Genomic DNA, 72,089 nt, shown 5'->3' on the forward strand with positions numbered 1-72,089 from the left:
CTGTTCCCCATCTGCTGTTCCCTCACTTGGCCATTCATCCGAATCGGCTGGCAGTGTTCCAGAACTTTGGAGGCAAGGGTTGGCCACTCCGTGCTGGCCATATCACCCCCTCGTGTGCCGTTCCGGTCTTAACAGATGTTCGCTCGCAGCATTTGCCCCGGAGGTCTCTTGAGGCGATAGGAGGGATCTCTGTCCTCTTGAGTTGGTGACCGAGCGATCGTTTAAGTGACGCGGCTCCCTGCCCACACGTCGCCACCACAGAGCCTGGGTCGCATGGCCCAGGATTAGGGCGAGCTCAGCCTCGCGGTCGCACACGGGGAGCCAGAAGGAAACCCCACTCAGAACGTGGAACGTATCGGCGACGTCCTCTTTGGTAACAAATGCCCTCCCTCTCTACTCCACTCCCATCACTTCTCACTTTCCTCATTCCGAGTGTGGCAATGTCTGACAATCCCTGTGTTTTCCCTGTCCCCAATTAGACTGTCAAGAAAGGCTCCACATCCTCTTGAGCGAGTGGAAGCAGCCCATGAGGTGCGGTCTTGGTCGTGAAGCCCGTTGCGCTGACGCTACCGACGGCAGTATCGCGCTTTTATTCTGCCCTCGGCTTCTTGTGGTGCCCACAAGGGGCCGGCATTCCACCGCACTCCCTCCCCCGCAACTCAACTACTCTCATTGCAAAGCCCACTATTCGATTCCGGATCAGATCATTTGTATGGTCTTGTTATCATTCGTATTGTTTCTCAATTATTCTCTGTTTAACGATTAAATGTAATAACTTGTTCAGTTTTGTGTGCTCTGTTAGCCACGGTCTCGCGTGGTAGGGGTGGCTCGCAAACCAACCTGCCGCACCGGTGTCACATTGACCATCACCACCATGGGCTTAAATGTCAAATATATTGAACGATTGGAAATAATAACTTCTCACGCATGCAACTCGGCGCTTTCATCAGGTGCGTATCGCGTGGCGTGATTAACAATCGTGCGGTTAGGGTCGAAGCTAGTTTTGTGTTGTTTATTAAAGTCGGGGCCATGGTCCGGTCGGCCCAAGTGCATGTAGAGTCCGGGCTCCGCTCGGTTCGGGGTACTGCCGGTGCACCCACGCTCGTGACGCCGGCACTGGTGTCTCTCCACAGCCCGAGCGAGCGCTACGAGGAGGAGATGGTGGTGCGAGCCGAGGCTCTGGTCAACTCCGGCAGGCGGCTGGTACAGAGGTACGAGCAGGAGAAGAGCCGTCTCGCCGACGGGCTGCTCCACCCACGCTCGCACGGATGGCCGGATGACGTCGCGTCCGCCGAACCACCGACCCGACGGACGACCCCCGCCCAGCCGCCAGCCCACGGGTACCCCCAACAAGTAAATCACCCGACAAGCATCATCCTGACCCACCGACCAAAAAAATTACAGACTGATAACTTGCCACCCCATCCAATGACCCCAAAAACACTTTCGCAACAATATATATGAACCCGACACCCGACTTGCCCACCCTCTGACTCTATAAGACACCGAGGCCAATACAATACAAAGGCAACGCAAAACTAGTTTAGCACCAATGGATTTGACTAAACCCACTCGTGCACAAGACCAGTTGAAAAACTATCCTGACATTTTTACAAATTAATACACACCTTGAGGAGGGGAATTCCTTAATCGGCATGCTCGAAGTGGTCGAGTGACACGGACGTATGTTCTCCTGTACGTGCATTACACGTAGTTATGTTCTCCTGTAAACGAGGGCTACTCCGAGGAAAATGTGCACAGCGCACGCTGCGCTCCCACGGTTTTGTCTTTATGATGAGCCGCGCTTTCCATGTCACAGCGATCTGCAGGTTCTGCGCTTGTTTAGCTTGAGGCTGTAGTCATCGCCGCGATGCCGCCAGGGAGTCTGCTGAGTGAGCTCCTGCGCCCCGTTATCAATCGAAGGCTCGCATCGACGAGCCGCGTGCCGTCAGGCTCGTTCGGAACAGGACTGTGGCTGGGAGGGCTCGGCGGGTTGTTTACAAGTTCTTGGGAGACGCCGCCGTGTTTACACAACCAATGGGGGAGCAACGTCGGCTCGGAATGAACTCGGCAAAATTATATCACTTGAGAGAGAAGGCTGCAGATTTGTGCGTGTCGTTGTCTCGTTACCAGCTTTTGGTGAACACTTGGGTGTCACGTGGTGCATTTTATCATTCTCGTGACAGACTGCAAAGGCTGAAGAAGAATTTCCTCACATCCGACATGACACAATATACGCACAGACACACGTAAAATGTACCTCCTGTACTTTCCAATATTCCTATAACCGTGCTTGATTCAAGACACTTATTACCTCTTTATCAGTGACACATTTAATAGTCATGATTTTTGCTGGCTGTTTTGTGTGTTTGGGTCTTTGGGACTGTCCGTGATGAACACAAATAAAATTAGTTCCTTGAGTGTAATCCCCTCCATATACGTAGGCTTTGTTCGGGCACTCCAGTTTGCTGCCATACACGACGACCAATTCAGCTTCTTCCCTCGTCCTCAGGACCCTCTTGGAAATGCAGCTTGAGACCACCAATCACTGCACCGCCACTCCCCGAATGCATGATATTGCAACATTGGTCAAAAATAAAATCCATTCCAGTCATTCTCAGCACAACAACGGATGAAGGACCCTCCCGTACGTCGCGTTAATAATGGGGGTCATTTTACCATATTTCACCACGCTGGTGAGTGCGAGTTAGGAAAGCGTGGGTGCCGGTCAGTCCAGATGTCGCTCGCCACTGATACGTGCCGTGGGTTGGAATCAAACTCGGGTCGCCGGGTTTGTAGCGTGATGCGCGATGCACTGCGTCACCACTTCCCAAACGCACGTATTGCACCATGTACCTGTACTGTGCGAAACAAGTGTTGGCACACGCGCATGTCCTCCTTTCTTACAATTGCCATGACGCTTCTCTGAATCCCCTTGCTGGCAGGTGCTCAAGTCATCCACTCGCTCACCATAGCACTCTCATGGGGCAGCTGCCGGGAAGAGGTTTCTGATGGGGGCGGGGTGGTATCTTTTAAACAGCGCCAGGCACACCCCCAATTCTCTATTTCACAGCCTCGAGACGTTTTGCACATTTGTAGATGCAGGGCTTTACATTCCTCGCTCTACATTTCCCCCAGGATGCTACTGTAGGCTGGCTCGGAGTGGGAAATATCAGCGTAAGGCACTACCACTAGAGTGTAAGGTATGCCTTTCCATAATAATGTTTCATTATCGTCGTCATAATCTTATAAGTCTATAAACAGGTTTATACAAAATTATGAGGACCAAATGAAGAGAGATTGATGTGGCGTGGCAAAATAATTCCCAGTTCAGCGATCCGGAGCCGTTCCGGCTGAAAGCAAACATTGAGCGGCGCGATGGAGAGAAAGAGCAGTCTAATCACGAGAGAAGAAGGAGCGATGAAGGGACCGCTCCTACCCCTTGTAGCAAGCCTCCCTTCTCACGCCTCTTGATACTTCACTGTCTATCAATGCTCAAAACACGCTCGATTCTTTCATTGTTTTTTTTTATTCTCGTCGATTCTTTTGTATGGAAGCCCCAGTTTCAGTGAGCCCGGTGCTCTCCTCCATCCCGTAGGCATTAGGACTTGACTCGCCTCCTCCCGTGGAACGTCTGACCTCCATGCCCCTCCCTGCGCTCCGCTCCCACAATGCGCCCTCTCCTCACCAGTTCCCAAGTTCTCCATTCGGTGGCCACACTTCCCCTACAAGGTGAGCCTGCAAGCGGACCCGGGAAGCTGCGATCCTATGTGAACTCGCCAGCGCTTTCCTTCAGCATCTTTCTCTGGAGCAGTGGTTCTTAACCTGGGTTCGATCGAACCCCAGGGGTTCGGTGAGTCGATCTCAGGGGTTCGGCAGAGCCCCCGCCACGGAGGTCCGTACACACTTGAATTATTGTGTAAATTTGTGATGACAAACACGGCCCGCTTGGCCATCACTGGCTGCAGATGATCATGCTACACTGCTTGGGCAATCAGCGCTGCGGGGAATTTAGTGCGTACTCAGTAGTCAACGTGTGACTGTTGTTGTCGTACGTCGTGTGATTTCTTTAATATTTTATCCATACTAACTATGTCGGGCAAAAGAAGAAAGTGGTCGGACGAATATGTACAACATGGATTCTCATGTATCACGGAACGTGATGGGAGTGAGCGTCCTATCTGCATGATTTGCAACGCCAAGTTGAGCAACTCTAGTCTTGCACCGGCAAAACTAAAGGAACACTTCTTGAAGCTGCATGGAGACGGGGAATACAAGAACACAACACTTGCTGAATTCAGGGTGAAGAGAGCCAGATTCGATGAAAGGGCCACTCTGCCTGCTCTTGGATTTGTACCTGTTAACAAACCGATCCTGACAGCATCGTACGAAGTTGCTTACCTGATCGCAAAGCAGGGCAAGCCACACACCATTGGTGAAACACTTGTGAAACCAGCTGCATTAAAGATGGCGAATCTGATACTCGGAACAGCGGCCGAAGGTAAATTATCCCAAATTCCCCTTTCAAATGACACCGTCAGTCACAGAATAGAAGACATGAGTAAAGACATCTTGGCTCAAGTAGTCGCGGATCTGATTTCAAGCCCGGCAAAATTCAGCCTTCAACTCGACGAAACCACAGACGTTTCTGATCTAAGCCAGCTTGCTGTTTTTGTACGCTATGTGAAAGACGACATGATAAAAGAAGAGTTTTTTTTTATTTTGTAAGCCTCTTACAACAACAACGAAGGCAGCCGATGTGAAGAAGCTTGTGGATGACTTCTTCAGAGACAACAATCTTTCATGGGATATGGTTTCTGCAGTTTGTACGGACGGAGCTCCAGTCATGCTGGGAAGAAAGTCTGGTTTTGGTGCGCTAGTAAAGGCCGATGCACCACACATCATTGTGATGCATTGTATTCTGCACAGGCATGCGTTGGCAACAAAAACCTTACCTCCAAAAATGGCAGAAGTATTAAAAACTGTGGTGGAATGTGTGAACTATGTGCGAAAAAGTGCTCTGAGGCACCGCATCTTCAGTGAGCTGTGTAAAGAAATGGGCTCTGAATTTGAGGTACTTCTGCTCCATTCTCATATTCGGTGGTTATCCCGGGGACAGGTGCTGAATCGTGTTTTTGCCATGCGTGTGGAATTAGCCCTGTTTTTGCAAGAGCACCAACACTGCCATGCAGATTGCTTCAAAAATCCTGAGTTCATTCTCATTTTAGCGTACATGGCTGATATATTCGCAGCTCTCAATCATCTCAATCAGCAGATGCAGGGTGGTGGAGTCAATATCATGGAAGCGGAAGAACACCTGAAGGCTTTTCAAAAAAAGCTACCGTTATGGAAACGACGAACAGAGAACAATAACTTCGCAAACTTCCCGCTTCTGGACGACTGTGCAAGTAAGATCGAAGATGTGTCTGGAATCGGAGATATTTCTGTATCCACGGAACTGAAGCAAACAATTGCCACGCACTTAGATGAGCTTGCAAAGTCTCTCGACGGATATTTCCCTACAAGAGAGTCATATCCAGCATGGGTGAGACAGCCGTTCACGTTTGCTGTTGAAACAGCAGATGTCAATGATGAATTCCTCGACGAAATCATTGAAATTCAGCAGAGCCAGGTTCAACAGCAACTCTTCAGAACAACAACGCTCTCAACGTTTTGGTGTCGACAAATGAACAAGTATCCAGTTATTGCTAAGAAAGCCCTGGATTTTTTTTTATACCATTTGTTACAACATATCTTTGTGAGCAATCCTTTTCGAGGATGCTGGACATAAAAACGAAGAAAAGGAACAGACTTTGCTGTGAAAATGACATGAGAGTGGCACTTGCCAAGGTGAAGCCACGCATATCTGAACTGATCTCTCAAAGGCAACAGCAGAAGTCACATTGATTTCCAGGTATGTAATTTGTTGTGAGTTTATGCATTGTGTTGGTTTTATTCTTTGAACAAGGTAATGTTCATGCACGGCTCATTTTGTGTACCAGTAAAAAACATATCTATGTCTTGAATTTGAAAAAAATCACATTTTATTTTTCACTAAAGAGGGGTTCGGTGAATGCGCATATGAAACTGGTGGGGTTCGGTACCTCCAACAAGGTTAAGAACCACTGCCCTAAACCAATAAAACCATAACCCTTTACAACCCTAACCCTCTCATACCATAATAATGGTTTGTTGGGTTAGATTGTGTAAATATAAATGTGTCGTTAAACCCGCCACCATCCGACAGCCAATTAGTAAATCTTGATTTGAAGCTTTCGTGACTGCAGGAATCCATACTCTTTGGTTCTTTCGGTAAAGTCACGTAGTTAGAAATAAAATAAATCACGACGTTTCGATCACAACACAAGCGGTCATCATCAGGCAAAGGAGTCAGCCTCTAAAGGCAAACTGTTTATCAGGGTTTGGGATGGGCATATCCCAAGTGTATCAACAGCACCAGGAGCATGGGCGGTGCACGAGTGCCAATGCAGCAACAATGCCAATGCAGCAACAATGCCAATGCAGAAATAATGCCAAAGTAGCAACAATGCCAATGTAGCAGCAATGCGAATGCAGTAACAATGCCAATGCAGTGGGTGAGAGAGCTGCCGTGGCAAGAGGTTAGATAGGTTAGAAAGGGGGGTAGGAGCAAGGAGGTCAGAGAGAGGGAGGGGGGGAGTGGGGTAGGGGGATGGGGGGGCACTGCGTGAGTGCTAAGGGGAGAGAGGACGTGAAGCTGGGGGGGAAGTGGGCGGGGCTGCAAGTGGGAGGCTAGGAACACTGGGGATGCGGAGGGAAATTAACTCTCAAAAATAGACTAGTACCCGGCAGATGTGATGGAACAACCATCAACAGTTAAGGTTTTACTTGGTTAATAACATCCTTCCAATGATTGCTCAATTTGTATCCATCTTCTCGGTTGAAGTTATGTCTGTTTATAAATCTGGATGGCTTCATGAACAAACCTTTGATGGTAGCCCGAAGGTTTGCAGAGTACCTTGGTATCGGAAAAAAAACAATATCATGCGAGCCCACAGCGTTATAATAATGGTCAGCCATGGCAGAGGTATTGGTTCTGCCATGTTTCAGATCTGCCTTGTGTTCGCGAACACGGTCCGAGACATGTCGGTATGTTTCCTCAACGTAGCTGCTACTGCAGGTACAAATCAGTTTGTAGACTCCAGATGGGATTATATCACGGATTAAGAAGGCATTCCACTTCGGCCAATTGTTTCCACTATCAACTCACCTACCTACAAACTGGCCCGTTTTCTGTCTGATACCTTGCTTCCATTCACGGGCAAGACTACCTCAGCAGTATGTAACTCAGCTCACTTGGCCTCTCTAATCAAGAGAATTTCACTGTCCCCAGATGATTTGCTAGTCAGCTTTGATGTAGTTTCTCTGTTCACCAAGGTTCCTGTACCTGACACCTTAGCAATAATTGAAGATTTAGTCCAACATGGACTGAATCTTGATGTACCTACTCTGGTTAGGCACTGCCTTACCAACACTTACTTCACCTGGAATGGTACTTTCTACAAACAAAATGAAGGTTCCCCCTCATCACCAGTGATAGCGAATGTATTCATGGAGAAATGTGAAACAGATGCCATCCAGACATCCACCCTACGTCCTTCCTTGTGGAAGAGATATGTAGATGACACTTTTGCCATTTGGCCACATGGCTTGCCAGCATTGAACAAATTTATCAACCACATCAATTACATACACCCATCCATCAAATTCACCATGGAAGTGGAGAAGGATGGTAAGCTACCATTCCAGGACGTTTTCTTTGAGAAGAGACCTGACGGCTCGTTGGGACACTGTCTACAGGAAAGCCACCCACACAGATTCCTATCTGAAACCTGATTCCCACCACCATCCGGCACAGAAGAATTCCCTCATCAAAACACTACACCATAGGACCCACTGCATTTCCGACCAACACCATCGAGCAAGTGAACTGGAACACGTACACCAGGCCCTCAAGATTAATGGTTTCTCGGACCGCATTATTCGCAAAGCTGTTTCTACAACCATGGAGAAACAACCCCCTGAGAAGCCAATCAAAACCATCACGTTACCATACATAGCAGGTGTTACCAAAAATATTTCCAAAATCTTAAACAAACACAAGATCCAGGTCCGATTCAATACAGTACACAAAATCCGTGATCTAATCCCATCTGGAGTCTACAAATTGAGTTGTACCTGCGGTAGCAGTTACATTGGGGAAACGAAACGACTCTGACCATGTTCGCGAACACAAGGCAGATCTGAAACACGGCAGAACCAATACCTCTGCCGTGGCTGAAAATTGTTATAACGCGGTGAGCTCGCATGATATTGTTTTTTTCCGAGACCAAGGTACTCTGCAAACCTTCGGGCTACTATCAAAGGTTTGTTTATGAAGCCATCCAGATATATAAACATAGACATAATTTCAACCGAGAAGATGGATACAATTTGAGCAATCATTGGAAGGATGTTATTAACCAGGTAAAACCTTAACTGTTTATGGTTGTTCCATCATATCTGCCGGGTACGAGTCTATTTATCAGAGTTAATTTCAGCCTGCATCCCCAGCGTTCCCAGCCTCCCACTGGCAGCCCCGCCCACTCCCCCCCCCCCAGCTTCACGTCCTCTCTCCCGTTAGCGCTCACGCAGCCCCCCCCCCCATCTGCCCACCCCACTCCCCCCCTCCCTCTCTCTCCCCCCTTGCTCCTCTCCTCTTTCTTACCTATCTAACCTCTTGCCACAGCAGCTTTCTCACCCACTGCATTCACATTATTGCTACATTGGCATTGCTGCTACATTGGCATTGTTGCTGCATTGGCATTGTTGCTGCATTGGCATTGTTGCTGCATTGGCGCTCGTGCGCCGTCCATGCTCCTGGTGCTGTTGATACACTTGGGCTACGTCTATCCCCAAACCCTTATAAACAGTTTGCCTTTAGAGGCTGACTCCTCTGCCTGATGACGACCGCTTGTGTTGCGATCGAAACGTCGTGATTTGTTTTATTTTATTTCTAAAGACACAAAGTTTATCACATTAACAAAAACTGCCAATTAGTTTCTCCTTTAGCACACTGGTGTGTTGGAGACTAACCCAAAAAACCTTTATTATGAATAATATTAGTTGTGAAAGTCTAGGTCTTAAATCTTCTACACCCCTAACCCTTTCAACCCCTAAACCTCATCACCCTATAAAACTCTAATCCTCAAAACCCCTAAACTTTGAAAACCCAAATCTTCTAATCCCCCAAACATCTAAACCCCTAAACTTATAACCTTCTAAATTTCAAACCCTCCAACCCAATAAACATCTAACAATCGAAACCCATAAACTGTCTAAACTTCTTAAACACCCAACTCTCTAAACTCATAAACTTCTAAACCCTAACCCAATGAACCCCTAACCCTCTAAAACCCTCACTCTCTAAGCACCTATACCATAAAACCTTAAACCTCTAACCCCCTAACCGTCTAAACCCCTAAAAAACCCCAAAACTCTAAAACCTATAACCTTATAAACTACTAAACTTCTAACCCCCTAAACCACTAAACCTCTACATATCGAAACCCATAAAACCTCTAAACACCTAACTATCTAAATCCATAACTCTCTTAACCCATAATATTATAAACCCTAACCTTCTAAAACCCTAATCCATAAAACCCTATCCCTCTGAACCCCAAACCCTTTAAATCCCTAAACCCTGAAAACAATAACCATCTAAACACCTAACCCTCTAAACCCCTTATGCTTGAAAACGCTCACCCTCTAAATCCCTAAAACCTCTTTACCCTTAAAACCCTAACCCTCTAAACCCCTTACCCTTTAAACCCCTCCCTCTAAACCCTTAAACCCATCATCCTTTAAACCTGTAAACCCCTAAACTCTTAGTCCAATAAATGTCTAACCATCTAAACTTCCAACCCTCTAAACCCCTATACCCCTAAACCGCTAACCCTCTTAAACCCCTAACCCTCTTAAACCCCTAACCCTCTTAAACCCCTAACCCTCTTAAACCCCTAACCCTCTTAAACCACTAACCCTCTTAAACCACTAACCCTCTGTGTGGAGTATGTTGAGTAGTCGATATCACGCTGTGGGTGGGTGCAGGGTGTGTGTGGTGGGTGCAGGGTGTGTGTGGTGGGTGCAGGGTGTGTGTGGTGGGTGCAGGGTGTGTGTGGTGGGTGCAGGGTGTGTGTGGCATGTGGTGGATGCGGGGTATCAAAGACTGGGTGGGTGCAGGGTGTGTGTGGTGGGTGCAGGGTGTGGGTGGTGGGTGGAGGGTATCACAGGGTGGGTGAGTGCAGGGTGTGTGTGGTGAGAGTGGTGAACGTGGTCATGGTTCACACCACGCATACTGTGAAGTGGACCGGCCACCACAAAGCAGCACGCGTCGGAGGAGTGAGCGGATGGCTCTCCCTATGCGGGCCAGGCTCCCTTGCTTCCTCTTCTCCTCTTGTACCACCAACTCCTCCACCAGGGTCTCCTCCTGTACTACCAACTCCTCCACAAGGGTCTCCTCAAGTACCACTAACTCCTCCACTAGGGTCTCCTCCTGTACCACCAACTCCTCCACCAGAGTCTCCTCCAGTACCTCCAGGTCCTCCACCAGGGTCTCATCCTGTACCACCAACTCCTCCACCAGGGTCTCCTCAAGTACTACCAACTCCTCCACAAGGGTCTCCTCCTGTACCACCAACTCCTCCACCAGAGTCTCCTCAAGTACCACCAACTCCTCCACCAGGGTCTCCTCCTGTACCACCAACTCCTCCACCAGGGTCTCCTGTACCACCAACTCCTCCACCAGGGTCTCCTCCTGTACCACCAGTTCCTCCACCAGTGTCTCCTCTTCCTCTTGCACCACCAGCTCCTCCACCAGGGTCCATTCTTCCTCCACAACCTTCAACTTCGCTTTAGAGGTCTGGGCGAGCCAGCAGGATGGGCGCTGTGCCGGCTCCACTCTGTGAAGAGATGCGCACGACACCGTTCCAACTTCCTGCTCCAGCAGAGATCAGTCCCCCCCCCCTCCTCCCCCCCATCGTCCATGGGTGGACTAACTCTGTGCCACAGAAGATTAACCCAGATAATTAACAGTGCCGCAATAATGCAGCACAGCTTTGCCCACCGTGAGTCTGGTTACGAAATGGGCATTAGTCTGGCGGTGTCTCAGTGGATGCAGGGCAACATGGCAAAGAAATTGCCGCTTCATTATCTGTCCTCACCCAGAAACCAATTATGGAATCTACACGTTCTTTATGGCTGGAACTCACAGCCAGAGAGGACCTGGGTTTGATTCCCATACATGGGCCACTTTCTCCATGTGGAATGTGGAGTGTGTTCTACCAACCCCTCTACCCTGCACCCCCCCCCCCCCCTGCATGGGTTTCCAGAATCAGAATATTTATTTAGACTGGATGAAGAGGAGTCTGATGAGCTATGAAGCTCTTCTTTCACAGATGTCCCATCAAGGCACAGAGTCAGCAAGTTACAACAACAAACAAAACAAAAGGAGTACAAAGTCTATAAGAGTCACTAAAAATAATAATAAAGTGTATAAATACAAATGGCATAAGTCAATAAAATCCTGTCGTTTTTCAACAGCAACAAAAACAGCCTCACACCACACCAAGACAATCCTTCAATAAAATTGCACATTAAAATTTCACTTCCATTCCTCTGGGTTTGGCAACTGAACCCTCAGAAACACGCCGTGCAACCAGTGTTGGATGGACATCTCCGCCAGTGTTGTAAATTGCACCTCCAAATCACTCAATTGGGATCGTACAGCAGCAGTAGCAGTAGATTTGTTCTGTACAGCAAACAACTTGGCAGGACCCTCCTGAAAAAGAGTCTTGAGACTGAGTGAGGCTATTGCTGGCTAAATAAGCGTAGAAGTAGAATGAAGAGAAATCGATATTAAACACACACAGGACCAGAGTCGTCCCCCGGGTACGGTGTATGGGGGTGAGGACCCCGGGCCCTGAGCTTTGGGGGGCCCTGCGCTACGATGTCACGGTGTCAGACATGATATTTCCGTTTAACACATAGGCTCTCGCTCCGGATTGGCTCACAAGTGATGACATTACATTCATCCTTCTATTTAAGACCGAAAGAGGAGGATTTCTCCGCGATTCGAAAGTCCACACGGTGTAACTTGCCTCAGGCCCCGCACCCTCCTATAGACTGCCTTGACCACTGGACAAGCAGATAGTGGCTTACCGTCGCTTAGCAGCTCCAGAGCGCTTCACACTGCCAGGAGCAGCAGCGGTGGTGGTGGCTTTGCTGGCCGTGGTGGTGCTGGTGGCTGCGGTCCGGAGCCAGCTATGAGCCAACGCCTGCGCTGGCGTCATGCGACAATTCGGATCCCATCTGTTGAGAGATGCACGGGGGACACACGCGGCCATGTGGTGAGAGAGGCATGCTGAGAGCTTTGATGTTCCTTTCTTTTCTCACGAGGTCCAGGAACGCACAGCAGCAGCGGAAGCCGCAGTAGCAGTGGGTGCCCTCTGATACCCAGCAGTGGCTTGCACAGACCTCCCACTCCTCCACAGAGGGCTAACTTCAACAGAGGGCCAGTGGCACCGCTTATTGGCAGGTCCACTCAGCTCCACATCTTCCTGGTGATCGGTGCAGAGCGGTCGCCGATCAATTGGAGGAGGGAATCCTCGTGGGGAGCGGGGGGGGGGGAGTGGTGGGTGGTTCTTACCGCAGACAGCAGCTGATGAATTTGACAAACTCCGGGTCGTCGCTTTTGAGCACCTTGCGCAGTGGGAAGCTCCCCGGCACCCTTTTAATGCCTGGGCAGAACATCTTCCCCCGATGGTCTGCAGGAGCCATGCACAGCGAGAGAGACGAAGTCACCAACCACCACGTCGCCCACCTACTCACTTACTGACCGATCCATCAACCCACTCATCCACCTACCCACGCATACTCTTCCACCTACCCAATTGCTCACCCACTCATCTACCCACCCACTCACCCACCCTCTCACTGACCCGCTGACCCACTCACTCACACACTCACCCATCCATTCGCGCAATTACCCGCCAACCTACTCGCCTACTTACCCACATACCCACCCACTTGCCCACACACCCATTTACCCACCCACACACCCAAGGAATTAAAAATACAAAAATGCCCCCTCCAAAACAAAATAACAACAGCCTGAGGCTACTCCCTAAAACTGAATCCGGTCTGTCACTCACCCCACGCTTCAACTCACCAAAGAACTGCATTCTGTCGGGTGCTGCATTCACCAAGTACCTTGGAGGCATCCCCAGAATCTGCACATGGTTGACATGAAGACAAAGGTCACCCGTAAACTGTAGGGGCAAGTGCTGTTAGATCGAGTAGCAAAAGCAGCAGCGTTTGTTGAGGGCCAGCACTGTGGCGCACAGAGACAGGAGTGGCGGGCCACATTGACCCAGGTACTTCACACACTCCACGAGGTACTCAGTTGAGGCTGACTCAAACTAGAGGAGGCCCAGGACAGTTCAGACAATCGTCACTGGTGTTGGCCATGAGCTGGAATCGAACTCTGTTTCTAGCACAGCAGGCTGACCGCTACACTACCGCTCCCCTACACATACAAGACACACACGTGTACACACAACATATGACGGCCGTTATTCACAGATCACCAAGTGACCACCCCCCCTCCTGCCACCCCCATAGCCCACGACTCCACGGAAAGAGAGGGGGATCACGAGCGGACAGACGCCGTGTGGGAAATACCTCTATGCAGCGCGGGAGGTGATCTCCGTGGCTGTTGGACCGAAATAATTTCCTGCCCGTCGCCAACTCTGCCACCGTGCAGCCCAGCGCCCACATATCCACTCCACATGTCAAGCTATAACCCAGCAACAGCTCCGGAGCCAAGTATTCTAGGGTCCCACCAACATTCATAGCTGTACAATAATCACAAGAACAACAAACATTGGTGCGTGTGTACACACTGTCTTAAACAGCATCATCATTATACACATAAACAGTCACATGTACAGACACTCAGATACCCACACACAGACACACTCAGACAAACACTAACATATAGACACTCACCCAGACGCAGAGACACCCATGCATAAAGACAGCCATACAGACACACACACGCAGACACTCACACACCCAGGTGAGGTCACTCACGTTGATTTTCCACGAAAAAGCTCATGCCAAAGTCCGTGATCCTCACGGTGCCAGTCACGGTGTCTTTGACGAGAACATTTTGCTGCAGGAGGGGTAGAATGAATACAAACTCAGAGGTTACGCCAATATCATTCAGCCAGCAGTGGATCAATCACATACCACGACACGCACTAAACAGGGGAACTAGATGAGGCATAGCGCTGTCGACTAGCGTCAGTCAAGTGCAATATTCGCTGTTTTCTGACAGCTGTCACTGGGCGGTGCCCCTTTCAAGTGCGTCAAAATTGGAGATGTGAGTAGAGGCGTGTCACGTTCAAAGCACTCTCAGGCACCATCAAAGTAAAGGGGGTGGCTCTATTGACAACCGATTGCCGTTGCTCCAACAGGAGAGCTGCATGGAGCTCACAGCCGGATGAGTGCCCGTTAACGAGTTACAGACAAAAAGCCACTCACAAGAGAGTGCAAGGATTCCGTGATGCTTTCCACTGCACCTTTGTCTTTGGACGTTTTCAATTTGCAGATTGGAATTCGATAACGAGCAGTTGTCAGGCCAAAATGTAAGTTTCGCAAGTCTTGAAAATTATTCTTTTTGACTCCGTTTTGTGTCTCCCAGGGTTTGGGGCAACGCTGATCAACGTTGCCGGTTTTGTCTTTGGTGAGTCCCCAAGAGCGACACGACTCTACACTATAGTTTAATTCATACCAGATCATCTTCACCAGAGGTAGCATGACCCTGCCTCCTTCCAGTGAGAAGGGCAGAGCTAACGTATCAACCTTGTGACCAACATGGCCGGATTTCTCTGTGGAACGAGTCCCCAATAAAGATACACCTCTGCACCAAAGTGAAAGCTGAACGCTGTGTCCACTCACTGGCTTGATGTCCGCGTGGACGATTTTCCTGGAATTGATGTGGCACAAGAACTTGAGGATGCCCCTGGTGTAGGTTTTCACCATCGCCATGTCCAACCGCCGGAGCCCCGCTTTTCTAATCACTTCATGAAGGCTCTCCCTGCGAGAGAGGCAGAAGCAGCAACAAAAACACAGCATCAGTGCCATCCCCTACAATGCTGCACTGATTCTGATAACGAAAATCATGTTAATATTGTACGTTCATGTGCACGTTCATGACCAATATTAAGAGTTATAGTTCCGTGTGGGTTGAGGTCGTCAGTTTGCCAATAGACCAATTAAATTGGCATATATGCCAACTTGACAACTTTATATCATTGGCTTTGTTGCCGGGTGGTGGAGGGCTATCTATTGGGAGAAGATAAAAAAAACTCCACACAGAAAAGAAGCTCGGATTCTCGCCGAGAGACACAAGCATCACCACTGCCATCCAGCCACCCTGCTGATTGAGTGGAGGCGTGGCTTGGTAAAAGTGGCAGGGCTAATGGAGAAAAGAGAAGTGGCCTCCAATGCACCCATGACACATGGCAGCTCCACAGTATTGCAATGCATGGGTGGCGTGGCAATCTCAAAATTAACAGCTTGCCGCGGTGGCGAGATGACATCTCCCCCGCCTGGTATAGAGGAGGTTGTAGGTTTGATCCCCACCGTGACGCCTGTACATTTGGAGTTTGCATGTTCTCCCCGTGGGCACGTGGATTTTTCTGTGGGTTCACTGGTTTTCCCCTCCACATTTAGAAACTACATACTACTTTTTAAATTTTGATTTAAAGCTTTCGTGACTGCAGGGATTCATATTCTTTTTCTTCTTTCGGTAAAGTCACGAAGAAGGGAAACAATAAAATAATAAAAATATAAACCAATAAATTTCTCACGATGTTTCGACTGCAACACAAGCAATCATCAGGTGTGAAAACCACAACAAGAAAATTTGAAAAAAGTGGCGGTTATTTTTAACGTCATGAGAATTTTATTGTTTTATATTTCTATTATTTTATTGTTTCCCTTCTACGTGACTTTACCGAAGAACCAAGAATATACATGTTACTTTGTTAAGTTTTTATTTGTGGCCAGGTCGCTTCTAAAAAACTAACGAAAGTTTTGATTTAAAGCTTTCGTGACTGCAGTAATTCATATTCTTAGTTTTTTCGGTAAAATCACGTTGAAGAGAAACAACAAAATAATAAAATATATATAAAACAATAAAAAATTCTCACGACGTTTCGACCATAACTCAAACGGTCATCTTCAGGTGTGTTGGTTTGCATAAATTTATTTTAAAACGGCGCATTTATTTAATTATAAAAAACGTTGGCGTCACGCGCAGCGATTTGGCAGTTTGCCCAGGACTAGTCCATCTATTTTTTTGAAAAGAGGAGGGGGGAGACGAAATTTTTTATAATGTATGCTGTCTGAAAGCCACTGTAAGCGTGAACAATTAAGAACTGAAATGGTTTATCAAATCTTTCCAATGATTGCTAAGATAGAATCCATCTTCTCGGTTGAAATTGTCTCTGTGCTTGTATATGTGGATAGCCTCATGAACGAATCTCTCATGGAAGCCAGATGGCTTACAAAGAACCTCCGTCTTGGAAAAGTCAATGGCATGTGAGCCTGCTGAATTAGAACAATGATCTGCTACGGCCGAGGTGTTGGTCCTACCGTGTTTAAGGTCTGCTTTATGTAGTAGTTACATTGGAGAAACCAAACGCCATGTCTCGGACCGCATTCGTGAACATAAAGCAGACCTTAAACACGGTAGGACCAACACCTCGGCCGTAGCAGATCATTGTTCTAGGACCAACACCTCGGCCGTAGCAGATCATTGTTCTAATTCAGTAGGCTCACATGCCATTGACTTTTCCAAGACGGAGGTTCTTTGTAAGCCATCTGGCTTCCATGAGAGATTCGTTCATGAGGCTATCCACATATACAAGCACAGAGACAATTTCAACCGAGAAGATGGATTCTATCTTAGCAATCATTGGAAAGATTTGATAAACCATTTCAGTTCTTAATTGTTCACGCTTACAGTGGCTTTCAGACAGCATACATTATAAAAAATTTCGTCTCCCCCCTCCTCTTTTCAAAAAAAATAGATGGACTAGTCCTGGGCAAACTGCCAAATCGCTGCGCGTGACACCAACGTTTTTTATAATTAAATAAATGCACCGTTTACAAATAAATTTATGCAAACCAACACACCTGAAGATGACCGTTTGAGTTATGGTCGAAACGTCGTGAGAATTTTTTTATTGTTTTATATATATTTTATTATTTTGTTGTTTCTCTTCAACGTGACTTTACCGAAAAAACTAAGAATATAACAAAAGTTTGTTAAGTTAGTTAACCACATTATTGGCGGAGGCGGGGGGGCGGCATGCGGTACATACTTCAACAGCTCCAGGACGATACAGTGGTGTCCTCTGAAATAAAATTTATTCAGGACTTTGATGACGTTGAAATCTTCATCACTGCCCTTGCCTTGAAGTTCCAGAGCTATCTGGAGTTCCATCTTCTGGTATGTTTCTTCCTTGGAGCTGCACAGAGGAAGTCCACAAATGAAGATCCTATATTTGCTTAAGGGATATCCAGAGCCAAATTCTAGTCAGAATAAATTAATTACATATGAATTCACCAGGTCTAACAGCACCATGAGTTCCAGTAGTACACTCGACTATCATTGGTGAGGAGCTACCACAGTAGGAGCAGGAGCCGATGTAGGGCACCCGATAGGATTTGGAAGTGAAGAGCCATTCAAATCGGATTGGTCATTTGAGAAATCTAAATGCAAACGCATGTTAACACAACGCATCTTCGCTTCAATGTGGCTCTTCCATTAGGGCACACTTTTCGCACAACGCGGAATGTGCCCGTAATAACACGAACGCGCCCATTGCATAACGGAACGCTTTTCGTTTTAAAACAAAACACACTTGTTAAAACGTGGAACATGCCTGTTAAAGCAAGGAACCCGCCCGTTATAACACTATTTGTGAGTAGACAACAACGAACTACTTTCTTGAGCTGCAATGATACATTGCTCGCAATGATAAAGTAACATGACGGTATACCCTCAGTTATTGGTCTTGTCATCTCAAGGTGTATGAGTGCATTGTATCTCGCCAAACATTATTATTACATTATTTATGGGTAAATTATTTTCGCTCAATACTTTTTTGCTGAACGCGGAACTTTTCAGGAATGTATGTACAGCATTAAATGAGGAATTACCGTAATGTGCAGGTAATCCTTCAGCAATGGGATGTTTTATCCCCAATATTAGTTTACACTGTGTGTGTATTTTAAGCTTTAGGGAGGAAAAATCTGAGAACCCAGAAGGAACTGATGCAGAACAGGGGTAGAACATGCAAACTCCATACAGGAGGGCACCCGAATCAGGAGTCGAACCCAGGCCCCCCTTCTCACTTTGATGCACAAGTGTCACCACTGCATCGCACGGCTGCCCGTGGCAACGAACTTAACAACATCGGGCTCGTGACGGGGCGGCTCTGAAGTCTTACCTCGATGGTGACACGAGGATCTTAATGGCCACCAGGTTGTTCCTTTTGTGATCAAGGCACTGGATCACCTGGCCTTGACCTCCTTCTCCAATCTTCTTCAGCACCTCATAGCGGTAGTGGAGGTGCTCATGCCGGAACTGCACAAAAGGTACAATAATTTAAAGTGAATATAATTCAAATCACAAAGTTTAAGAAGTGAGAATGTATATTATTTGGGTCTTTTGGTAAAGTTACGTAGATAGATGCAAAGAAAATAACAAAAACTAAAACAAATCAAAGGGCTGCCAGGTGAAAATTAGCATGTCAATGAGAGATTAGCATGTTAATTAGAGATGAGCATGTTAATTGAAGATTGCAGAGCCGCAACCGAGGGGTTGGCGCGCGAAGTGGCTGTGTTCCTGTGAATCCTGTGAAAGCGCAAGTTCGAAATGGGCATTAAGCACAACTAACATCAGAAGGTGGTAGGATGGGAAGATCATAGCCAGTTATGACTTAAACTGGTTGATAACATCGTTCCAATGATTGCTCAGTTTGTATCCATCTCGGTTGAAATTGTGTCTGTGTCTATATACTGTATATGGATGGCTTCATGAACGAATCTTTGTTGATAGCCAGTGGGCTTGCAAAATACCTTCGTATTGGAGAAATACATTTTGTGTGAGCCCACCGCATTAAAACAATGATCAGCCACGGCCCAGGAATCGGTCCATTCCGTGTTTCAGATCCTACCGAGTTGGCTGCCCACCACTTGAATTAATATTGGCTGCTGACATTTGGGCTACGCCCATTTTAAACCCTCATAAACAGTTTGCCTTTGGAAGCTAACCCCCCTTTTCCTGTGATCGAAACGTCATAGTTTTTGTTTCTTGTTATTTTCTTTGAACCTATATACGTGACTTTACTGAAAGACCCAAATAATACGAATTCCTGCTAGTCATGAAAGCTTTAAGTCAAGATTTAAGTGAGAATGTAATTTTCTAAAATATTTTCTGTAATTATTAAGTTTTATTAAAATCTGTCATTGTGGAATATTCTGATGTCTGCTGGCTCAGTCACCCTTAAAAAAATAGCTTCTTGGCACAATGGGCTATACTCGGAAATACAAATTCTGATTCTGAAGTGCATTGGTGTGTGTGTGTGATAGCCCTGGTTGGTACTTCAGGTGCAATAACAAGAAGCCGCAAACCCCGCTACTGATGGACCCTGTGACCGCCCCCACAGTTGGTGTTTTGTGGCGAGCCTCACCACAATGTAATTTCGTTTGTAGTCGTCGTATCCACCATTGTTGCATCCAGCAGATTTGTTGTAGAGTGCAAAGTACCACACTTCCTGCATGGCTGCGAGTTCCAGCTTCTCACGGTTGGTCAAGTGAGGGCCAAAGAGAGCCATGATTTCTGCAGACATGAGAAGAACAACAACAGCCGTGTGATCCCAAATTTGAGCAATTTGTAGGAAAATATTTCAGGATTGGGATGTTTTGGCCAATACCGTTATGTCTGTATGTATGTTGAACTTCTTTTGCACCGTACGTAGCCAATGGTGGCAAATGGATACTCGGGGGAAGGACAATAAACTACACATGAAAAGAAGTTCTAAAGAAAGTAGTTTTCAATCTAGATGATTTAAAAGTGAACAGCTACAGTGGCTTCCTAATATCGGAAGCGCATCTGAAAGCGCGTGATGTGCTGAGGCCAGAGCACACATAATTATCCCCATGCAACATGGCCACCATGATGCAGTCCCCCATGCAACATGGCTACCATTAAGTCCCCAATGCAACACGGCCAGCATGAAGTCCTCCATGCAACTTGGCCACCTGGATATCACCCATGCATCATGGCCGCTATGAAATCTCCACTGCATCATGGCCACTGTGACATCCACCATACAACATGGCCATCGTGATGTTACAGCATTCACCATGACCCTCTGTTACATCCCTCATTACCGTTCTTACCTTGCGGTGATTTGCTGCAGGCGGAGGCGGTGCCCTCTGGGGACAGCGCACTCCACGTGGTGCAAGATTCGCCCTTACTCCTCGCCTCTCCAGCTCGGCTCATCTACACGCACATAAAGACAAAGGTCCACCACATAAGCTTTAGCAAGATGTTGGGGAAAGCGCAGGAGGCGAGCACTGAGCCAGGATCTCTGAGATCCTGGGCTACACAATCAGGAGGGTCCTGCCAAGATGTTGTCAGTTCTCAGCGTTGGGATATTTGGCCGATATCTGATGTCACACTTGCATTTACAATGAGACGCGTGTGGATTTAGAGGACACACGCAGGTGAATGGCATCCTTCAAACTGTTAAGAGAAGTGGGCCTGGACCAGGAAATGCCACGGCCAGGAGGAACAACGATGGCCGATGGTCAAGAACAATAACGGAGCTGCAGCCAAGTATCGGAGCATGTCTGAGAGGACCGCTGCCGGAAAGATGGAGCGACAAAATCGGCGCTTAGTGGATTATTCAATCCCAGGATCATGAGGGGTGGTAGCAGGGTCTCAGGGAAGGAGGCCTTCATCCAGTAGTGGATAGATAAAAGTACTGTAGATTATTCACGTATAGACAGGCAGGTACACAGGATCTCGGGGGAGATACTCTGATAGATGCACACACACTCAGGCAGGCAAGCAGATGCACACTCAGGTATATGGATAGGTGACAGGTAGCCACACGCAAAGTGGAGAGCACACGTCCATCCATACTTCACCACACGAGTGGAGGAGCCACACGTACCTCCATGGTGGCAACTTGCAGAGCAGGGTGCACAGAACTCGCAGCGTCTCTCGCACAGTCCGGGTCTCTGCATGCGGAGCAGGAGACGAAGGCGAGGATCACAAATAGTCGAGGGGGCGTGACGGCACCCAGATCTCAACACGAGGACTCACATCCTCACCATGAACCCACATCATCAACGCAGACTCACATCATCACCACTTACTCACAACACGAAACACAAAAATAACAACAACCGACATTCGCCACAAAGTAGTGGTAATGTCACCACGGCGCCTGTGCCGGGCCAGGTGCACTTTTAGGCCACGTCAAGTGCCAAAGGCTGTCAAGACGTCACGGGATAGACCCAGGTTCCAAAGGTTGGCTGAGATGACTGGTAGATACACCAGCTGTATCCCAAACTGTGCCAACTTGCTGAATTTTATCCGCCACTCGTTGTGAGCGTCACTCCTCTGCCCTCAGTTGTTGTTGGAGGGCGACTGCCTCCAACTGCCCAGTAGCATCCTTCACGAGCTTCCTCGTGAAGGATGCTATTTACACCGCTGATACCACTCTTCTGCAAGTCCACTCAGCTCCACATCCTCCCAGACAGCATCAGTGCATATTTTCGACAGCCCATGTCATGCCCGTTTAGCCACCTTTATGCGGCCAAAAAAACTGCTTGAATATTCGGGCTACAAGACCCAGCCAACGCAGCCTTGCCTGCCGGAGGAGCTTACTGGTGGGAAAGTGTCCAGATCTTTCAAGGATTTGTGAGCCCCTCACACAATCCAGCCTGTTTAAAGCCAAGACGGATCGTAGGAACCACCACTAACACCACGAACAACACCACCACCAACAACACCAGCACCACCACCAACAAGAATATTACCACCATCAACACCATCACCAAAAACATCACTACACCACCAACAATACCAACACCACCCCCATCAACAACACCACCCCAATCAACACCACCTCCATCAACACCACCCCCATCAACACCACCATCAACAACACCACCAATACGATCACCAAAACCACCAACACCACCACCATCAACACCACCAACACAACCACCAACAACACCACAATCAATACCACCAACACCACGAACACCACCACGACCACCAAAACCACCACCAACAACACCACCACCAACACCACCACCATCAAAACCACCAACAACACCACCTCCACCACCAACCCCACCACCAACACCACCACCATCAACACCAACAACACCACCATCAACAACACCACCACCAACTCGACTACCAACACCACCAACAGCACCACCAACAACACCACCACCACCAACACAACCACCATCAACACCACCACCATCAACACCACCAACAACACCACTAGCAACAAAGATAAAGATCCCCCTTATAGATGAAATAGACTGTTGGGGCAAGTGCTGTTAGCCAGCAGTACCTATGAAGGCCAGAACGGCACACAAGGGCGTGGGTGGCCAACACAACGCCCGGCCGCCTTTGTCTCCCTAGTGGCGACGTTTACACACCACACCAGGTACTCATTTGAGGCTGAGTCGACCTAGGGGAGGCCCAGGATCGGTTCACATAATCGTCACCGGTGTTGGCCTTGAGCGGGAATCCAACTCGGGGTCACCGGGTTCATAGCGCGGCGCGTTAACCACTACACACACACAGACTCACACACACACAGACTCACACACACAGACTCACACACACAGACACACACACACACAGACTCACACACACACAGACTCACACACACAGACTCACACACACACAGACTCACACCACCTCACCGCTCCTCACCTTCGCCAGATGCTCTCCCCGCCTCTCCAACGGACAAACTGCCAGGGGGAAGCGCGTGGCTCGAGACGAGGGGGCGGTACCATGAGACCACGCCCACTGCGACGTAAACAGCCCTGAGCCCCTCCCCCCACCGGAGCTCCTCCCCCCCATGGCCACACCCCCTCGCCCCACCCCTTTACCCCCCTTACCCCGCCCCCTCTCCCCGCCCCTCCCCCCGCTGCTTCTTCCGCTGAGGCCGGGGCGAGTGGAGGCGGCGCTGTGCATTGTGGGTGGCGAGCGGCCGATTTAGATTCCCGCTCACGGCCACCGTCGGTGGCTCGCGAGCTTCTGAAGCGGCGGCTCGCTGGCTGGGCCACCTCTACGTCGACTCAGCCCGAAGAAGGCGAGAAGCTTGCACGGTGTGGACACAGCAGCAGTGGCGGTGGTGCGGGGGAGGCAGAGGAGGCGCCTGGCCCACAGCCGTCACGCGCTAGGCGCCTGCTGAGTTCACGGCCCTGCTGCTGCTGATGATGATGATGAGGAGAGGCACTGCCAGATTGCGGCTGATGGGATGAGTTAAATTTAGTTTTTTGTATCTCTGGAGGGACGGATTTGTTGTCGTGGCAGAAATGGCCTCCACTTGAGGCCGCGATGTGGAGTATTTGGTCTCCTCTTCCACGCTGGGCGTAGCCACACTTTACCCCTCCACACGCGGGCCGTGAGCTCACTGGACTTGCAATGCAGAGGTGCAGGTTCGAGTCCATTTCACACTCAGCCACTCACTCAGCCACCCACTCACTCAGCCACTCACTCAGCCACTCACTCACCCACCAATTCAGCCACCCACTCACCCACCCACTCACTCAGCCATCCACTCACCCACCCACTCAGCCACTCACCCACCCACAGAGGGATAAAGACCCTTCATGCAGTGGTTGTGTAGTATCTGCGTTAATATTTTTGTTGTTTGGTTATGGTGGTGGTTGCGATGGTTATGATGGTGGTTGTGGTGGTGGTTGAGGTTACAGTTGTGTTGTAGGTGGTTTTATTGATTGTTATGGTAATTGTGGCTCTGGTTGTGGTGCTTGTGGTGGTTTTGGTTGTGGTTATAATTGTGGTTGTGTAGGTTGTGGTTAAATGTGCGGTTGTGGTCTTTGTGGTTATATTTGTTATAATTGTGTAGGTGGTGGTTGTAATGGTCATAGTTGTGGTGTAGGTGGTTATGATGGTTGTTTTGGTAGTTGTATGTATTTTGAACTTCTATCGCACCTTACCCAGCCAACCGTGCTAATTGGAGGTGTGGTTTTAGTTGTGGTTATTTTATGGTTGTTTTGGTTATAGTTGTGATGGTGATTGTGGTTGCTGCAGGTGCTGGGATGAAGGATGCGTTCTGGGTCCTCTGTCCATGCGGCTCCAACAGCGATGGCTCCAGCCTGCACTGCCGCCCCTGTGCCGCGTTGGTCACATGACCTTGCCTCCCAGCATACCTTGCAGTCGTCGTTGATTCTGGGCCATCTTTACCTCCTGCATCTCTAGAGGAGCTCTCGCTTCCTCCACGCACACTCCTCCTACCTCTGCTCTCTCTCCCCGTGTCTCCCTCCTCTCTCTCCCCGTGTCTCCATCCCCCTCTTATTTCTTGGTGGTCAAGGTTTAGGGGTCAGGAGTTTACTGGCTGCACTCTAACCTTTGACCTTGGCTGTCACTCGAGTGGATTTGTCGCACAGCAGTCAACCCATAGCATCAGGATCTGTCCCGTGACCTCTTGTGCCTAGCCTGGAACAGCAGTCAACCTGTGGCACCCGGATCTGTCCTGTGACCTCCTGCACCTAGCCTGGTACAGCAGTCAACCCATGGCACCTGGGTCTGTCCCCTGTCCTCCTGCATCTAGCATGGCACAGCAGTCAACCCATGGCACCTGGTTTGTTGTGATGACATTACCGCCACGTAGTGGCGAATGGCGGCCATTGTCGTTGTGAGTTGGTGGGCTTGTGTGTAAGTAATTGTGATGAGTGTGTGACTATCATGTCGTGTGTGTGAGTTGGATGGTAATGGTGTGTTTACGAGGGTGAGTGTGTGTGGGTCTGAGTTTCGTGGTGAGGATGTGAGTGATGGTATGTGGCAGTGTGAGTTTGATGGTGATTGTATCATGGTGAGTGCAAGCAATACTGTGAGTTTGACTTATTTGCCCCCCCCTCCCTTTACCCACTACCCACTCTTCCTTCCTCTCTCCCTCCACTCTCCCCCACCCCCTCTACCTCCCTCTTTCCCTGCCTCTCTATCCCTCTCCTTTCTCCCGTAACTACCTTGCCTGTAATACAGGAGGTCGTGGGTTCGATCCCTACCCTCACACCTGCTAGATATTTTGAGTTTGCGTGTCTCTCCCTGTGGTCGCGTTCAGAGTGTTTGGTTTCTATAAATGTCGACGTAATGATAAGCCACTTCGTTGACTGATAATTTTTGGCCTTTTCTCTTCTGAAGAAGAGCTGTGTAGCTCGGTGGGCCTCACCGGGTAAAATATAAATAGTTTAGTTTCCTCTCTTCCTCCTCCCTTCCTCCCTCTCCACACCCCCTACCCCCCAGCACAACAACACGAAGCAGGAAGAGGAAGGTTTGTCTCCCAAGCCGAGCGCTTCCGGGTCCACCTTCAAGATCCTCCCTCTGCCCCGGGTGGGGGGGGGGGGGAAGATCCCCTCACACAGGGTTACGGTGCCCCGCCCACATACACACAGGGTTACGGTACCCCACCCACATACACACAGGGTTACGGTACCCCCTACTCACATGCCAGGCTATGTGCACCACACAGAGACCCAAAGACTCGCACATAGATCCATAGACTCACACAGACCCATAGACTCGCACAGAGACCCAAAACTCACACATAGATCCATAGATTTACATAGACTCATTGACTCACACAGAAACCAATTAGCTCAAACAAAGACCCGTTGAAACATAGACAATATACTTACACAAAGACCCATAGACTCACACAGACTAATCCACTTACTCACCCACTCGTGCACCCACCCACTCAACGACTCACAGGCTTACTCGCTCACCCAATCTCTCACCTACTCACTCAGGCACTAACTCAAGAACTCTCTCACCCATTTACCCACCCACTTGCTCACCCACTCGTGCATCCACTCACAGAATCACTCATAAACTCACCCACTCACACGCTCCGAAACTGACTCACAAAATCATTACCCACTCACTCATGCCCTTACTCGCCCACTTACCCATGCGCGCACAGGTTCGCCGACTTACTTACTCGCTCACAGACTCCCTCTCTGATAGACTCGCTCATAGACTCACTCGCTCACAGACTCAATCGCTCACAGACTCACTCAAAAGCTCTCACCCACTAACTTATTCAGAAACTCACTCAACCACCGACCCACTTACTTAAAAACTACCTCGCTCATCCGCACCCACTCACTGACCTACTTACTCATCCACTCGCTCAGCCACTCACTGACCAACTCACTCACAGACTCGCTCACTCATCCACTCACTCCGAAACTCATTCATCCACCCACTGACTCACTCGCAACCATTAACTCGCCCACTCAATAATTTCACCCATTCATTCATTCATCCAATTGCTCATCCACTCACTCAACCACCCACTCACTCATTCAACAACCCACTCACCCACTCACTTGGAGACTCTCTCTCACCCACTCACTCACTTGCTCGCCCAGTCTATCAGTCACTCATTCATGAACTCACTCACCTACTCACCCACACAATCGATCAACAGCTCACATACTCAATCACGCACCCACACACTCACTCACCCACTTACCTATCCACTCATTCAAGCACCCATTCCCTTAATCACGAACTCAGAATATCAATCACCCACTCACCCTCCCAATAATTTCATCACTTACTCACTCACTCCATCAGTCACTCACCCACTCACTCATCCACTCAATCAATAACCTGCTTATTCACTTACTCACACACTCACAAACTCGCTTATGTACTTGCTCAATTAGTCACTCACTCACTCACCCATATTTTCCCATTTATTCCTTCCGTCACTTCCTCATTCAGCAACTTCGCCAATGATTAACTTATTCATTCACGTATCCACTCACTTACCTGCTCACCCATCCACCCAATCACTCAGAAACTCACTCACCCACTCAATTAGCCACTCACTGACCCACTCACTAACTCACTCAGAAATGCACTCACCCACCCACTCATTTATCAAATCATCCACTCTCTCACCTACTCACCCACTCACACACAAATGTACACACTCACTAACTCACTCCCTAACCTACTCACTCACCTACTCACTCATCCACTCGCTCAACCGCTCACTCACAGATGCACTCACTCACAGACTCTCTCATCCACCAATTCTCACTTGGTCACCCACTCATCTACTCAATAATTCACCCACCCACAAACGCACACACAAAAACACCCACAAACAGAAATAACCACGGAACAATGATAAAGATCCCCCGTATAGCCATAACAGACCGTTGGGGCAAATGCTGTTAGCAAGCACCTATGAAAGCCAGCATGGAACACGAGGGGGTGGGTGGCCAGCACCACGCACGGCCATCTTCGTCTCCCTAGTGGTGAGGTGTGTGCACATCTCCACTAGGGAGACGAAGTTGGCTGTAGGTCAACACAGCCTCAAATGAGTGCCTGGTGGGGTGCACACACCTCACCAGACACTCATTTGAGGCTGTGTTGACCTACGGGATGCCTGGTTCAGATAATCGTCACCAGTGTTGACCATTAGAGGGAATCAAACCTGGGTCGCCAAGTTCGTAGCGCAACACACTAACCGCTATACTACACACTCACTCTCACAAGCTCACTCTCTCTCACAAACTCACTCTCTCTCACAAACTCACTCACTCCCACATGCTCACTCACACTCACAAACTCACTCACTCTCACAAGCTCACTCACACTCACCAACTCACTCTCTCTCACAAACTCACTCACTCTCACAAACTCACTCACTCTCACAAACTCACTCACTCTCACAAGCTCACTCACTCCCAAAAGCTCACTCACTGTCACAAACTCACTCACTGTCACAAACTCACTCACTCGCTCTCACAAACTCACTCTCACAAGCTCATTTACTCTCACAAGCTCACTTACTCTCACAAACTCACTCTCTCTCACAAGCTCACTCACTCCCACATGCTCACTCACACTCACAAACTCACTCACTCTCACAAGCTCACTCACACTCACCAATTCACTCTCTCTCACAAACTCACTCACTCTCACAAACTCACTCACTCTCACAAACTCACTCACTCTCACAAGCTCACTCACTCCCAAAAGCTCACTCACTGTCACAAACTCACTCACTGTCACAAACTCACTCACTCGCTCTCACAAACTCACTCACTCTCACAAGCTCACTTACTCTCACAAGCTCACTTACTCTCATAAGCTCACTCACTCTCACAAGCTCACTCTCTCTCACAAACTCGCTCACTCTCATAGTCTCCCTCACTCTCACAAGCTGACACACTCTCACAAACTCACTCCCACATGCTCACTCACACTCACAAGCTCACTCACTCTCACAAACTCACTCTCACAAACTCACTCACTCCCACATGCTCACTCACACTCACAAACTCCCTCACTCTCACAAGCTCACTCGCTCTCACAAACTCACTCGCTCTCACAAACTCACTCTCACAACCTCACTCGCTCTCACAAACTCACTCGCTCTCACAAACTCACTCTCACAACCTCACTCACTCTCACAAACTCACTCACTCTCACAAGCTCACTCACACCCACAAGCTCACTCACTCTCACAAACTCACCCTCACACAAATTTACTCTGACTCACTCGCTCTCACACAAAGTCAAATACATTCCCCGTTTGAGATTCCCTTTTAACCTGAAGAGACTGTTGGGGAATGTGCTGTTAGCGAGCACCTATGAAGACTGAATCAGCACACTCGGGAGTGGGTGGCTTTAGAGTTCAGTGTTACTCACTGGGGCTTCCATAGAGTTCGGTGTTAATCATTGGGTCTCCCATAAAGTTCAGTGTTAATCACTGGGGCTTCCATAGAGTTCAGTGTTGCTCATTGGGTCTCCAATAGGATGAAGTGTTAATCACTGGGTCTCCCATAGGGTTCAGTGTTACTCACTGGGTCTCCCATAGGGTTCAGTGTTAATTACTGGGTCTCCCATAAGGTTCAGTATTAATCACTGGGTCTACCATAGGGTTGAGTGTTACTCACTGGGTCTCCCATAGGGTTCAGTATTAATCACTGAGTCTCCCATAGGGTTGAGTGTTACTCACTGGGTCTCCCATAGGGTTCAGTGTTAATCACTGGGTCTCCCATAGGGTTCAGTATTAATCACTGGGTCTCCCATAGGTTTTGGTATTAATCACTGGGTCTCCCATAGGGTTCAGTGTTAATCACTGGGGCTCCCATAGGGTTCGTGGTGTTAATCACTAGGGCTCACATAGGGTTCAGTGTTAATCATTGGGTCTCCCATAGGGTTCGTGTTAATCATTGGGTCTCCCATAAAGTTCAGTGTTAATCACTGAGAGTTGCATAGAGTTCAGTGTTACTCATTGGGGCTCCAATAGGGATAAGTGTTAATCACTGGATCTCTCATAGGGTTCAGTGTTGCTCACTGGGTCACCCATAGGATTGAGTGTTAATCAATGGGTCTCCCATAGAGTTCAGTGTTACTCACTGGGGCTCCCATAGGATTCAGTGTTACTCACTGGGAATCCAATAGGGTTCGTGTGTTAATCACTGGGTATCTAAAATAATTCAGTGTTACTGACTGGGTCTCCCATAGGGTTGAGTGTTAATCACGGGGTCTCCAATAGGGTTCAATGTTAATCACTGGGTCTCCCATAGGGTTCAGTATTAATCACTGGGGCTCCCATAGGATTCAGTGTTAATCACTGGGGCTCCCATAGGATTCAGTGTTACTCACTTTGTCTCCCATAGGGTTTAGTGTTAGTCACTGGGTCTCCCATAGGGTTCAGTATTAATCACTGGGTCTCCCATAGGGTTGAGTGTTAATCACTGGATCTCCCATAGGGTTCATTGTTAATCACTGGGGCTCCCATAGGGTTCAGTGTTAATCACTGGGGCTCACATAGGGTTCAGTGTTAATCATTGGGTCTCCCATAGGGTTCGTGTTAATCACAGACCCATAGATTCCTAAAACCCTAACCCTATAAACACCTAAGCCTCTATACCCCTAACCCTATAAACCTCTAATCCTCTAAACCCCTATACTCTGAAAACCATAACCCTCTAATCCCCTTCACCCTTCACACCCTAACTTTCTAAGCCCCTTAACCCTTAAACCCCTCACCCTCTAAACTCCTCACCATCTAAACCCCTATGCCTCTAAATCCAACCCCCTAACCCTTTGAACCCCTAACGTTCTAAACCCTTAAAAAACAAATTCTCTAAACCGCTAACGCTCTAAACCTCTTTACCTTTAAAACCCTAACCCTCTAAACCCCTCACCCTCTAACCCCCTAACCCTCTGAACCCAAACCCCTAACTCTTTGAGCCCCTAACTTTCTAAACCCCTAACTTTCTAAACCCTTAAAAACCAAACCCTCTAAAACCCTGACCCTCTAAACCCATATCTTTCTAAAGCGTAAACTTCAGAACCCTTAACCTTGTGAACCTCGAAACCTTAACATTCTACAACCCTAAATCCCTAACCTAAGTCCCAACCCATCTAAACCCCAACCCTCTCAACATCTAACTAACCCCAAACCCTCAACACCTAACCCTCTAATCCCCTCACCGTTTAAACCCCTATACCCCTACAACCCAAACCCTAAACACCCCCTAACCCTCAAACCCTTATACCACTAAACCCGTAACCCTCTAAACCCCCAACTCTCCAATCCCATAATAAACGCTTTTTTATGCGGTAAGATCGTGTAAATATAAATGTCTTAAAACCCGTCACCACCCGACACGGCCAATTAATAAAGTTTGTCACGTGAACAAAAGTGCCAATTAGTTTCTACTTTGGCACATCGGTGTGTTGGAGACTAACCCAAATAAACCTTTATTATGCAAAACGCCTCAACCCCATAACTCCCCCTGCGCCACCCCCCATGTCCCCCTCAGCCCCCACACCCCCCTCGCCCCCTCGCCTTCCCCCGCAGCTACTTCCGCTGAGGCCGGGGCGAGTGGAGGCGGTGCTGTGGATTGTGGGTGGCGAGAGGCTGATTTGGAATCCCTCTCACGGTCACCGTCGGTGGCTCACGAGCTTCTGAAGTGGCGGCTCGCTGGCTGGGCCTCCTCTACATCGACTCAGCCAGAAGAAGGTGTGAACCAAGCGTGGTGTGGACACATCAGCAGTGGCGGTGGTGGGGGGGGGAAACAAAGGAGGGACCTGGCCCACAGGTGCCTCCTTTGTTTCACTCCCCCCGTGTCTCCCTCTTTCTCCCCGTGTCTCCCTCCTCTCTCTCCCTGTGTCTCCATCCTCTCTCTCCCCGTGTCTCCCTTCCTCCTCCATCTCCCCGTGTCTCCATCCTCTCTCTCCCCGTGTCTCCCTTCCTCCTCTCTCTCCCCATGTCTCCATGTCCCCTTCTCTCTAGGTGGTGCAGGTTCAGGAGTTTACTGGCTGTACTCCGACCTTTGGCCTTGGCTGTCGCCCAAGTGGGATTGTCACACAGCAGTCAACCCATAGCATCAGTATCTGTCCCATGACCTCCTCTTGCACCTAGCCTGGCACAGCAGTCAACCCATGGCACCTGGCTCTGTTCCGTGACCTCCTCCTGCACCTAGCCTGGCACAGCAATCATCCCATGGCACCTGGGTTGTTGGGATGACATCACCGTCATGTAGTGGCGAATTACGGCTGTTGTCATCGTGAGTTTGTAGGCTTGTGAGTAATGGTGCATGTGTGACTTTCATGACGTGTGTTAGAGTAGGATGGTAGGGGTGTGTTTTTGAGGGTGAGTGTGTGAGTGTGTGAGTATCATGGTGAGTGTGAGGGTATGTGAGTATCATGGTGAGTGTGTAGGTGTGTGAGTATCATGGTGAGTGACCTGGTCAAGGCCTATGATACCATCAGTAGGCCTGGGCTCTGGGTCGTTCTTCGTGCTTTTGGAGTACCTGACCCTCTGCTCACGATTATTAAGGACCTTCATGATGGTGAGCGGGCCCGGGTAAAACTACGTGGCCGGGAGTCAGAGCCATTCCCTGTACACCTTGGGGTGCGACAGGGATGTCCTCTGGCTCCCACATTATTTAACATCTATTTTGACCACGTAGTTCGTGAAGCCTTCAATAGCTGTACCGGGGGAATCTCCATATGGTACAGATATAATGGGAGGCTGATCGATGCCCGGGTGCGGTCAAGGGATGGCTCCCTATTGCTCAACTACGTTATGTATGCTGATGATTTGGTAATAGCTGCTCAGTCAGAGGAGGAGTTGGAGACGCTGCTGCTGAGACTGGAGCGTGCCACTAAGAGGTGGGGCCTTACCATCAGCCCCACCAAAACTAAGTACCTGCCTGGGTATTTTGTACCATCGGACACTCCACCCCCACAACTCATGATCGGTGATGGGGCAGTTGTGGAGAGAGTGGAGAGTTTCCCATACCTGGGCAGTGTGCTTATGACTGGCTCCAGTTTAACAGCAGAGGTCTCACTCCGAATCAGTCGAGCGGCAATATCTTTTCATCGGTTGTGTAACGCTGTGTGGAAGCTACCTGGTCTGTCGCTCCGCACTAAGCTTCAGGTCTTCTCGGCCACGGTCATTCCCTCCCTTCTCTACGCTTGCGAAACGTGGACCCCCCTAATGGAACATCTTCGCCGGTTAGAAACATTTAGGCTGGCCTGCCTACGATCCATCCTGGGTTTAACCAGACTGGATTGTGTGAGGAGCTCAAAAATCCTTGAAAGATCTGGGCAAGGTCCCCCATCGGTGAGCTCCTCCGGCGGGCAAGGCTGCGATGGCTGGGTCATGTAGCCCGCATGCCCAGCCACCGCATGCCGAAACAGCTTTTGTTCGGCCGGATTGAGGGGGCAAAGGGGGCGCGGCACGGGCTAGAGAAGAGATGGAGTGATGTGGTACAGGAGGACGTGGAGCTGAGTGGACTTGCCGATGACTGGTAGCAGCGGTGTCAAGATCGGCCTCTGTGGAGGAGGCTCGTGAAGGATGCTACTGGGCAGTTGGAGGTAGTCGCCCTCCAACAACAACGGAGGGCGGAGGAGCGACGCTCACAACAACGAGCGGAGCGCCGGGTGGCTAAAGCACAGCAGGTTGGCACAGTTGGGGGCACAGGTGGTGCATCAGCCAGTCATCTCAGTCAGTCGACCCGTGGCACCTGGGTCTGCCCCGTGATCTCCTGCCAGCGGGCGTTCGACACTTCACGTGGCCTCAGGGTGCACATAGCCTGGCACAAGCGTCGTGGTGACGTCACCGCCACTTAGTGGCGAATGGCGGTTGTTGTTGTGTGGGTGTGTAAGTATCATGGTGAGTGTGCGTGTGTGTTAGATGGCTGGCAATGTTGATGGGTGGTGATGATGATGCAAGCCTTTTGCTAGAGAATGGCACACTGAAACTAATATCACGTAGCTATTTCTGAGTACCCTTCAAGTGCTGTCTGGTCCACATCGTAAAGGGCAGGACTTTCCCACCTGTTCTTTATTTAAGAGCAACGTTGGTCACAACAATGTTGTTACTTCTTACAGCTGGAATTTATCCTAAGTACATGGAGAACCACATTGCAGCCATGTGATAGTTTGTGTTGTGCAGTGAATGATGACCGGGCTGAGACCATTAACTCGCTAGACTTGAGAATCTGCTTTGATCACAGGCTGCTGCCTGGATTCAAACCCAGGTACTCCGTTGTGCCAATTCAGTGCTTTGACCACTAGGTCCATGGGCCGCCTCTAAACACCCCCCACGTTAAAGACATAAGCAGCAACCTGTTTAGTGAGCAGCAGCATTCTTTGAATATTTTGCCAAAGCAATTGGGATTGTGGAGCAGTGGCACAGTCCTGCATTTGCTTTCTCTTTAATCCACCAAACGCAACTTGCCGCTTGATTGTTGCGCACCCATTTTCACTGGTTGGTGCACAGAGGCAGGTGGATTTAAGATACTCAATCATTTGTTTCAACTGCTGTGGCAGATGGTGGAGCAGAGGGGCAGTGGGCAGAGGGCCAATGGAGTGGTGGGGTAGTGTAGCTGTGGGGCAGAGAATGGGATTATTTGTGGGGAAGAAGGCGAATCACCTGAATGTTTTCCCACCACCGCTTGTATGTACTCTGAAGAAGAACCATTTCGTAAAACGTCTCTTATTATCTATTTGTCCTTGTACCGCCACAAACATAGCCGGGACAGCGCACACACGAGCCAAGGCACATTTAACCAACCCAGGCAGCACTCGCAAGCAATGCAACGTTACGTTGTGTCCTCATGGGTTGATTTCACAAAGTTTATAGTAACACCAACAACAAATATATTGATCCTAATTCTTAACAGGGTGGCCTTGAGACTTGGCACGTGCAGGTTTTGTTCATTGTCTGCACCAGACCCCTCCAGCTCTCTCACACTGGGTCAGCTGCCCCTTCCACGTCCTGGAAACCATGGCAAGGTCATCCCATGAGGACTGCCTGGATGAAAACCAGCATGGAAGGGGCCCAGTGTGGGGCCGGCTATGCTTATGGAATAGTCCTGTGTGTATGTGTGATGTGAGGTGTCCTGGTAGCAGTCATTCTCCCCTGTAGTCCTGGCATCTTCTGCTCATCTTCATTCCCCAGCTGTGGTCACAGTGGCACAGTCTCTCTGGGGAACCGTGCGGTGTGTGTGTGGCGTGTGTCACGGGGTGGGTGGGTCGTATGGTGATAGCGGTCATTGTTGGCACCGATCCACTACCACCGCCACCACGCCTACTGGGCGGTGGACCTGCCACCACAAAGCAGCACATGGCGGAGGAGTGAGGTGAACGCTGTCGTCACGCGAGCGAGGCCCCCTCGCTTCCTCTTGTTTTCGTGCATCTCCACCTGCACCTCCTCCATCTTCTCCTCCTCTGTCTCATCCTCCTCCATCCCCTCTTCTTCATCCTCCACCACCGTCTTCTCCTCTACCTCCTCATCCTCTTCCTGCGCCACCTCTGTCTTCTCCACCTTCTGCTCCTCCACTAGCACCATCTCTTCCTCCTTCATCTTTTCCTCACCCTCCAGCACCACCATCTCCTCCACCCTCTTCTCTTCCTCCACCACCACCACCATTGTTTCCGCTTTGTCCGTCGTCTCCATCTCCTCCACCACGACCATCTGTTCATCCTTTGTTGTCTCCTTGCCTTCCGTATCCGTATTGTCTTTATCCTCTCCCTCCGTGTTCTCCTCCATTGTCACCATCACAATCTCGTCCTCCTTTGCCTTCTCTTCCTCCGATTTCTCCTCCTCCGTCTCTACCTCATCCTCCATCATCTCCTCCACCTCTTCTTTCGACTCCTCCACAACCTCTGACTTCAATTCAAATGCCTGGACGAGTGAGGAGGAGGGCTGCGCTGGCTTAGATCAGTGAAGAGACAAACACGACACCGTTTCACCTTCCTGCTACGGCAGACATCGCCATCTCCCCATCCGTGGGTGGAATGTGTGGTGGATTCATTCGAGCTTAATATAAACAGCAGTAACGACATGGCCAGTGAGTGTGCTTAGTATTGGTGCTGTCATTCTCATGGGGCAAGGCTATCCTTGAGATAGGTGCAGCTGTGTCTCACACAGACTGTTGTAGTTTCACAGTAGTGGGTGGCGTTGCTGTGTAAATTTAGCTGATTCATTTTTAGTGATATTTTATGTGTCATTCTCCCCTTGGACATAGTGGCCTAAGCATTTAAAATTACATCGGTGGAGATCCTGAACATCCGCTGTGACGGAATGGGTGTGTATCTTTGTGGTTAATGCAGCGGCAGTAATAACCAGGGCGGGAAGCAAGATCTGAACTGTAAGCGGTGAGCGATGAGTGTGCGACCCTTTGGCTGCTTCAACCCATCCAAAGATTTCGATAAAATATCCGACAGTGATTTGAGGTCGACAAAGCCGCCTCCCTTGACGTCAAAGGCATCTCAGAGTGCATTGAGCGCGATGAGCCACTCACATTTCGCATCTCAACGCATTTGAAATTGGACACCCCTCCCAGTGGTAGCTGTCTTTGTGCATTCCAAGGCAACTTGGCAGCTGGCCTGGAAACAGTCGTAAGAAGTCTGCCAAAATATCACGGTGTCTACATAAGGGAGAACCCATGGGTACCCCCATGGGTTCTCCCTTATCACCAGTGATAGCCAATGTTTTCATGGAGAAATTTGAATCAGACGCCATCCAGACTTCCACCCTCAGACCTTCTCTGTGGAAGAGATATGTAGACGACACTTTCGTCATTTGGCCACATGGCCTCCCAGCTTTGAACCTCTTCCTACACCACATCAATTCCAGACGTCCCGCCATCAAATTCACCATGGAAGTGGAGAAAGATGGCAAGTTGCCGTTCTTGGATGTTCTGTTTGAGAGGAGACCTGATTGCTCATTGGGACATTCTGTCCACAGGAAACCCACCCACACAGATTCCTACTTGAAACCTGATTCCCACCACCACCCGACTCAAAAGAATTATCTCATCAAAACGTTATACCACAGGGCTCATTGTATTTCGGACCAACACCACCTGGCCAGTGAATTTAAACACGTACATCTGGCCCTCAAGAGAAACGGATACTCTGACCATACCATCTGCCAAGCTGTTTCTCCCTCCATACAGAAACAACCACTTGATACTCCGGTCAAAACCATCACACTACCATATATAGCAGGCGTTACTAAAAAGATCTCCAAAATTCTAAACAAACACAAGATCCTGGTCCGGTTCAATACAGTACACAAAATCCGTGACCTGATCCCATCCGTGAAGGATGTCATTCTTGATTTACAGTACTCCGGGGTTTACAAATTGAGCTGCACTTGTGGTGATTGCTATATCGGGGAGACGGAACAACATGTCTCTGACCGAATTCGCGAGCACAAATCAGATTTGAAACACGGCAGAACGAATTCTGCTACGGCAGAACGAATTCTGCCGTAGCTGATAATTGTTTCAACGCTGTGGGTGATCACGATATAATTTTCTCCGATACCAAGGTCCTTTGCAAACCGACAGGTTATCATCAGAGATTTGTTCACGAGGCAATTCAGATTTACAAACACAGACACAATTTCAACCGAGAAGATGGTTTCAAATTAAGCAACAATTGGAAAGACCAAACATTAAACTAATTTCAATGGTACAGTATATTTATTTCAAATAGTGGCACTCCAAACTTCCAAGGTCGTGATTTTTGTTTTATTTTTTACCTACGTGACGTTACCTAATAGAACCAATGAGTATGGAGCCTTGCAGGCACGAAAGCTTCAAATCTAAATTTCAATGGTACAGTATATTTATTCTAGTAGTGGTATTCCAAACTCCCAGGGTGGTGTATTATCATCTTGTGCTAATTCCAAGCTTTGTCAGTGGTGCGTTTGATGCTAATTTTCTTTGTCAGGGCGTTTGCTGTTTGCCCCCTCACAGCTTAAAGGGAGGCGACCAGCGCTTGGCTTTCTTCACTCCAACGCTGTCCGCTGGACAGGTTGGTCCCTTCACCTGATGAAGGCCGTGATTTTTGTTGTTTTAATTTTTTACCTACGTGACTTTACCGAATAGAACCAAAGAGAATTGAGCAGCGCGCTAACCACTACACTACCACTAAGCTACCACTACACTACCACTACACTACCACTAAGCTACCACTACACTACCACTACACTACCACTACACTACCACTACCCTACCAGTACACTACACTACGCATGTCCATACGCACAGCAGTGTAATAGGATAACAGCGTTTTGTGATTATTTTCACAGGTTAAACATAAGAACACTGAAGGACTTCATGACGATGACAAAAATGCACACCATTCTAATGCATTCTGCATTCAATTACTACTGATATTGAGAAATTTGGCCTCTTGTTCAGCTTGGCCTCAGGTTCAGTAAATAATATTGTTTATGTGCGTCAAGTCTTTTTCAAGTCCATACTTCCATTTATTTGCCTTTTGCCGCAACGTACTGGGTCAGATTATCCTGCGCATTTGTAAAATATCTCTCATAATCCCCCCTGGGGATGCAAATCTTCGGTTCTAGACGTCGCCTTTCATGAACGTTGCATTCACTTGTTGATTTCGTAAATTTACAATCCGCATATTAATCAGCGCTCCTAAGCTAATGTGGTCATTATACTTATGCCTATGTGTGCTGTATTGTTTTAGGAATGGCCCATTTTTGTTTTTCATTTTGTAGTGGTGTTTTGTGTTGAGTTCCGTCTCTTGAGTGTTTAAGTTTATTCTAGACTTCGTCACGTTAAGGTGGTGCTTTGTAGTCCTTTGTAGTCCTATTGACGAATATCTTAAATCGAAAAGGACGTCAATTGGAAATGATTAATCGACGTTAACGTGTTTGATTTGAGAATATTTTATAACTGTTGAATTCCTGAAAGTGAAATAATTTTCCTAGTTCCTTAACTGTTTGACCAAGCTAATTAATACAGATTTTGATGCGAGTTTTAACATTAAAATTCTTGCAGATGAATTAAGACCTGATTTGTTTTTAAAGATGACTGATCGTACATTATTGATACCATATTCTTCCTTAAAAAAAAACACGGACGAGTAGACATGCACACGAGTGTGTATCCAAACACGACTATATATATACAGCGGTGGGCATTCACTTACGAGTGTGCATATACAGGGGTGTACATACATACAGAGATACAATGCAGTGTACATGCACAGCAGTGTATGTACACAAGGATTGCGTTCCACTGCGAACACGACCGATTGTACCTACATATGCACACAAACGTGTACATACACAGACGAGTGCTCGTCTTGTGGTGTTTCCTATATTATGGTTTGTTATACATACACGCAGAAGTACATATATACACACGTGAGTGTACATACACAGCAGTGTACACACGCGCGAGTGTGCATGCACAGCAATATTATCGTTAATATTTTTTTGCAGATGAATACAAATCAGATTTTTTTAAGTTTTCTGATCGTTCGTTAACTGTACAATGCTTACAACAAACACCTGTACACACACACACGAGTCAAAGTCAAGTGTACATACACAGCAGTGTAAATACACTCTTACAAGCCATACCATTTCGATGATCATTAAAAGTGTATTACAGCAATTGTAAAAAAATTCGTGGACAAATCACCTTGGTTGTTCTGACAAACAATTATCAACACGAGTGTCCATAAATATATTTATAAAACAAGGTCAGCACGGTATAAACTTGCACCTCAAATTCCAAATCACAATTTGAATACTGCATGTTCCTGGTAACGCCTTTGAATTGGCAGCAGTTTGCAGCACATTGCAGGGTGAATATTAGCAAATTAACGCGAATAATGCGGTGAGATGAACATACGTATTCAGGCTTAAGCTCAATGGCCAGATTAGCGAAGCTCTGTTGCTAGATATGCATATTGTAAATTCAAAAAATAACAATGGAATGTAAAGTTCATGAAATGCAAAGTCGAGAACTCCATCTTTCATCATTGCAACATCATTCCAAACGACCCCACCATTGTGTGCTGGTGTCATTGTCTCAATTCTAATAATACCTGTGACTTACGGCTTTCTACACCTTACGCCACGCTCCCACACCCCCTTCATTCGTTTTTTGTTTCTCAGAAGGAGGCACTCCCTGTTGTTTGTCATTCCCCTGCCACGAGTAAAGTTTTGCAAAAACAACCCTCTTCCTTTATTGACGGTGCCGGACGGTAACGCTGTGGTGGATGTGAGCAATTTCCCCCACCACAGTGGCCCACGAGGCCTCTGGACGGGTGCAAGGGGCTGGTAAACCCCTCAATATTGAATGTAATTACCATGAAAACACGTCCAACATATTAAACGTGCTAAATATTGAATACATACACTGGTGTATACACACACACCGAATGTCGTATGTTACAGACTAAAAGGTGACGATTGTTTTTTTTGGCGTTACGTTATTATAAACCATGCTTACAAGCTAAACCATGCAGATGATTATTCAAAGTTTATGACAGAAATTGGAAGCATAACCACCCTCGTTTTCTCGAAGCACCCTGCTCAACAAGAGTGTCCTTAAATATATTTATAAAACACGGTCAGCACAGCATAAACTTGCACTTCTTAGTCCAAATTGAACTCGACATCATTTTGATCCTTCAGACTGTATGTCGCTATTAAATCCTCTAAATCTGCAGAAGTTTACAGAACATTGCGGGCGTGAATATTAGCAAATTAACACGAAGTACAGAATTATTCAGTGAGATGTGCATACTTATTATATTTGAAGGACAATGGCCAGATTAACGAAGCTATGTTGCTAGGAATGCGGATTGTAAATGTAAAAATTTACAATTGAATGCCAAGGCCATGATAGGCCACGTTGAGAACAAAGAATTTGGATGCTAGAGGGGAGTTATAAGGGGCTTAACATTACACATCAAGATCATTTGGAGAGGAATTTTCCTGAGGATAGACGCTCGACTCCTCGCCCTGCAGACTACCCTTCTCCTGCGAGACCCAGCGTGTTGAGCACGATTGCGTGGCGACTTGTTGGCGACTTTGCTTCGGGAGAGGTCGTGTCGATCTCATCAGGGATATCGATACGCCGTGCATCAACAGGTAAGTTTCTTTGTTAGTGGATAATCTGGTAATCGCGTGTAGTTCGACTTACGAGACGTTACTCTGTCTCGGTTAGACGTTATTTAGAATTTGCTTAGAGTTTGCCTTTAATTATCAACAATGGAAAAGATAAACTCTCCACAGTGCCACGCACACACGCGTAAGCAGCCGTTCAATTGCTGTGTGTGGGAAGGCATTTGCACATAAACCACATCTTCACCAGAAAACTCACACGGGCGAGAAACCGTAGAATTGTTCTCCTTTGGAGAGGACGTTTTCACGGTCATCACCCCGAAACAAGCATGAGAAGATCCGCAATGATAGCGAAGTGAAATCAAAAGGTGAAATACAAAGTGCTGCAATGAGTCCTGGAACAAAATCATCTTTCGACCCTATACAGGTGGATCCGGAGAGATGCGTGGATGTAGTGGATGTAATGAGCCCTGACGACAATTCCTCTTTCGACCCCATGCAGGTTGATACTGAGAAATGGCTGCTGGAGTGGCTGGATAATCAAAGTATTGAGTACTTCTGTTAAAGTCTTGGAATGTGCATGTTAGATCAATTAATAAGGCCGTCTTGTTTTATGATTTGTCCATTCCTGTTATTCATTTTGTGGTGGTGTTTGTGTTGAATTCCGTCTTGTGAGTGTTGAAGTTTATTCTAGACTTCGTCATGTTAAGGTGGTGCTTTGTAGTCCTATCGGATTACTTGTTGATGTGGTGTGATACGCAGTGGTTGTGAGGTGGTTCAATTCCTGATTTTACTCTCGCGGTTAAGTGGTCTTGTTGAGCAAAAGTTGGAGAAAGTCTGTGGTTACAACTTTGCTCAATATTTTAAACATGTTCTTTAATTTTCATCATTGTGTAATGAATTAAATCACTTCAAATAATAGGCTTCAGAGTGTGCGTGGATTGTACGTTCGTTGTTCCTGTGTTTGATGGCTTGGACTTCTAGACGAATGGCTTCAGTCGAAAAGGATGTCAATTGGGGAAATCGACGTTTACGTCTTTGATTTTGAGATTATGTTTTAACTGTTGAATTCCTATTGGGAAATAATTTGCCTAGTTCCTTTCCTGTTTGAGCATGCGTATTAATAAAGATTTTGATACGAGTATTAACGTGAATTTTCTTGCATATTAATCAAGACCTTAATTTTTTTTAACGATGACTAATCGTACGTTATTGCTACCATATCCTTCCTTAAAAAAACACGGACGAGTAGACATACACACACGAGAGTGCATCCAAACACGACTATCTATAAAGCGGTGTGCATTCACACACGAGTGTGCATGTGTTTCTACGAGTTCTAACGTTAATATACTTGCAGAACAATAAAGACCTGCTATGTTAAAGATGACTGATCGTCCCTTATTGCTACAATGTTCATAGCGAACACGTGTGGAGGCGAGTTTCAGGTGAAGCATCTCCATCACACAAGTTTACCCTTACCTGGTAGCATCGTGGCGGTCCGCTGGTCACACTCACTACGTCACACTCCTTACGTCACACTCACGAGCTGTAGGGGCGGGGCTCTGTCTGCTCTGGCGCTGTTTTCATTAATTTAGCACCACGAGCGGGGAGTCTCATCCCTGTAGTTCCCTGTCGTGGTGGCGCATTCATTACCACGTTGCCCCTCAATTCTTTGTACGACACAATGAAAAATAATTTGTTTGTTCCAATTCACAATCATACACGAGTACACATATACACTCCCATGTACACCCATACACGAGTGGACATACACAGCGCTGTAAAAACATACACGAATGTGCATACACACCGCTTCATACATACACACGGGTGCACATGCATACAAGAGTGCGCATACACACACGAGTGTACATACACTGCAGTGTACGTACACCGGGATTGCGTTCTACTACACGAACAAATGTGCGAACAAATGATTGTACATACCTATACACACATTCACGCATGTACATATCCACATAAACGAGTGTAAATAAACACACGCGTGGACATACACAGCAATACAGATTCATGTACATACGAACAGTAGTAGACTAGGATAGCAAGGTTTTGTGATTATTTTCAAAGGTTAAACTGACGATATGAATCTTATATGCCCCACAACACTGAAGTACGTTATGGTATTGAAAAAAAAGCGTGCCATTCTAATTCATTCTCTGTTTCCACTACAAACGTTTGGAATTATTAACAATATCAAGAATATTGACCTCATGTTTAATGAGTAGTGAAGTTATTCGTTTAGTTGATTTGCATGAAGTCTTTTTCAAGTTCATACTTCAATGTTTTGCCTTTGCTTCGGCACACTGGTTCGGATTATTCTTCCCATTTATGAAGTAACGCTCCTTATATCCAGCAACATACCTACGCTCATGTGGCCATTCTGCTAAGCCTAAATAGTAATGTGCATTTCACTGCATCATTTTTCGCTTTAGTTTGAATACGAATAAGCATCTCCTTGCATAATCATGTGCATGTTGTTAGTTTGCAAATTTATTTTGGCCAGTAAACTTCTATCAATTCATCGGCCCAAACTGTGAAATACCGTCTAAAATATTACAATGTTTATCGAGATATACTTAAACTAAGAGGTGCATGCTTCATAGCGTGTTGACGTGGTTTTATGAATATATGTAAGGACTCTTGTTGATCACTGTGTGTCTAGACAACGAAGGTGAATTGTTATATTCGATCATTTTAAATGGTTATAATTGCTGTGCTTACCCATTTGGATTGTATAGTTTGTAAGTGTTGTAGATTATTATAACCATTGTCAGCCTATAGCAGAAAGTATCGTGTGTACTTACACTGTGGTGTATGTACAGTGCTGTGTGTACGTATGTGTGTATATATTGTCTACGCGTTTTCACGGTAAGTGCATTGAATGTTGAGGGGTTAAAAGCCCCTCGCAACAGTCCGGAGACCTCGTGGGCCGCTGTGATGGCTATCAGCCTTCCCTCTAGGCGATTCCTCACATTTACAACAGCTTTACCGTCTGCCACCGCCGATGAAGTATGGGGTTGTTTTTACAGAACTTTACTCGTGGCAGGGGAATGCCAAACAACAGGGAGAGTGGCAGTGGCTCTTCTTCTGAACAAAGCAATATAGGGGGCATGGGACCGTGGCGGTGAGCTGTAGGAAGCTGTATGCCCCAAGCGTCGAGTGGTGGTTGTTCCTGCCTGCACTGAAGGTGAACATCGGTGAGCTGTAGGAAGCTGTATGCCCCAAGCGTGGAATGGTGGTTGTTCATGCCTGCACTGAAGGTGAACATCGGTGTTGGGATGCAGGCAAGGCCGATAAGTCAAGTGCCTTTCGTAATTACCTGTATTAGAATCACACTGTGCTCGAATGAATACATTTTGTATGTATATATGCAAACTGCATGCTGTGGGATTTGAATTGCATTATCACTAGCATCACATTGTGGTCGTATTAAAATCACACTATCCACTGCTGGATCTGCCCTCTCAACGGATTCATATATACACAGTATGATTATTTGACGTTTACGTATTGTTTTTTTAACTGTTGAATTCATGAAAGCTTCCAGCTGTAAGTAGCAGCTCGGCAGGACTGTGGGGTTAGAGCGGGGATGTAAATGCGGCGCTTTTGGTACGTGCCTACTTTTGCAGGCTCACTTTATCGCCGCCACTGTTACATTTTTAATCAGCCAAAACTTGAGGCATTTCAAGAGGGTTGGTTTGTTTTGAATATTTTAGATCACCCACCCTCGTTTCTCTGAGACCACCCGATACGCTCGCAATACACCGCAGGGTGACTCATCCCGACATTGATGTCTGGATCAAATCGCCAAAAAGCAAACTCTCACTAACGTCTAACCGAGACACAGTAGCGTCCCGTAAATCGGACTACACGCGATTTCAAGTTCATCCACTAACAAAGTCAAGTATGTGTTGATGCATGGCGTATCGATGTCCCTGTAACCCGTCTGAAGAGATCGCCACTAACTTTCCCGAAGCAAAGTCGCCAACCAGACGCCACGCAATTGTGCGCGCCAGGCTGGGTCTCGCAGGAGAAGAGTAATCTACAGAGCGAGGAGTCGAGCGTCTATCCTCAGTAAAATTACTCTCCAAATGGTCTTGAGGTCTCATTTTAGGCCCCTTATAACTCCCCTGTAGCATCCAAATCCTTTGTTCTCGACTTGGCCTATCATGGACTTTGCATTCAATTGTTAATTTTAACATTTACAATCCGCATATGAATCAACATAGCTTAGCTAATCTGGACATTGTAATTACACCTTAATATGTATGTACATCTCACTGCATCGTTGTATGCTTCTGTTTGAATACAGATGTACATCTCCATGCATAATTCCGTGCTTCCTGTTAATTTGCAAATATTCACCCGGTTATGTCCATTAAACTGCTGAAAGTTTAGAGGATATAACAGCGACATACAGTCTAAAGTATCAAAATGGTGATGTCCAGTTTGATTTGGACTAAGATTTGCAAATTTATATTGCACTGACTTTGTTTTATGAACGCATTTAAGGACACTCGTGTTGAGCGGAATGTTTCTAGAAAACGAGGTTGTTATGTTATAATTTCAGTCACACACTTTGAATAATCATCTGTATGCTTTAGCTTGTAAGCGTGGTCTAATATAATGTACCGCAACAAAATCAATCATCACCTTTTCGTCTTCGGTGCGTATGTATACTCTTGTGTATGTGTTCAATATTTTGCACGTTTTATATTTTGGACGTGTTTTTGTAACGGTAATTGTGTAGTGCCGTAGATGGGCCACACTTACCGGCAGTGGCCCATCTGCAGGCGGGGTCGGGGACCACGTGGCTCCCTCCGCGCAAAACTAGTTTAGCACCAATGGATTTGACTAAAACCAATCATGCACAAGACCAGTTGAAAAACTATCCTGACATTTTTACAAATTAATACACACCGTGAGGAGGGGAATTCCTTAATCGGCATGCTCGAAGTGGTCGAGTGACACGGACGTATGTTCTCCTGTACGTGCATTACACGTAGTTATGTTCTCCTGTAAACGAGGGCTACTCCGAGGAAAATGTGCACAGCGCACGCTGCGCTCCCACGGTTTTGTCTTTATGATGAGCCGCGCTTTCCATGTCACAGCGATCTGCAGGTTCTGCGCTTGTTTAGCTTGAGGCTGTAGTCATCGCCGCGATGCCGCCAGGGAGTCTGCTGAGTGAGCTCCTGCGCCCCGTTATCAATCGAAGGCTCGCGTCGACGAGCCGCGTGCCGTCAGGCTCGTTCGGAACAGGACTGTGGCTGGGAGGGCTCGGCGGGTTGTTTACAAGTTCTTGGGAGACGCCGCCGTGTTTACACAACCAATGGGGGAGCAACGTCGGCTCGGAATGAACTCGGCAAAATTATATCACTTGAGAGAGAAGGCTGCAGATTTGTGCGTGTCGTTGTCTCGTTACCAGCTTTTGGTGAACACTTGGGTGTCACGTGGTGCATTTTATCATTCTCGTGACAGACTGCAAAGGCTGAAGAAGAATTTCCTCACATCCGACATGACACAATATACGCACAGACACACGTAAAATGTACCCCCTGTACTTTCCAATATTCCTATAACCGTGCTTGATTCAAGACACTTATTACCTCTTTATCAGTGACACATTTAATAGTCATGATTTTTGCTGGCTGTTTTGTGTGTTTGGGTCTTTGGGACTGTCCGTGATGAACACAAATAAAATTAGTTCCTTGAGTGTAATCCCCTCCATATACGTAGGCTTTGTTCGGGCACTCCAGTTTGCTGCTACACACGATGACCAATTCAGCTCCTGCCCTCGCCCTCAGGACCCTCTTGGAAATGCAGCTTGAGACCACCAATCACTGCACCGCCACTCCCTGAATGCATGATATTGCAACATTGGTCAAAAATAAAATCCATTGCAGTCATTCTCAGCACAACAACGGATGAAGGCCCCTCCCGTACATCGCCTTCATAATGGGGGGTCATTTAACCATATTTCACCACGCTGGTGAGTGCGAGTTAGGAAAGCGTGGGTGCCGGTCAGTCCAGATGTCGCTCGCCACTGATGCGTGCCGTGGGTGGGAATCGAACTCGGGTCGACGGGTTTGTAGCGTGATGCGCGTAGCACTGCATCACCGCTTCCCAAACGCACGTATTGCACCATGTACCTGTACTGTGCGAAACAAGTGTTGGCACACTCGCATGTCCTCCTTTCTTACAATTGCTATGACGCTTCTCTGGATCCCCTTGCTGGCAGGTGCTCAAGTCATCCACTCGCTCACCATAGCACTCTCATGGGACAGCTGCAGGGAAGAGGTTTCTGATGGGGGCGGGGTGGTATCTTTTAAACAGCGCCAGGCACACCCCCAAATCTCCATTTCACAGCCTCGAGACGTTTTGCACATTTGTAGATGCAGGGCTTTACATTCCTCGCTCTACATTCCCCCCAGGATGCTACTGTAGGCTGGCTCGGAGTGGGAAATATCGGCGTAAGGCACTACCACTAGAGTGTAAGGTATGTCTTTCCATAATAATGTTTCATTATCGTTCTCATAATCTTATAAGTCTATAAACAGGTTTATACAAAATTATGAGGACCAAATTAAGAGAGATTGATGTGGCGTGGCAAAATAATTCCCGGTGCAGCGATCCGGAGCCGTTCCGGCTGAAAGTAAACATTGAGCGGCGCGATGGAGAGAAAGAGCAGTCTAATCACGAGAGAAGAAGGAGCGATGAAGGGGACCGCTCCTACCCCTTGTAGCAAGCCTCCCTTCTCACGCCTCTGGATACTTCACTGTCTATCAATGCTCACAACATGCTCGATTCTTTCCTTGTTTTTTTTTATTCTCGTCGATTCTTTTGTATGGAAGCCCCCGTTTCAGTGAGCCCGGTGCTCTCCTCCATCCCGTAGGCATTAGGACGAGACTCGCCTCCTCCCGTGGAACGTCTGACCTCCATGCCCCTCCCTGCTCTCCGCTCCCACAATGCTCCGTCTCCTCACCAGTTCCCAAGTTCTCCATTCGGTGGCCACACTTCCCCTACAAGGTGAGCCTGCAAGCGGACCCGGGAAGCTGCGATCCTTCGTGAACTCGCCAGCGCTTTCCTTCAGCATCTTTCTCTGGAGGCTTCCTGAAGTCCGGAGCTCCGGACTGATTAAGAAGCTGAGTCTGTCTAAACTTCTTTATTACCTAAGGATGATTCCTTCCCGCATTATTTTTTTGTACGGTGTGGCCCAAAAGTCAGGACACATTGGGTTATTATTGTAGAGTGTGGCCCAAAAGTCAGGACACATAAGGTAATTTTTTTACAAGGTGGCCCAAAAGTCAGGACACTGAGTGATTGTCCAGGGTGGCCAAAACGTCATGGCACATCGGGGTTATTGTTGTACAGTGTGGCCCAAAAGCCAAGACACATAGGGTTATTGTACAGGGTGGCCTAAAAGTCAGGACACATTGATTTATTGTTCAGGGTGGCCCAAAAGTCAAAAGACAATTGGTTATTATACAGGGTCGCCCAAAAGTCTTGACAAGTCTCACACAGAGAGACATAGACTCACACTCAAACTCACTCACGCTAAGACCCAGAGGCATTGGGACCATGGAGACCCCTATATTTACATATAGCCTCACACCGAGACCCATCGAAACACAGAGACAATATACTTACACAAAGACACATAGACTCACAAACAGACTCAGACAATGGACTCTCACAGAGAAAAGACTCACACAGAGACCCATAGACATACACATCGACTCACACTGATACCCATCAACTCATACAGAGACCCAAAGACTCACACAGAGACCCAAAGACTCACACAGAGACGCATCCACTCGCTCACCCACTTATTCACTGCTTGTGCACCCACCCACTTACTTACCGACTCCCTCACAAGCTTACTCGCTCACTCGATTCCTCACCGACTCACACATCCACTCAGCCACTCACTCACCCACTCACTCACTCATAGACTATCTCAGAAAATCACCCACTCACACACTCAAATGCTCGCTCACCCAAACATTTACCCACTCATCCACTTGCTCAACGACACGTGCCCAGACTCACTCGCACCCAGTCTCATTCGCTCCCAGACTCACTCGCTCCCAGACTCACTCGCTTTCAGACACTCACTCACACTTCTTGCTCAGAAGCTCACTCACCCACTAATTCAGAAACTAACTCAACCACCAAACCACCGACTCAAATAATTCCCTCACTCATCCGCACCCACTCACTGACCTATTTCTTCATACATTCACTCTGCCACTCACTGGCCAACTCACTCACTCATCCACTCACTCAGAAACTCCTACAAACCCCGACCCATTCACTCAAAAACTCACCTTCTCACTCACCCACCCATTCACCCACTCACTCATCCAATAACTCACTCACTCATTAAAGTACTCACTTACTCACCCATTTTCTCAGCCACTCAATCGGAAACTCACTTACCAACTCGCTCAGACACTCACTTACTCATAAAAGGACCGTTTTACTCGCCCACTCACTCAATAACCTGCTCCTTCACTCAGAAAATAATTCAACCTCTCAGTCACAAACTCGCTCATCCACTTGCTCAAGCAGTCACTCGCTCACTCAATATTTTTTTCCATTTATTCCCTCCGTCAATCATTCAGCAACTCAGCCAATCATTAAAGAATGATTTACTCACAAATGCACTCACAAACTCAGTTAACCACCCACCCTCTTACTCAAAAACTCAATTATTCAATCATTCACCTACCCACTCATTCACTCTACTCCCTCACCCACTCACTCATATACAAACTCGGTCACCCACTCACTTATAAACTTACTCACTACTCACTCACCCACTCACTCACGGACTCACTCACAAATTCACTCTGTCACTCACTAAGAAACTCACTCATCCATGTGTAATGACCCCAGGAGACTGTTCATCGCGCGGTTTCCACCACGCGATCGACTGCGGCTGTCAATCGCCCAGCTCCCGCCACGACGATCCCCTCCACGGTTTACAGTGTTTCCCCCTCGTAACCGTGGAGTTTCTCTGGGTGCTCCGGTTTCCCCCCACTTGTGTAAGCGCTCGTCATTCATTGGTCGAAATATCTTAAAAAGAAAACTCAATTCAGGACCTTACTATGACTCAGTGTGGCTTTCCTGGAGTAAATATATTATTATAAAACATTACAGGAAGTTAATATTCAATTCTGATTCCGCACCCCTCAATGCCCTTTTTAAGTTCAATTTGTGCATGTCCAATGACATGATGACACCTGCTGGTTACAAAAAGGGAAGCACGGGTACGGGCACCGCTGAAACAACATCCAATCCGAAAGGGAGAGGCATCTGGGCCAAAGGTAATGGGTGGGGCTGGCCGGGATGCTCCGGGAACCCACTCGAAGGTTTCACGATAGGGCGTGGCCAGTGGCGGAGCCCAGCCGCGCTTGCGGTGATATAAGCGGGGGCGGAGAAGGACTCTTGGGTCCGGACTGTGTCGCTGCTCGCCGTCATCTCTCTTTGTCGTCCGACCACGTGGAACATCTCCTGCGTCTTCCATCACCCTCCCCGGCACGCCACCAGCCAGCGGCCTGGCCGAGCGCGGATGGTGGAACCACGCCGAGTGATCGGCCATGTGTGTGTGTAGCCCGTAGAGATGCTAACATCCAGTGTTGTATTCAGAGTAAGAGATACGGTGTTGTGAACGTATATGAATAAAAGAAATACCCTCTACACGACATGTCGCGGAAATCGCTCATTACACATGTAAGACTCACAAAAGCATCCATACTCAGAGACCCATAGATTCCAACAGACATCCACACACTGCAATACACACACACATAGACTCACACAGCGACCTTATAGACTCACAGCGACCTTATAGACTCACACAGCGACCTTATAGACTCACACACAGACCCATAGCCTCACAGAGATCTATCCATTCAAAGAGACCCAAAAACTTATACCGAAATCCATAGACTCGAGGCCAATAAGAATAAAAAATATGTATTTGTACTGCAGGAATCTAACGAGCGATAAAGATATTTTTCACAGATGTCCAGTCAGGGGGGTCAAAATGTGACAACAAAAATAGAATACAAAACACGACAGGAGAGGTATACAAATTATCTACAAATATACAAATGAAACTAAACAATTTTTTTTATCTTATCACAGACCCCTTAGACTCAAAGAAACCTAAACTCCTTAATTACTAACCCTCTAAACCTCTAAGAATCGAAACCCATAAACCCGCTAAACCTCTAAACACCTAACCCTCTAAACCTATAACCCTCGAAACCTGTAACCTTCTAAACCCTAAAACTCTACCCTTAACCTTCTCATCCTCAAAACCGTAACTTTCTAAAACCCTCAATCCCTAACCTTCTAAATCCCAAACCATCTAAACCCCAATCCTCTTAAACACCTAACCTTCTAAACCCCTAACTCTCTAAACCTCTATAACCCTAAATACTAACCCTCTCAACATGTAACTCTCTAATCCCATAATAAAGGGTTTTTGGGGTAAGTTCATATAAATGTGTCGTTACACCCGCCACCACACGACAGCCAATTCATAAATTTTATCACGTAACTAAAAAATGCCGATTTGTTTCTACTTTAGGACACCGGTGTGTTGGGAGACTAACCCAAAAAAAACCTTTATTACAGATAATATTGTTGAGTGTAGGTGTTAAACCCTCTCATCCCTGGCCCTCTAATCCTTTAGACCCTGGAAAATTCTCAAACCCATAACCTTCTAATCCCTAGTTCCCTAAACACCCCGAAATCTCTAAACTCCTAAACCCATAACCTTATAAACGACTAAAGTCCTAACCCTCTAAACCACTAAAAATCTAAATCCATAAACCCTCTACACCTCTAAACACCTAACTTACTAAAACCCTAACCATATAAACCGCTCACCATCTAAAACACTAACCCTCTAAACCCCTTTACCCTTGAAACTCTAACCCACTAAACCCCGAACGCTTTAAACCTCTAACTCTTTCAACCCCTAACCTTTTAAACCTTTAAAAACCAACCCTCTAAACCCTCAAAACCCCTGGCATTTTAGGAACCGGGCCGCACAGCAGGAGGTGAGCGGTGGGCGAGCCGCTCCTCATCGCTCGCATTACTGTCTGAGCTCCGCCTCCTGTCAGATCAGCGGTGGCATTACATTATCATAGGAGCGCGAACCCTACTGTAAACTGCGCATGCGAGGGATCTAGGTTGCGCACTCCTTATGAAAAGTCAGAATCCGACACTTATTTTAATCCGCGCGTGGCCTGCCCATTTTATTTACCACTTCCGTCCGCGCCTCTTTCCCGCACTGCGCAGTTTTGGTAAGCCCACAAGCTAACCCTAGCCGAAAATAAGTAAAAAACAAACATCGCTGGAGAGTTTCTTTGAAACAGGGGAAAGACCCAATGATGAACCCCCCCACCTCTGGTCCATGAAAAAATTGTCTTCCACGAAACCAGTCCCTGGTGCCAAAAAGGTTGGGGACCGCTGCTCTAAACCACTCACCCTCTAAACCCCTAAACCAATAAAACCATAACACTTTACAGCCCTAACCCTCTCATACCATAATAATGGTTTGTTGGGTTAGATTGTGTAAATATAAATGTGTCGTTAAACCCGCCACCATGCGACAGCCAATTAGTAAATCTTGATTTGAAGCTTTCGTGACTGCAGGAATCCATACTCTTTGGTTTTTTTCGGTAAAGTCAAGTAGTTAGAAATAAAATAAATTATGACGTTTCGATCACAACACAAGCTGTCATCATCAGGCAAAGGAGTCAGCCTCTAAAGGCAAACTGTTTATCAGGGTTTGGGATGGGCATATCCCAAGTGTATCAACAGCACCAGGAGCATGGGCGGTGCACGAGTGCCAATGCAGCAACAATGCCAATGCAGCAACAATGCCAATGCAGAAACAATGCCAATGTAGCAACAATGCGAATGCAGTAACAATGCCAATGCAGTGGGTGAGAGAGCTGCCGTGGCAAGAGGTTAGATAGGTAAGAAGCAAGGAGGTCAGAGCGAGGGAGGGGGGGAGTGGGGTAGGGGGATGGGGGGGGGGCTGCGTGAGCGCTAAGGGGAGAGAGGACGTGAAGCTGGGGGGGAAGTGGGCGGGGCTGCAAGTGGAAGGCTGGGAACGCTGGGGATGCGGAGGGAAATTAACTCTGATAAATAGACTAGTACCCGGCAGATGTGATGGAACAACCATCAACAGTTAAGGTTTTACTTGGTTAATAACATCCTTCCAATGATTGCTCAATTTGTATCCATCTTCTCGGTTGAAGTTATGTCTATGTTTATAAATCTGGATGGCTTCATGAACAAACCTTTGATGGTAGCCCAAAGGTTTGCAGAGTACCTTGGTATCGGAAAAAAACAATATCATGCGAGCCCACAGCATTATAATAATGGTCAGCCACGGCAGAGGTACTGCTTCTGCCGTGTTTCAGATGTCCCTTGTGTTCGCGAACACGGTCCGAGACATGTCGTTTTGTTTCCTCAATGTAGCTGCTACCGCAGGCACAAATCAGTTTGTAGACTCCAGATGAGATTAGATCACGGATTAAGAAGGTACTCCACTTCGGCCAATTGTTTCCACTATCAACTCACCTACCTACAAACTGGCCCGTTTTCTGTCTGATAACTTGCTTCCATTCACGGGCAAGACTACCTCAGCAGTACGTAACTCAGATCACTTGGCCTCTCTAATCAAGAGAATTTCACTGTCCCCAGATGATTTGCTAGTCAGCTTTGATGTAGTTTCTCTGTTCACCACGGTTCCTGTACCTGAAACCTTAGCAATAATTGAAGATTTAGTCCAACATGGACTGAATCTTGATGTACCTACTCTGGTTAGGCACTGCCTTACCAACACTTACTTAACCTGGAATGGTACTTTCTACAAACAAAATGAAGGTACCCCCATTGGTTCCCCCTCATCACCAGTGATAGTGAATGTTTTCATGGAGAAATGTGAAACAGATGGCATCCAGACATCCACCCTAGATCCTTCCTTGTGGAAGAGATATGTAGATGACACTTTCGCCATTTGGGCACATGGCTTGCCAGCATTGACCCAATTTCTCAACCACATAAATTACATACACCCATCCATCAAATTCACCATGGAAGTGGAGAAGGATGGTAAGCTACCATTCCAGGATGTTTTGTTTGAGAAGAGACCTGACCGGCTCGTTGGGATACTCTGTCTACAGGAAAGCCACCCATACAGATTCCTATCTGAAACCTAATTCCCACCACCATCTGCCACAGAAGAATTCCCTCATCAAAACACTACACCATAGGACCCACTGCATTTCCGACCAACACCATCGAGCAAGTGAACTGGAACACGTACACCAGGCCCTCAAGATGAATGGTTTCTCGGACCGCATTATTCGCAAAGCTGTTTCTCCAACCATTGGAGAAACAACCCCCTGAGAAGCCAATCAAAACCATTACATTACCATACATAGAAGGTGTTACCAAAAAGATGTCCAAAATCGTAAACAAACACAAGATCCAGGTCCGATTCAATACAGTACACAAAATCCGTGATCTAATCCCTTCTGGAGTCTACAAACTGAGTTGTACCTGCGGTAGCAATTACATTGGGGAAATGAAACGACACGTCTCGGACCGTGTTCGCGAACACAAGGCAGATCTGAAACACGGCAGAACCAATTCCTCTGCCGTGGCTATAACGCTGTGAGCTCGCATGATATTGTTTTTTCCGAGACCAAGGTACTCTGCAAACCTTCGGGCTATCATAGGTTTGTTCATGAAGCCATCCAGATATATAAACATAGACATAACTTCAACCAAGAAGATGGATACAACTTGAGCAATCATTGGAAGGATGTTATTAACCAAGTAAAACCTTAACTGTTTATGGTTGTTCCATCATATCTGCCGGGTACTAGTCTATTTTTCCGAGTTAATTTCAGCCTGCATCCCCAACGTTCCCAGCCTCCCACTTGCAGCCCCGCCCACTTCCCCCCCAGCTTCACGTCCTCTCTCCCCTTAGCGCTCACGCAGCCCCCCCATCCCCCTACCCCACTCCCCCCCTCCCTCTCTCCCCCCTTGCTCCTCTCCTCTTTCTTACCTATCTAACCTCTTGCCACGGAAGCTCTCTCACCCACTACATTGGCATTGGTGCTACATTGGCATTGTTGCTGCATTGGCATTGTTGCTACATTGGCATTGTTGCTGCATTGGCATTGTTGCTGCATTGGCATTGTTGCTGCATTGGCGCTCGTGCACCGTCCATGCTCCTAGTGCTGTTGATACACTTGGGCTACGTCTATCCCCAAACCCTTATAAACAGTTTGCCTTTAGAGGCTGACTCCTCTGCCTGATGACAACCGCTTGTGTTGCGATCGAAACGTTGTGATTTGTTTTATTTTATTTCTAAACAGACAAAGTTTATCACATTAACAAAACCTGCCAATTAGTTTCTCCTTTAGCACACTGGTGTGTTGGAGACTAACCCAAACAACCTTTATTATGAATAATATTACTTGTGAAAGTCTAGGTCTTAAATCCTCTACACCCCTAACCCTTTCAACCCCTAAACCTCATCACCCTATAAAACTCTAATTCTCAAAACCCCTAAACTTTGAAAACCCAAATCTTCTAATCCCCCAAACATCTAAACCCCTAAACTTATAACCTTCTAAATGTCAAACCCTCCAAACCAATAAATATCTAACAATCGAAACCCATAAACTCTCTAAACTTCTTAAACACCTAACTCTCTAAACTCATAAACTTCTAAACCCTAACCCAATGAACCCCTAACCCTCTAAAACCCTCACTAAGCACCTATACCATAAAACCTTAAACCTCTAACCCCCTAACCGTCTAAACCCCTAAAAACCCCCAAAACTCTAAAACCTATAACCTTATAAACTACTAAACTTCTAACCCCCTAAACCTCTACATATCAAAACCCATAAAGCCTCTAAACCTCTAAACACCTAACTATCTAAATCCCTAACTCTCTTAACCCATAATATTCTAAACCCTAACCTTCTAAAACCCTATCCCTCTGAACCCCAAACCCTTTAAATCCCGAAACCCCGAAAACAATAACCATCTAAACACCTAACCCTCTAAACCCCTTACGCTTGAAAACGCTCACCCTCTAAATCCCTAAAACCTCTTTACCCTTAAAACCCTAACCCTCTAAACCCCTTACCCTTTTAACCCCTCCCTCTAAACCCTTAAACCCATCATCCTTTAAACCTGTAAACCCCTAAACTCTTAGTCCAATAAATGTCTAACTATCTAAACTTCCAACCCTCTAAACCCATAACCCTCTAAACCCCTATACCCCTAAACCGCTAACCCTCTTAAACCCCTAACCCTCTTAAACCACTAACCCTCTTAAACCACTAACCCTCTGTGTGGAGTATGTTGAGTAGTCGATATCACGCTGTGGGTGGGTGCAGGGTGTGTGTGGTGGGTGCAGGGTGTGTGTGGTGGGTGCAGAGTGTGTGTGGAGGATGCAGGGTGTGTGTGGTGGGTGCAGGGTGTGTGTGGTGGGTGCAGGGTGTGTGTGGTGGGTGCAGGGTGTGTGTGGCATGTGGTGGATGCGGGGTATCAAAGACTGGGTGGGTGCAGGGTGTGTGTGGTGGGTGCAGGGTGTGGGTGGTGGGTGGAGGGTATCACAGGGTGGGTGAGTGCAGGGTGTGTGTGGTGAGTGTGGTGAACGTGGTCATGGTTCACACCACGCATACTGTGAAGTGGACCGGCCACCACAAAGCAGCACGCGTCGGAGGAGTGAGCGGATGGCTCTCCCTATGCGGGCCAGGCTCCCTTGCTTCCTCTTCTCCTCTTGTACCACCAACTCCTCCACCAGGATCTCCTCCTGTACTACCAACTCCTCCACAAGGGTCTCCTCAAGTACCACCAACTCCTCCACTAGGGTCTCCTCCTGTACCACCAACTCCTCCACCAGAGTCTCCTCCAGTACCTCCAGGTCCTCCACTAGGGTCTCCTCCTGTACCACCAACTCCTCCACCAGGGTCTCCTCAAGTACTACCAACTCCTCCACAAGGGTCTCCTCCTGTACCACCAACTCCTCCACCAGAGTCTCCTCAAGTACCACCAACTCCTCCACCAGGGTCTCCTCCTGTACCACCAACTCCTCCACCAGTGTCTCCTCCTGTACCACCAACTCCTCCACCAGGGTCTCCTCCTGTACCACCAGTTCCTCCACCAGTGTCTCTTCTTCCTCTTGCACCACCAGCTCCTCCACCAGGGTCCATTCTTCCTCCACAACCTTCAACTTCGCTTTAGAGGTCTGGGCGAGCCAGCAGGATGGGCGCTGTGCCGGCTCCACTCTGTGAAGAGATGCGCACGACACCGTTCCAACTTCCTGCTCCAGCAGAGATCAGTCCCCCCCCCCCCTTCTCCCCCCCATCGTCCATGGGTGGACTAACTCTGTGCCACAGAAGATTAACCCAGATAATTAACAGTGCCGCAATAATGCAGCATAGCTTTGCCCACCGTGAGTCTGGTTACAAAATGGGCATTAGTCTGGCGGTGTCTCAGTGGATGCAGGGCAACATGGCAAAGAAATTGCCGCTTCATTATCTGTCCTCACCCAGAAACCAATTATGGAATCTACACGTTCTTTATGGCTGGAACTCACAGCCAGAGAGGACCTGGGTTTGATTCTCTGTGTGGAATGTGGAGTGTGTTCTACCAACCCCCCTACACTGCCCCCCCCGCATGGGTTTCCAGAATCAGAATCTTTATTTAGACTGGATGAAGAGGAGTCTGATGAGCTATGAAGCTCTTCTTTCACAGATGTCCCATCATGGCACAGAGTCAGCAGGTTACAACAACAAACAAAACAAAAGGAGTACAAAGTCTATAAGAGTCACTAAAAATAATAATAAAGTCTATAAATACAAATGTCATAAGTCAATAAAATCCTGTCGTTTTTCAACAGCAACAAAAACAGCCTCACACCACACCAAGACAATTCTTCAATAAAATTGCACATTAAAATTTCACTTCCATTCCTCTGGGTTTGGCAACTGAACCCTCAGAAACACGCCGTGCAACCAGTGTTGGATGGACATCTCTGCCAGTGTTGTAAATTGCACCTCCAAATCACTCAATTGGGATCGTACAGCAGCAGTAGCAGTAGATTTGTTCTGTACAGCAAACAACTTGGCAGGACGCTCCTGAAAAAGTCTTGAGACTGAGTGAGGCTATTGCTGGCTAAATAAGCGTAAAAGTAGAATGAAGAGAAATCGATATTAAACACACACAGGACCAGAGCCGTCCCCTGGGTACGGTGTATGGGGGTGACGACCCCGGGCCCTGAGCTTTGGGGGGCCCTGCGCTACGATGTCACGGTGTCAGACATGATATTTCCGTTTAACACATAGGCTCTCGCTCCGGATTGGCTCACAAGTGATGACATTACATTCATCCCTCTATTTAAGACCGAAAGAGGAGGATTTCTCCGCGATTCGAAAGCCCACACGGTGTAACTTGCCCCAGGCCCCGCACCCTCCTATAGACTGCCTTGACCACTGGACTAGCAGATAGTGGCTTACCGTCGCTTAGCAGCTCCAGAGCGCTTCACACTGCCAGGAGCAGCAGCGGTGGTGGTGGCTTTGCTGGCCGTGGTGGTGCTGGTGGCTGCGGTTCGGAGCCAGCTATGAGCCAGCGCCTGCGCTGGCGTCATGCGACGATTTGGATCCCATCTGTTGAGAGATGCATGGGGGACACACGCGGCCACGTGGTGAGAGAGGCATGCTGAGAGCTTTGATGTTCCTTCCTTTTCCCACGAGGTCCAGGAACGCACAGCAGCAGCGGAAGCCGCAGTAGCAGTGGGAGCCCTCTGATACCCAGCAGTGGCTTGCACAGACCTCCCACTCCTCCACAGAGGGCTAACTTCACAGAGGGCCAGTGGCACCGCTTATTGGCAGGTCCACTCAGCTCCACATCTTCCTGGTGATCGGTGCAGAGCGGTCGTCAATCAATTGGAGGGGGGGATCCTCGTGGGGAGCGGGGGGGGGGAGTGGTGGGTGGTTCTTACCGCAGACAGCAGCTGATGAATTTGACAAACTCCGGGTCGTCGCTGTTGAGCACCTCGTGCAGTGGGAAGCTCCCAGGCACCCTTTTCATGCCTGGGCAGAACATCTTCCCCCGATGGTCTGCAGGAGCCATGCACAGCGGGAGAGACGAAGTCACCAACCAGCACGTCGCCCACCTACTCACTTACTGACCGATCCATCAACCCACTCATCCACCTACCCACGCATACTCTTCCACCTACCCAATTGCTCACCCACTCATCTACCCACCCACTCACCCACCCTCTCACTGACCCGCTGACCCACTCACTCACACACTCACCCATCCATTCGCGCAATTACCCACCAATCTACTCGCCTACTTACCCACATACCCACCCACTTGCCCACACACCCATTTACCCACCCACACACCCAAGGAATTAAAAATACAAAAACGCCCCCTCCAAAACAAAATAACAACAGCCTGAGGCTACTCCCTAAAACTGAATCCGGTCTGTCACTCACCCCACGCTTCAACTCACCAAAGAACTGCATTCTGTCGGGTGCTGCATTCACCAAGTACCTTGGAGGCATCCCCAGAATCTGCACATGGTTGACATGAAGACAAAGGTCACCCGTAAACTGTAGGGGCAAGTGCTGTTAGATCGAGTAGCAAAAGCAGCAGCGTTTGTTGAGGGCCAGCACTGTGGCGCACAGAGACAGGAGTGGCGGGCCACATTGACCCAGGTACTTCACACACTCCACGAGGTACTCAGTTGAGGCTGACTCAAACTAGAGGAGGCCCAGGACAGTTCAGACAATCGTCACTGGTGTTGGCCATGAGCTGGAATCGAACTCTGTTTCTAGCACAGCAGGCTGACCGCTACACTACCGCTCCCCTACACATACAAGACACACACGTGTACACACAACATATGACGGCCGTTATTCACAGATCACCAAGTGACCACCCCCCCTCCTGCCACCCCCATAGCCCACGACTCCACGGAAAGAGAGGGGGATCACGAGCAGACAGACGCCGTGTGGGAAATACCTCTATGCAGCGTGGGAGGTGATCTTCGTGGCTGTTGGACCGGAATAATTTCCTGCCCGTCGCCAACTCCGCCACCGTGCAGCCCAGCGCCCACATATCCACTGCACATGTCAAGCTATAACCCAGCAACAGCTCCGGAGCCAAGTATCCTAGGGTCCCACCAACATTCTTAGCTGTACAATAATCACAAGAACAACAAACATTGGTGCGTGTGTACACACTGTGTCTTAAACAGCATCATCATTATACACATAAACAGTCACATGTACAGACACTCAGATACTCACACACAGACACACTCAGACAAACACTAACATATAGACACTCACCCGGACGCAGAGACACCCATGCATAAAGACAGCCATACAGACACACACACGCAGACACTCACACACCCAGGTGAGGTCACTCACGTTGACTTTCCACGAAAAAGCTCATGCCAAAGTCCGTGATCCTCACGGTGCCAGTCACGGTGTCTTTGACGAGAACATTTCGCTGGAGGAGGGGTAGAATGAATTCAAACTCAGAGGTTATGCCGATATCATTCAGCCAGCAGTGGATCAATCACATACCATGACACGCACTAAACAGGAGAACTAGATGAGGCATAGCGCTGTCGACTAGCGTCAGTCAAGTGCAATATTCGCTGTTTTCTGACAGCTGTCACTGGGCGGTGTGCCCCTTTCAAGTGCGTCAAAATTGGAGATGTGAGTAGAGGCGTGTCACGTTCAAAGCACTCTCAGGCACCATCAAAGTAAAGGGGGTGGCTCTATTTACAACCGATTGCCGTTGCTCCAACAGGAGAGCTGCATGGAGCTCACAGCCGGATGAGTGCCCATTAACGAGTTACAGACTAAAAGCCACTCACAAGAGAGTGCAAGGATTCCGTGATGCTTTCCACTGCACCTTTGTCTTTGGACGTTTTCAATTTGCAGATGGGAATTCGATAACGAGCAGTTGTCAGGCCAAAATGTAAGTTTCGCACGTCTTGAAAATTATTCTTTTTGACTCCGTTTTGTGTCTCCCAGGGTTTGGGGCAACGCTGATTAACGTTGCCGGTTTTGTCTCTGGTGAGTCCCCAAGAGCGACACGACTCTACACTATAGTTTAATTCATACCAGATCATCTCCACCAGAGGTAGCATGACCCTGCCTCCTTCCAGTGAGAAGGACAGAGCTAACGTATCAACCTTGTGAAAACATGGCCGGTTTTCTCTGTGGAACGAGTCCCCAATAAAGATACACCTCTGCACCAAAGTGAAAGCTGAACGCTGTGTCCACTCACTGGCTTGATGTCCGCGTGAACGATTTTCCTGGAATTGATGTGGCACAAGAACTTGAGGATGCCCCTGGTGTAGGTTTTCACCATCGCCATGTCCAACCGCCGGAGCCCCGCTTTTCTAATCACTTCATGAAGGCTCTCCCTGCGAGAGAGGCAGAAGCAGCAACAAAAACACAGCATCAGTGCCATCCCCTACAATGCTGCACTGATTCTGATAACGATAATCATGTTAATATTGTACGTTCATGTGCACGTTCATGACCAATATTAAGAGTTATAGTTCCGTGTGAGTTGAGGTCGTCAGTTTGCCAATAGACCAAATAAATTGGCATATATGCCAACTTGACAACTTTATATCATTGGTTTTGTTGCCGGGTGGTGGAGGGCTATCTATTGGAAGAAGATAAAAACTCCATACAGAAAAGAAGCTCGGATTCTCGCCGAGAGACACAAGCATCACCACTGCCATCCAGCCACCCTGCTGATTGAGTGGAGGCGTGGCTTGGTAAAAGTGGCAGGGCTAATGGAGAAAAGAGAAGTGGCCTCCAATGCACCCATGACACATGGCAGCTCCACAGTATTGCAATGCATGGGTGGCGTGGGAATCTCAAAATTAACAGCTTGCCGCGGTGGCGAGATGACATCTCCCCCGCCTGGTATAGAGGAGGTTGTAGGTTTGATCCCCACCGTGACGCCTGTACATTTGGAGTTTGCATGTTCTCCCCGTGGGCATGTGGATTTTTCTGTGGGTCCACTGGTTTTCCCCTCCACATTTAGAAACTACATGCTACTTTTAAAATTTTGATTTAAAGCTTTCGTGATTGCAGGGATTCATATTCTTGGTTCTTTCGGTAAAGTCACGTAGAAGGGAAACAATAAAATAATAAAAATATAAAACAATAAAATTCTCACGACGTTTCGACGGCAACACAAGCAATCATCAGGTGTGAAAACCACAACAAGAAAATTTTAAAAAAGTGGCGGTTATTTTTAACGTCGTGAGAATTTTATTGTTTTATATTTATATTATTGTATTGTTTCCCTTCTACGTGACTTTACCGAAAGAACCAAGAATATAAATGTTACTTTGTTAAGGTCAGGTCGCTTCTAAAAAACTAACGAAAGTTTGTTAAGTAAGTTAACCACATTATTGGCGGAGGCGGGGGGGCGGCATGCAATACATACTTCAACAGCTCCAGGACAATACAGTGGTGTCCTCTGAAATAAAATTTATTCAGGACTTTGATGACGTTGAAATCTTCATCACTGCCCTTGCCTTGAAGTTCCAGAGCTACCTGGAGTTCCATCTTCTGGTATGTTTCTTCCTTGGAGCTGCACAGAGGAAGTCCACAAATGAAGATCCTATATTTGCTTAAGGGATATCCAGAACCAAATTCTAGTCAGAATAAATTAATTAAATATGAATTCACCAGGTCTAACAGCACCATGAGTTCCAGTAGTACACTCGACAATCATTGGTGAGGAGCTACCACAGAGGGAGCAGGAGCCGATGTAGGGCACCCGATAGGATTTGGAAGTGAAGAGCCATTCAAATCGGATTGGTCATTTGAGAAATCTAAATGCAAACGCATGTTAACACAACGCATATTCGCTTCAATGTGGCTCTTCCATTAGGGCACACTTTTCGCACAACGCAGAATGTGCCCGTAATAACACGAACGCGCCCATTGCATAACGGAACGCTTTTCGTTTTAAAACAAAACACACTTGTTAAAACGTGGAACATGCCTGTTAAAGCACGGAACCCGCCCGTTATAACACGATTTGTGAGTAGTCGACAACGAACTACTTTCTTGAGCTGCAATGATACATTACTCGCAATGATAAAGTAACATGACGGTATACCCTCAGTTATTGGTCTCGTCATCTCAAGGTGTATGAGTGCATTGTATCTCGCCAAACATTATTATTACATTATATATGGGGAAATTATTTTCGCTCAATACTTTTTTGCTGAACGCGGAACTTTTCAGGAATGTATGTACAGCATTAAATGAGGAATTACCATAATGTGCAGGTAATCCTTCAGCAATGGGATGTTTTATCCCCAATATTAGTTTACACTGTGTGTGTGTATTTTAAGCTTTAGGGAGGAAAAATCTGAGAACCCAGAAGGAACTGATGCAGAACAGGGGTAGAACATGCAAACTCCATACAGGAGGGCACCCGAATCAGGAGTCGAACCCAGGCCCCCCTTCTCACTTTGATGCACAAGTGTCACCACTGCATCGCACGGCTGCCCGTGGCAACGAACTTAACAACAACATCGGGCTCGTGACGGGGCGGCTCTGAAGTCTTACCTCGATGGTGACACCAGGATCTTAATGGCCACCAGGTTGTTCCTTTTGTGATCAAGGCACTGGATCACCTGGCCTTGACCTCCTTTTCCAATCTTCTTCAGCACCTCATAGCGGTAGTGGAGGTGCTCATGCTGGAACTGCACAAAAGGTACAATAATTTAAAGTGAATATAATTCAAATCACAAAGTTTAAGAAGTGAGAATGTATATTATTTGGGTCTTTTGGTAAAGTTACGTAGATAGATTCAAAGAAAATAACAAAAACTAAAACAAATCAAAGGGCTGCCAGGTGAAAATTAGCATGTCAATGAGAGATTAGCATGTTAATTAGAGATGAGCATGTTAATTGAAGATTGCAGAGCCGCAACCGAGGGGTTGGCGCGCGAAGTGGCTGTGTTCCTGTGAATCCTGTGAAAGCGCAAGTTCGAAATGGGCATAAAGCACAACTAACATCAGAAGGTGGTAGGATGGGAAGATCATAGCCAGTTATGACTTAAACTGGTTGATAACATCATTCCAATGATTGCTCAGTTTGTATCCATCTCGGTTGAAATTGTGTCTGTGTCTATATACTGTATATGGATGGCTTCATGAACGAATCTTTGTTGATAGCCAGTGGGCTTGCAAAATACCTTCGTATTGGAGAAATACATTTTGTGTGAGCCCACCGCATTAAAACAATGATCAGCCACGGCCGAGGAATCGGTCCATTCCGTGTTTCAGATCCTACCGAGTTGGCTGCCCACCACTTGAATTAATATTGGCTGCTGACATTTGGGCTACGCCCATTTTAAACCCTCATAAACAGTTTGCCTTTGGAAGCTAACCCCCCTTTTCCTGTGATCGAAACGTCATAGTTTTTGTTTCTTGTTATTTTCTTTGAACCTATCTACGTGACTTTACTGAAAGACCCAAATAATACGAATTCCTGCTAGTCATGAAAGCTTTAAGTCAAGATTTAAGTGAGAATGTAATTTTCTAAAATATTTTCTGTAATTATTAAGTTTTATTAAAATCTGTCATTTTGGAATATTCTGATGTCTGCTGGCTCAGTCACCCTTAAAAAAAGAGCTTCTTGGCACAATGGGCTATACTCGGAAATACAAATTCTGATTCTGAAGTGCATTGGTGTGTGTGTGTGATAGCCCTGGTTGGTACTTCAGGTGCAATAACAAGAAGCCGCAAACCCCGCTACTGATGGACCCTGTGACTGCCCCCACAGTTGGCGTTTCGTGGCGAGCCTCACCAGAATGTAATTTCGTTTGTAGTCGTCGTATCCACCATTGTTGCATCCCTCAGATTTGTTGTAGAGTGCAAAGTACCACACTTCCTGCATGGCTGCGAGTTCCAGCTTCTCACGGTTGGTCAAGTGAGGGCCAAAGAGAGCCATGATTTCTGCAGACATGAGAATAACAACAACAGCTGTGTGATCCCAAATTTGAGCAATTTGTAGGAAAATATTTCAGGATTGGGATGTTTTGGCCAATACCGTTATGTCTGTATGTATGTTGAACTTCTTTTGCACCGTACGTAGCCAATGGTGGCAAATGGATACTCGGGGGAAGGACAATAAACTACACATGAAAAGACGTTCTAAAGAAAGTACTTTTCAATCTACATGATTTAAAAGTGAACAGCTACAGTGGCTTCCTAATATCGGAAGCGCATCTGAAAGCGTGTGATGTGCTGAGGCCAGAGCACACATAATTATCCCCATGCAACATGGCCACCATGATGCCGTCTCCCATGCAACATGGTTACCATTAAGTCCCCAATGCAACACGGCCAGCATGACGTCCCCCATGCAACTTGGCCACCTGGATATCACCCATGCATCATGGCCGCTATGAAATCTCCACTGCATCATGGCCACTGTGACATCCACCATACAACATGGCCATCGTGATGTTACAGCATTCACCATGGCCCTCTGTGACGTCCCTCATTACCGTTCTTACCTTGCGGTGATTTGCTGCAGGCGGAGGCGGTGCCCTCTGGGGACAGCGCACTCCACGTGGTGCAAGATTCGCCCTTACTCCTCGCCTCTCCAGCTCGGCTCATCTACACGCACACAAAGACAAAGGTCCACCACGTAAGCTTTAGCAAGATGTTGGGGAAAGCGCAGGAGGCGAGCACTGAGCCAGGATCTCTGAGATCCTGGGCTCCGCAATCAGGAGGGTCCTGCCAAGATGTTGTAAGTTCTCAGTGTTGGGATATTTGGCCGATATCTGATGTCACACTTGGATTTACAATGAGACACGTGTGGATTTAGAGGACACACGCAGGTGAATGGCATCCTTCAAACTGTTAAGAGAAGAGGGGCTGGGCCAGGACATGCCACGGCCAGGAGCAACAACGATGGCCGATGATCAAGAACAATAACGGAGCTGCAGCCAAGTATCGGAACATGTCTGAGAGGACAGCAGAAAGATGAAGCGACAAAATCGGTGCCTGGTGGATTATTCCATCGCAGGATCGTGAGGGGTGGTAGCAGGGTCTCAGGGAAGGAGGCCTTCATCCAGTAGTGGATAGATAAAAGTACTGTAGATTATTCACGTGTAGACAGGCAGGTAGATAGGATCTCGGGGGAGATACTCTGATAGATGCACACACACTCAGGCAGGCAAGCAGATGCACACTCAGGTATATGGATAGGTGACTGGTAGCCACACGCAAAGTGGAGAGCACACGTCCATCCATACTTCACCACACGAGTGGAGGAGCCACACGTACCTCCATGGTGGCAACTTGCAGAGCAGGGTGCACAGAACTCGCAGCGTCTCTCGCACAGTCCGGGTCTCTGCATGCGGAGCAGGAGACGAAGGCGAGGATCACAAAGAGTCGAGGGGGCGTGACGGCACCCAGATCTCAACACGAGTCAAGTCACAACGCGGACTCACATCCTCACCATGAACCCACATCATCAACGCAGACTCACATCATCACCACTTACTCACAACACGAAACACAAAAACAACAACCGACATTCGCCACAAAGTAGCGGTGATGTCACCACAGCGCCTGTGCCGGGCCAGGTGCACTTTTAGGCCACGTCAAGTGCCGAAGGCTGTCAAGACGTCACGGGATAGACCCAGGTTCCAAAGGTTGGCTGAGATGACTGGTAAATACACCAGCTGTATCCCCAACTGTGCCAACTTGCTGAATTTTATCCGCCACTCGTTGTGAGCGTCACTCCTCTGCCCTCAGTTGTTGTTGGAGGGCGACTGCCTCCAACTGCCCAGTAGCATCCTTCACGAGCTTCCTCATGAAGGATGCTATTTACACCGCTGATACCACTTTTCTGCAAGTTCACTCAGCTCCATATCCTTCCAGACAGCATCAGTCCATATTTTCGACAGCCCATGTCATGCCCGTTTAGCCCCCTTTATGCGGCCAAGAAAAAACTGCTTGGATATTCGGGCTACAAGACCCAACCAACGCAGCCTTGCTTGCCGGAGGAGCTTACTGGTGGAAATGTGTCCAGATCTTTCAAGGATTTGTGTGCCCCTCACACAATCCAGCCTGTTTAAAGCCATGATGGATCGTAAGAACCACCACTAACACCACGAACAACACCACCACCACCAACACCAGCACCACCACCAACAAGAATAGCACCACCATCAACACCATCACCAAAACCATCACTAACACCACCAACAATAGCAACACCACCCCCATCAACAACACCACCCCAATCAACACCACCTCCATCAACACCACCCCCATCAACACCAACAACACCACCATCAACAACACCACCACCTACTCGACTACCAACACCACCAACAACACCAACACGACCACCAAAACCACCAACACCACCAGCACCATCAACACCCCCACTAACACAACCACCAACAACACCACAATCAACACCACCAACACCACAAACACCACCACCAACACGACCACCAAAACCAACACCAACAACACCACCACCACCACCATCAACACCACCAACAACACCACTAGCAACAAAGATAAAGATCCCCCTTATAGATGAAATAGACTGTTGGGGCAAGTGCTGTTAGCCAGCATTACCTATGAAGGCCAGAACGGCACACGAGGGCGTGGGTGGCCAACACAACGCCCGGCCGCCTTTGTCTCCCTAGTGGCGACGTTTACACACCACACGAGGTACTCATTTGAGGCTGAGTCGACCTAGGGGAGGCCCAGGGCCGGTTCAGATAATCGTCACTGGTGTTGGCCGTGAGCGGGAATCGAACCCGGGTCGCCAGGTTCATAGCGCAGCGAGCTAACCGCTACACTATCGCTCCACACTACACACACACAGACTCACACACACAGACTCACAGACACACACACACAGACACACACAGACTCACACACACAGACTCACACACACACATAGACTCACACACACACAGACTCACACACAGACACACACACACACAGACTCACACCACCACCCCGCTCCTCACCTTCGCCAGATGCTCTCCCCGCCTCTCCAACGGACAAACTGCCAGGGGGAAGCGCGTGGCGCGAGACGAGGGGGCGGTACCATGTCACCACGCCCACCGTGACGTAACAGCCCTGAGCCCCTCCCCCCACCGGAGCTCCTCCCCCCCATGGCCACACCCCTCGCCCCACCCCTTCACCCCATTCGCTCCGCCCCCTCCCCTCCCCCCGCTGCTTCTTCCGCTGAGGCCGGGGCGAGTGGAGGCGGCGCTGTGCATTGTGGGTGGCGAGCGGCCGATTTGGATTCCCGCTCACGGCCACCGTCGGTGGCTCGCGAGCTTCTGAAGCGGCGGCTCGCTGGCTGGGCCACCTCTACGTCGACTCAGCCCGAAGAAGGCGAGAAGCTTGCACGGTGTGGACACAGCAGCAGTGGCGGTGGTGCGGGGGAGGGGGAGGCAGAGGAGGCGCCTGGCCCACAGCCGTCACGCGCTAGGCGCCTGCTGAGTTCACGGCCCTGCTGCTGATGATGATGAGGAGAGGCACTGCCAGATTGCGGCTGATGGGATGAGTTAAATTTAGTTTTTTTGTATCTCTGGAGGGACGGATTTGTTGTCGTGGCAGAAATGGCCTCCACTTGAGGCCGCGATGTGGAGTATTTGGTCTCCTCTTCCACGCTGGGCGTAGCCACACTTTACCCCTCCACACGCGGGCCGTGAGCTCACTGGACTTGCAATGCAGAGGTGCAGGTTCGAGTCCATTTCACACTCAGCCACTCACTCACCCACCCACTCAGCCACCAACTCACTCAGCCACCCACTCACCCACTCAGCCACTCAGCCACCCACTCACTCAGCCACTCACTCACCCACCAATTCAACCACTCACTCACCCACCAATTCATCCACTCACTCAGCCACCCACTCAGCCACCCACTCAATCACCCACTCAGCCACCCACTCACCCAATCACCCACTCACTCACCCACCAATTCAGCTACTTAGCCACCCACTCACCCACCCACACAGCCACCCACTCACTCAGCCACTCACTCAGCCACCCACCCACTCACCCAACCACAGAGGGATAAAGACCCTTCATGCAGTGGTTGTGTAGTATCTGCGTCAATATTTTTGTTGTTTGGTCATGGTGGTGGTCATGGTGGTGGTCATGGTGGTGGTCATGGTGGTGGTCGTGGTGGTGGTCGTGGTGGTGGTCGTGGTGGTGATCGTGGTGGTGGTTGTGGTGGTTGTGGTTGTTGTGGTGGTGGTTGTTATTATAATTGTGACTTTAGTTTTGGTTGTATAGGTGGTTGTAGTGGTGGTTGAGGTTACAGTTGTGGTGTAGGTGGTTATGTTGGTTGTTATGGTAATTGTGGCTCTGGTTGTGGTGCTTGTGGTGGTTATGTTGGTTGTGGTTATAATTGTTGTGTAGGTTGTGGTTATATGTGCGGTTGTGGTGTTTGTGGTTATATTTCTTATAATTGTGTAGGTGGTGGTTGTAATGGTCATAGTTGTGGTGTAGGTGGTTTTAATGGTTGTTATGGTAGTTGTATGTATTTTGAACTTATGTCGCACCCTTCCCAGCCAACCGTGCTAATTGGAGGTGTGGTTTTAGTTGTGGTTATTTTATGGTTGTTTTGGTTATAGTTGTGGTGGTGATTGTGGTTGGTGCAGGTGCTGGGATGAAGGATGCGTTCTGGGTCCTCTTGCCGTCTGGCTCCAACAGCGATGGCTCGAGCCAGCACTGCCGCCCCTGTGTCACGTTGGTCACATGACCTTGCCTCCCAGCATACCTTGCAGTCGTCGTTGATTCTGGGCCATCTTTACCTCCTGCATCTCTAGAGGAGCTCTCGCTTCCTGTAAGCGCTCTCCTCTTACCTCTGCTCTCTCTCCCCGTGTCTCCCTCCTCTCTCTCCCCTTGTCTCCATCCCCCTCTTATTTCTTGGTGGTCCAGGTTCAGGGGTCAGGAGTTTACTGGCTGCACTCCAACCTTTGACCTTGGCTGTCACTCGAGTGGATTTGTCGCACAGCAGTCAACCCATAGCATCAGGATCTGTCCCCTGACCTCCTCCTGTGCCTAGCCTGGAACAGCAGTCAACCTGTGGCACCAGGATCTGTCCTGTGACCTCCTCCTGCATCTAGCCTGGTACAGCAGTCAACCCATGGCACCTGGGTCTGTCCCATGTACTCCTGCTCCTGCATCTAGTCTGGCACAGCAGTAAACCCATGGCACCTGGTTTGTTGTGATGATATTACCGCCACGTAGTGGCGAATGGTGGCCATTGTCGTTGTGAGTTGGTGGGCTTGTGTGTAAGTAATTGTGATTGAGTATGTGACTATCATGTCGTGTGTGCGAGTTGGATAGTAATGGTGTGTTTACGAGGGTGAGTGTGTGTGGGTGTGTGAGTATCGTGGTGAGGATGTGAGTGATGGTATGTGACAGTGTGAGTTTGATGGTGATTGTATCATGGTGAGTGCAAGCAATACTGTGAGTTTGACTTATTTGCCCCCCTCCCTTTACCCACTACCCACTCTTCCTTCCTCTTCCTCTCTCCCCCCACTCTCCCCACCCCCTCTACCTCCCTCTCTTTCCCTGCCTCTCTATCCCTCTCCTTTCTCCCGTAACTACCTTGCCTGTAATACAAGAGGTCGTGGGTTCGATCCCTACCCTCACACCTGCTAGATATTTTGAGTTTGCGTGTCTCTCTCTCCCTGTGGTCGCGTTCAGAGTGTTTGGTTTCTATAAATGTCGACGTGATGATAAGCCACTTCGTTGACCTATAATTTTTGGCCTTTTCCCTTGTGTAGAAGAGCTGTGTAGCTCGGTGGGCCTTACCCGGTAAAATATAAATAGTTTAGTTTCCTCTCTTCCTCCTCCCTTCCTCCCTCTCCACACCCCCTACCCTCCAGCACAACAACAAGAAGCAGGAGGAGGAAGGTTTGTCTCCCAAGCCGAGCGCTTCCGGGTCCACCTTCATGATCCTCCCTCTGCCCCAGGGTGGAAAGATCCCCTGGCACAGGGTTACGGTATCCCACCCACATACACACAGGGTTACGGTACCCCACCCACATACGCACAGGGGTACGGTGCCCCTGTCACATATAAGCACAGGGGTACGGTGCCCTCGCCACACATCCGCACAGGGGTACGGTACCCCCTACTCACATGCCAGGCTATGTGCACCACACAGAGACCCAAAGACTCGCACATAGATCCATAGACTTACAAAGACCCATAGACTCACGAAACATAGACAATATACTTACACAAAGACCCATAGACTCACACAGACTAATCCACTTACTCACCCACTCGTGCACCCACCCACTCAACGACTCACAGGCTTACTCGCTCACCCAATCTCTCACCTACTCACTCAGGCACTAACTCAAGAACTCTCTCACCTATTTACCCACCCACTTGCTCACCCACTCGTGTATCCACTCACAGAATCACTCATAAACTCACCCACTCACACGCTCCGAAACTGACTCACAAAATCATTACCCACTCACTCATGCCCTTACTCGCCCACTTACCCATGCGCGCACAGATTCGCCGACTTACTTACTCGCTCACAGACTCCCTCTCTGATAGACTCGCTCATAGACTCACTCGCTCACAGACTCAATCGCTCACAGACTCACTCAAAAGCTCTCACCCACTAACTTATTCAGAAACTCACTCAACCACCGACCCACTTACTTAAAAACTACCTCGCTCATCCGCACCCACTCACTGACCTACTTACTCATCCACTCGCTCAGCCACTCACTGACCAACTCACTCACAGACTCGCTCACTCATCCACTCACTCCGAAACTCATTCATCCACCCACTGACTCACTCGCAACCATTAACTCGCCCACTCAATAATTTCACCCATTCATTCATTCATCCAATTGCTCATCCACTCACTCAACCACCCACTCACTCATTCAACAACCCACTCACCCACTCACTTGGAGACTCTCTCTCACCCACTCACTCACTTGCTCGCCCAGTCTATCAGTCACTCATTCATGAACTCACTCACCTACTCACCCACACAATCGATCAACAGCTCACATACTCAATCACGCACCCACCCACACACTCACTCA

At 48.0% G+C, this 72,089-nt stretch overlaps 2 long non-coding RNA genes across 3 annotated transcripts in view; both read left to right on the forward strand.

The window, feature by feature from the left end:
- LOC142923090 (uncharacterized) overlaps positions 1-2,426 on the forward strand; it is a 3,451-nt gene extending 1,025 nt beyond the window's left edge. Inside the window, exons 1-2 of the long non-coding RNA XR_012940511.1 lie at positions 1-531; positions 1,134-2,426. The exon at positions 1-531 is cut by the window's left edge and continues 1,025 nt beyond it. This is a non-coding gene — a long non-coding RNA (uncharacterized LOC142923090). The remainder of the gene's footprint in view (positions 532-1,133) is intronic.
- Positions 2,427-23,425: 20,999 nt separating this feature from the next.
- LOC142923091 (uncharacterized) lies at positions 23,426-46,583 on the forward strand. Of its 2 annotated transcripts, none has more exons than XR_012940512.1 (5): positions 23,426-23,529; positions 25,691-25,777; positions 31,249-31,448; positions 37,682-37,765; positions 38,043-46,583. It is a non-coding gene; the product is annotated as an uncharacterized LOC142923091 (long non-coding RNA). The 2 variants fall into 2 exon arrangements; XR_012940513.1 differs by lacking the exon at positions 23,426-23,529 and adding an exon at positions 23,548-24,566.
- Positions 46,584-72,089: the final 25,506 nt, after the last annotated feature.

Source organism: Petromyzon marinus, unplaced genomic scaffold, assembly GCF_048934315.1.
Source record: "Petromyzon marinus isolate PM22_M1 ecotype Great Lakes invasive population unplaced genomic scaffold, UKy_Petmar_22M1.pri1.0 PM_Scaffold_28, whole genome shotgun sequence".
In the NCBI taxonomy this organism is placed as follows: domain Eukaryota; kingdom Metazoa; phylum Chordata; class Hyperoartia; order Petromyzontiformes; family Petromyzontidae; genus Petromyzon; species Petromyzon marinus.